This window comes from Sinohyriopsis cumingii, chromosome 6, assembly GCF_028554795.1.
Source record: "Sinohyriopsis cumingii isolate HCF-2022 chromosome 6, ASM2855479v2, whole genome shotgun sequence".
NCBI classification, from domain to species: domain Eukaryota; kingdom Metazoa; phylum Mollusca; class Bivalvia; order Unionida; family Unionidae; genus Sinohyriopsis; species Sinohyriopsis cumingii.
In genome coordinates, this window is record NC_142966.1 from 122,607,698 (window position 1) to 122,679,786 (window position 72,089).

General features: G+C 34.0%; 1 protein-coding gene across 3 annotated transcripts; it reads left to right on the forward strand.

Moving 5' to 3' along the window:
* Nucleotides 1-7,922: 7,922 nt before the first annotated feature.
* On the forward strand, nucleotides 7,923-41,518 carry LOC149797869 (protocadherin gamma-A11-like). 3 transcript variants are annotated; one of them, XM_089962885.1, is made up of 6 exons: nucleotides 7,923-8,168; nucleotides 22,189-25,098; nucleotides 30,064-30,204; nucleotides 32,153-32,243; nucleotides 36,446-37,795; nucleotides 39,853-41,518. In XM_089962885.1, the coding sequence occupies exons 2-5, from the start codon at nucleotides 22,390-22,392 to the stop codon at nucleotides 37,207-37,209; spliced, it is 3,705 nt and encodes a 1,234-aa protein (XP_089819011.1). In that variant the 5' UTR covers nucleotides 7,923-8,168; nucleotides 22,189-22,389; the 3' UTR covers nucleotides 37,210-37,795; nucleotides 39,853-41,518. The 3 variants fall into 3 exon arrangements, with proteins under 3 accessions (XP_089819011.1, XP_089819009.1, XP_089819010.1); XM_089962883.1 differs by having other exon boundaries at nucleotides 7,924-8,168; nucleotides 32,150-32,243; XM_089962884.1 differs by lacking the exon at nucleotides 7,923-8,168 and adding an exon at nucleotides 12,681-12,813 and having other exon boundaries at nucleotides 32,150-32,243.
* The last annotated feature ends 30,571 nt before the right edge of the window (nucleotides 41,519-72,089 follow it).

Genomic DNA, 72,089 nt, shown 5'->3' on the forward strand with positions numbered 1-72,089 from the left:
AGCCATTCTTCTTTCAAAAATAAAGCAAAACCTGTTTAATCAGAGCACCTATTAGACTAGAACTGGTTTTTGTTTTGCTGATTTGAAACCAAATTAGAGAGAATCATTATAATAGAACTGAAAATTTTTAGTATGAGTTATTTAACAAAACTTTAAAGTAAACAGGGTTAAAATTTAGTATTTAATTTGAAACATGTTTAGGGTTCCAGTTCATTGCTGATGGAAAAGGATTAGATTCTGAATGCTCATTTAAGACAAATAACATTTCTTGTGAAGTTTTACACACAAATACACATGCACTCATAATAGAGACATACAGTAAAAAAACAGATATCCAAAATGTATTTGTTTTGTACATTTTTTTTCAAATGGTCTCATTCATCTCAGGTCCAATTTATTATTTGAAAGACTTTTCTTTTTCTTTTAAAGAAAAGACAATAATTTCATTTTTTTCTCAAACTTTTTTAAAAAAAGAAACTGAAAAATTCTTCAAGAAATTACAAATGTAGTGAGTTTCATATGGTATCTACTTTTGCTTATTTCATCCTTCAGTTCTGGTGGCTAAATGGTTAAGCCACATGGATGTGGGGTTCACTTCCCACCAGCTGAATGTCACGTGATGTGTTCTCAGACAAGGCAATTTACTCTTCTCTTGTGTGTGTGTGACTTAGATTTTTAACGTAGCTTTAACAATTTTTTAGTCATATTGCTACGATGTCTGCACTATGGCAGTTTATAGCGATGTCTAGCAATTGGGCATCATGCGGCAGACATGTAGCATGATGTCCCACCCAGTCATATTATTCTGACACCAGGCCGACCAGTCATAACACTAACCTCTTAATGCTGAGCGCAAAGCGAGGCAGCTGTTAGTACCATTGTTGTAAGTATTTGGTATGACTTGGCCGGGGATTGAACCCATGATCTCCTGCATCCTAGGTGGATGCTGTCACCACTAGGCTACCAGAGTGGTTACTCTTCTTGCCTCAGCTTGATATAACCTGAAAAATGTTGACATGCCATAAAACTCCAAATGAAAACCATTCCTGTCTACATTAGTCAAATCATCTATGACCTTGAAAGTGTTGCTGTGCTGTGAAAACCAAAAATCAAACTTGCCAATGACTTAAATCAGTTGAAATAAAAGTGAGCATGTTTTTTTTCCAGTATTGATCACACATATTTTATTTTACAGAATTTTATCACAGACTGGCATTCAATTGGCAAATAAAGGATATTAACTGAACTCAAATTCTGTTTTAATTGTGTGTGTGTGTGTGTGTGTGTGTGTGTGTGTGTGCATCAATAACACTACAAGAATTGAATTAGAATGACTGTGACTCTCCAGTGCAAATTTAAAAAAATAAATATCATCTTTGATCACTAAAGAAATTCAAGGCAAGGAAACAAATTATTCTTAATTTCAAATGAAAGTTACAAATGTAAATAATTAAAATCCTGAAATCTATTCCACAAAAAAAATGCACTTAAAGATCAGATAAATAGAGGCAGACAGGGATAATATATCTGATATTTGAGCAAATAATATTGCCCATGCTGAAAATTAAACTTCTGATAGCATTGAAGAAAATGTTACTTTACTTTATCAACCTTGAAGAAAATGCTTCTTAATTTTGATCAACCTTGAAGAAAGTAGTGTTGTATTTACATCTATATCAAAAAAGAAAAAGAAAATGTTGACTACAAGGAAAAGTCAGTGGTACAGTCATATTTTAGTAATGTGTTACCACAGTAGAAAAGCCCATATTACACAGCAGTTGGTTGTAACCCATGGCCCCTTCTATTTTAGCAACCTCAGGCCAATACATGTACATGGCAGTTGTTGTTGTTGTAGGGTTTAATGCCATTTTTCAGCACACGATAGGCTATACATGGCAGCCAGTATTAATGGTGGAGGAAGAACCACCAACCCACGAGAAGCTACTGGCAGGCTTTCTCACATACCCACATTGGCCGAATCGGAGACTCGAACCCACGCAGACAGAGGTGAGATGGCAATGATGCATAACGGAGAGCGCTTTAGACCACTCAGTCACTTGGGCCCCCCATGGCGGGGGTATTTCTTCAGTTCACCTACAGAAAATATCAGGAATCTCTTACCCCATCTTGCCTTTTACATACTGTATATACTTGCTTATAAGTCAAGTACAACTGCAACTGCACAGAACCAAATCTGCCATCACATAATACTGACAGAGCTGGCTCTGTGCAATTTGTTAGTAGTCATCAGTAAAACAAACAACACAGAACCTGGTCTGTAGGTTCATTATGCTATGGCAGACCAGGATCTTTTTTGTTTGAAGTTTGACTTGGACTTATATGCTTATATGTATGATACTAGTGAGCTCCAAAGATTTTAATTTGCCCCTACATGCATGAGGACATGCTTCATGCTTCTTGGGATGCATCCTATATTGATGTACATACCCTGGGATACATCCTATGTTGATGTACATATCCTGGGATACATCCAGTGTTGATATTCATGGCCTGATACATCCTGTGTTGATGTTCATGCCCTGGGATACATCCTGTGTTGATGTTCATGCATACATCCTGTGTTGATGTTCATGCCCTGGGATACATCCTGTGTTGATGTACATATCCTGGGATACATCCAGTGTTGATATTCATGCGCTGATACATCCTGTGTTGATGTTCATGCTCTGGGATACATCCTGTGTTAATGTTCTTACCCCTGGGATACATCCTGTGTTGATGTACATATCCTGGGATACATCCAGTGTTGATATTCATGCCCTGGGATACATCCTGCATTGATGTTCATGCCCTGGCATGCATCCAGTGTTGGTGTTCATGCCCTAGGATACATCCAGTGTTGATATTCATGCCCTGGGATACACATCATGTGTTGATGTTCCAGTTGAGAAGATCTCAGACATTTTAAAAAAGTGATGTTTATATTTTTTTAATGTAATGGTGCATTTTATAGATTATTTTTGCCTTTGCCTTTGTTTTATTTGTCATTTTATTGGACACCTAAATGTCTCACTTCATAGCCTGTGTTGTGCTAATGTGCTGTTAAATTTTATACATTTATGCATATGTTAATGGAGCTTAATTTGTATATTTTCAAAGTTTCAGACTGTATAACTTTCTATTAAAGATTTAAAAAAATAATTTTAAAAAGAATTAAATGTGATAAAGATTGCAAGATCATGTCATCATTAAATGGGTCCCAACTGACATTGTTTAATTAATACACATCAGATTTAAATTAGCTTCATAAAAAGTGGCAGTATGCCTTCCACAAGAAGAATTAGTTCATCTTTTTGTAGCTGAAAGCATGGACAATATGTCTTGATTCTGTACAAAATGGGTAATTATAGATAAGGATGGTAGATATAAAGTGGCAAGATGTTATCATTACTTTCTTTTGACCTGGGAAGTTTGGCACTCTTTGCCAGTGCACTAGCTGTTCCCTACCTTATTAACATTTCACCATGATGTCTGCACATAATGTCTTACAGATTCTTATCACCTGTAATAGAATATCTTTATATTTCACATTATCACTTTGTTGCCAAAATGACCATGAAGGCATATGTGAACCAAATGTAAAGGAAATCAAAAACCTTTCAACTATATTTTGGGCAATTATTTAGCTACTAAATCATTGATCGGAATCCCTCTAATTAAAAAAAAGTTTTATAAGGGAAACAAAAAGTACTGTTTTTAGTTTTGTCAATTAGAATGCAAAGTACAAGAAGCTAAACTTGATATAATGACTAATGACTTCTGTGCTAATTGTATAAAAGTGTGGAACCTCTTTTATTTCTTTGTTAATAGATATGTGTCAAGTATTACTTACATCATCTTCACTAGACAAACGAAGCGGATGAATGATGCATTGGTAGTGAAGATGTACTTACATTTACTGATTGACCGATGTTGTTAAAAGATGTAATTAGCATTGTAAACTTAATAATGGTAAATTGGTTAATATGATAATAATTATTGCCAAACCCCAAAATATGCCTGATAATTTCTTATATTTAAATTAGAATGATGCAACCACAAAAAAGTTCTTATTGTCCAGGTAAATTTTTGGGCATCATATATATTGTGAGGAACTGCATTGAATGTATGTTTGTGTTTGTCTTATTCTTTTATCCATCCATTTCCATAAGGAAGTTCCTAAATTATTATGATTATAAAATTTTCCTTGATAAATACTTATCTTGTTTAATATGTTCATGATTCCGATTGAATTAAATGTCTAATACACTTTTCTTGACATTAAGGAAAGTTTGCTTTTTGTGCTTTATGGCACAGCGAAACAAATAGGTTATTTAGTTCTGGGGCAACTAGAGTAAGTGTGTTGCCAAAGGACATACCAAGGTAGCTGACCTAGTTAAGGAGAGTCACATGGCAAATTGATTAAAATAGATATATTGGTTGATATCAGCTTTGGTTTTGAAAATGCAAACCACATAACTGTAAACAGAATAAGAATAAAGTTATTAAGATTCAGAATGACCCATTTGGATTTGTCTTCATCCTATATATATATATATATATATATATATATATATATATATATATATATATATATATAATGAGATCGCAAATTAAAGTTCAAACAAATTACATAACACTAGGACCTTTTTCCCTTCCATGTTCTCTTTATATTTTTCATCTGTGGGAAATTTCCATGTCCAAGTTTTATGAATTTTGGTTTGGGAAGTCTGAATTTTAAATATTTGCAATCTTTATTCGGGCATCTCAGTGTTGTTTATTTCCATGGGTCTGAATATTCAAAAGTTTCACGAATATCACAAAAGTCAGACTAGTAAATTGAAGATAAACTCTCCCATATACAATATCTACTTCAATTACTTTACAGTTATGCATATCCTTAAATGTTACAAATTAATGGTACTGCTTTGGAGGTAGAGTACAATAAACTATATTCACAGAGGAGGTATTCCTTTGGAGGTAGAAGACAATACACTATACTCTGTAAGGTTTTCTTGTGGTTCTTTGCTGTAATATCATTTAGTTTTCTGAAAATTGGCAAGGCGAAAAACAAGAGAGGATCACCAATGAGATGTAGTGGAACTAATTATATGATACAGTGGTTACTGTTTGTTACAAAATTCACAGAGGCGCATCCTTTTGTTATATGCATGGGAAGTTTTATCTTCTGACACAGTGCAGTATATTCTTGCCTTAACTTCAAAATGTACTTGGGCCATCTAAACATGGGTATACTGTAATTGTGGTCAATGGACTTGTGGTCAGCATGACAAATTAATGAAATGGTCACTGTGGCACCTGGTATTTGATTGACATGTCCATAGATGAAATCTCCAATACAATTAGATAAGTAGATATTCATACTTATTTCAGGATAGCTCCAGGTCAATTCCATTATAGTAATGGACATCATGTTGGAAATTTACTTATTTCTTTACCTGTCATGCTTTGGAATCTTGATGTTCACATTACCATTTTTTAAATGTCATTAATGTCATGGAGAAAATTCTGGCTACTGAAAACATTTAAAATTTTGAAATAGATCTTTCCATTCTTTGAATTTCAAGTGCCATCATGGTAAGAAAATGTGTGCTTTATGTACTCACCAAGAAGATGAGTCCAACTGCAAACTGCACAGACCCAGATCTGTAGTTGCATTATGCACTGGCAGATCTGGGTCTTTAGTTTGTAAGGAGTAATCAGTAGAACAAACAACATAAACCCTGACCTGCAGACACATTATGCTACAGTAGATCAGGATCTTTGTTTCTTGCAGTTTGATTCAACTTATAAACAAATACATATGGTAGTTAAAATTTGTGTATTGTTTTTTACCTGCTTTATTTGTTGTCCATCCTGATATCTAAATTCATTAATTTTTTCAACACCCATTCAAATCTAATGTAGTTTGTACAAGTTAAACATAGGAGAATTTTTATTTATCACTGTGTAATTCTGAATTGAACTTTTACATCAATTATACCAATTACTGGTATACAGAATTTCCTAGAGTACCATAGTTTAGGTAGCTCCAATGGTAGAGTTATTGATTCACAATCCAAGGGTTGTGAGTTCAGTACCTGCCCAAGCCAGCCCAGGTAAGCTGCCTCACTGTGTCCTTGGAAAAGGCACTTAACTCCATTTTCTTGGTGTGATATAGCAAGTAATGTGCTAAAAGTCCCTTTAAATTGAACCTAGAAAGTTTCAAACCATGTTTTGTTCAAATAATAATAACAATAATAGTAAATTTTCACTTTCACATTATACATGTTTATCTTCACCCTTTTTAAATTTGAAATATACCGCTCCGGTGACCTAGTGGTTAGAGCATCTGCCTCGGAAGCGGGAGGACGTGGGTTTGAACCCCGGCAGAGTATCAACATCATGCTACAAGTCTGCAGCATGATGAACCAGTGCTAGACATCATTATAAACTGCCACACTGCAGACATTGTAGCGATATGACTGAAAAATTGTTACAGTACATTAAAAATCCTAATCATACACAAAAATTTGAAATAGATATCAACCATTTTACATTTTTTGTTGTCTTTCTTTATTAATTAAATAGTTTATTCATTTACTTAAATCTTACATACCATTGGTCAAGTTTGATTGCATATGTTCTCATATCCAATTTCAGCTGGTATGGCAAAACACAGTTTCAAGGGATTGCAAATAAGTAAATTTGAGCAATTTGATGTTTTTCAATAAAATCACATGAAAATCCAGTTTTTGGTACATAGCATCAATGCATCTTTCAGACTGCAAGAGTTAAAAAAAAGTCATAGTTAAGTCACATCTCAATTGTTTATGGTGGGGAATATGTTAGATTATTAATTTTGTGGAATCCACCTTGGTGCAAGCTCAGCATAATGATAAATTGGGCATCAACATGCATATCTGTCCATCCATTCACAACCTTAATTAAGGCCTAGTATTCAAGTTTGTATGCCCCACCATGATAGTGATAGGGGCTTTGTCCTTCCACGTGTCTGTCCATTCATCCAAGCCCTTTATTAAAGCTCAGTATTAACAGTATTAAATTTGTTATGCCCCACCATGAAGTTTTTCATTTTGGTATTTTCCAGCCCTATTTGTGGCTTCTTTGTTCTGTAAGCACATTTCTAATTTCTAATTTAGATTAAGTTCAGTGTTCAAGTTTTTTGCTTTCGTTTTAGTGTTTGCCTTTGGTAGTTTAAATAAAAATGGCTGCAGGATCAGCAAAAATAGGGTGCCATTGTAAAAATGGAGTTTTTGCAAAATTGGGGAGAAATCCTGTCTTTGATATATATATGCTGGATACACTTTACCCAATACAGCTAAACTAATTTCCATAGTGATCTATTGTAAAGTGTCTTTGAGTACTAATAAAAGAGTAACAATTGTTCCACTGACTCTTGCAATAATGTTATCTTGCTCAGACAATCAGGATGTAAAATATAAATACCTTTTTCTTACCCCTCGTGTGATACTTTTGATACAACCAGCACTAAGAATGGTCTAATCTGTTAAATATGCCCATTGCAGGAAATGTTACATTGTTAGATTTGGGTGTTGAAAACAGTTTCAAAGGAGAGATGACAATCTTTTTGATACTTATATGGGTAGACAATTTGTTTCAAAGAGGGCCTACCATATTCTCTCTGCTGTCTCCAAACCAAATCTGACAAAACATATTGGCTTCATAGAAGCTTCCATGCAAGATTAGAATTTTGCAACCAATTGAAGGTTCCATACTCAATAGCATAACTATCATAACCGAGATCAGGCCAGGCTATGTCTTGCTGCATACAGGTAAGATAGTCCCAGTAGAGCTTCCAGTGCTTTGTCAAAACAAAGGTAGGCAGGTATGAGAGAGAGCCAATCATTGCACTAGCACAGTCACTGAATGCCTTAAGGTGGTGTACTAGGAGCACTATGTGACAGAAGTTACTGGATCTTGGATGAGCAATGTAGCATAAAACTGTAACTATTCCCACTTTTGACTGGACATTGTACATTTGATCATTTGCAAAATACTATGTACCTGGATTACTATACTGCTTTCTGATTACACTTGTTATCCAAGAGGGACATATTTACTTTCAAGGAGCAAGTTTATTTTGCCAATCTGGATTTTGTGAACTTTGTGAACTTTCAAAAACAGTAAGTTGGAAATATACATACATACACAGAGTTTTATTATTTACTAAAGTTTTACTTCCATAAATGGGTAATAACTCTAGTTTCCTTCATCTTTTTAATGTTTTCATATATGATAATAGAATGCAATGCATTTTAAGAAATGGTACACTTTATGCATGATGAAAAAATGCAAAATGACATTATAAATTATTTTAATAAATATTGAAGAATAGAGGATTTGTTGTGTATGGTGTTGAAGATATTCTTTGGTCCTAATTGATCAGTGCCTATTGCACTATAAAATACATCTTGCATACTCCTGTATCCAAATCAAAGTAATTAATTAAATAAAAGTAATTATTGCCAAGTTTAGATTAAGTTTGCTGTGTTCTGATACATGGTGTTCATTCACATTTGGTTATTGTGTATTTTTTTAATCCTTGTTTTCTGCTTCATAACAACTTTCCATACTTCAATCAACTATTTTTTTTTAAGTGGGAAATTGTAGAAATAGTATAAGTGTTTATCTGTGCTTGTTATATTGATTATATACAAATTAGTGCTAATTTGCATGTTATATTGATTATATACAAATTAGTACTAATTTGCTTGTTATATTGATTATATACAAATTAGTACTAATTTGCATAATCGTTACCCACACATACTGTCATGTAAATCTGCAATTACTTTAATGTATACTGTTAATTACTTCAATGTATACTGTTAATTACTTCAAAATATACTGATAATTACTTTAGTGTAAGCTGTTAAGAAATAATAGCTTCATTCTCATTCTTTGGTTGGTCATTATTTATATTCACTTATCATTACAGATTTATCTGCTTGATGTTTACACCATCTTTGCCCACAACTGTCGTAAATAATTATCTTTTGATGACTTCAGTATAGCTAGTTGTTTTTTCCTTCATTACAAAGGCATTAATCTATGACAAAGATGACCCAAGTGATGATTCTACAACATAAAACTCATGATTCAAAATGGTTTGTTTGTTTGTTTGGTGTTTAACTGCATATCAAAAACATGAAAGGTATATTGTGCCAAGGCAAAACTGAGTAAAGTGTTGTGCCAAAGGACACACATACACACACCAGCTTGGTATAGAGAGGATTCAAACTTGCAACCTTCTAGACACAAATCGAACACATTAACCACTTAATTACCTTAGGTCTGGTTAAGAGAAAGAGATGTTTAGCTTTAAATCAAAAAGATGGACAAAATTTAAGTCTAGATGCAGCCATGAAAAAGTACACTTCTGTACAGTTTCATGTTAAAAAAGTAAATCTGTAAATGATCCTATTCTTCTTGTCTTAGTACTTGTACACTGAATAGCATTTGGATGAAATATTGGTGATGAAGATAATAATTTTGTAAGTAGGATTTGTTCAGTAATGTGATCTGTAGCAACCATTTTTTTAATAGTGGTTTTGAACTTGGTTGTTTCCCATATATGTTTAATTTGCATGCAAAGTTTTACAAAGGTGCTTTATAAGTTAGATTGTTTTTTTCTTGATATCTCTAAATATTTGCCTTACATTTGTTCTAAATTATAAAATGTATTCATTTTAAAACTTGATATACTTTGATGGGGATGTAAAATCTTGCATTCTAGAGTATTTAATATTGGTACATTTTTTTTTTAAAGTAACAATAGCAGGCATTTGTTTCAGTAGGCAATGGTCTCAAACTTAAATTTATGGAGTTTTTGTTTCAAACCATATTTATTTAAGAAACTGTATTATATGCAAGTTAAAGAAAGGATTTCAAGGATTTAGTAAAAGGCATGAGCTTTTAGAGCACTATCTCTCAACAGTAACTAAATATAACAATATAAATCTGCTACAGGTGGCAGCAATGAAAAACTTCAGACAAGAAATATATGAAATTTTGCACAGACAAAATTATCATTTTCTGCAGAGAATGCATGGTTGTCAAATAATTCGGTTATTCTGTAGAGAATGCATGGTTGCCAATTAATTAGGTTATTCTTTAGAGAATGCATGGGTGCCAAATAATTAGGTTATTCTGTAGAGAATGCATGGTTGTCAATTAATTAGGTTATTCTGTAGAGAATGCATGGTTGCCAATTAATTAGGTTATTCTGTAGAGAATGCATGGGTGCCAAATAATTAGGTTATTCTGTAGAGAATGCATGGTTGCCAATTAATTAGGTTATTCTGTAGAGAATGCATGGTTGTCAAATAATTAGGCTTCAACGTAAGATTAAAAGGTGATGTATTCTGAAAAATCCTACTATTTTGGACAGTCACAAAGAGTTTTGCCATCTCAATTGTCCCACAGGAACAATAATTTTTCTTAGATAATTGATTTAAATATAAATCATAATTTAAAGTACTACTCTTTAATCTTATTTTTGCAAGCATGACCTGTGACATTTGGATAACCTATGTAATAGCAGCAAGGAGTGATTTCATTTTCTCAAATCAGGTACACTTTAAAATTTGGTAATGAAGAATTATTTATTTCTTTTATGGATAATGAGTTCCAGGTTCAAATAAGTTTTGCATAAAAACAATTTGTCAAAACTAATGGGATATATTACATTATTGAAAATTAATACAGGCATACAGTACTTATTTTCTCCTCAAATAAGTGGAATAACAACTTTTCTTCTAACAAGGAGGATAAAATGGTATATAAATATTTATAAATCTAATTTTTAAGTTGATATACCATCCTGATAAACTGTTAAATTCCTACCCCATCAAACCCAATCATTTCATGCCTCAGTGGACATTCATGGCATGAATCTATTAAGATAACATTGGGTTTTAATTGTGACCTCCTCTTTGTTCAGGAATCAATGAAATCTATTATTGGTGATTGATAATTCCAGGAGGGGGCAAAGGTAAGAGAGTGATATATCACAAAGGTCTTCCAGAGATAAAGTGTCAAATTTAAATTGTCTCGTATGACACAATATTGCAACATCTTGAAGAGCTATTTTACAGTATGTTACATACATTTTGTTATTTCTATGCCCATAATATTGCCTTCTTTGTAAAAACATAAAAGAAACTGACACTATAATAATATTTGATGTTTGTACAGGAAATATTTGCATAATTTTCATTGATAGACAATGCTAACTCTCCAACCACCAGCCAAAATTTTAAAAAGTTTAAATTTAAAAATATTCATTATTTCTTGAGTGAAATATAAAATAAAAATTTTGATAAATATGATAAAATAAATATTTTGCAATGTATGATAAATGAATGTTTATTGCACATAAACAAATTTCATTGCAATATATGCATTTTACCAGAGGCGTAGCTAGGGGGGGACAGGGGGGTACATATGTCCCCGGGCACCAAGGTACAGGGGCGCCAAAATGAGGCTTACAACGTTACATTATAATAAGTAAACAAGGGTAATATTCAAAAATGTGATTAAACGGGGAGGGGGCTGGGGCACCAATTTTATAGTTCGTCCCCGGGCGCAAAATATCATAGCTACGCCTCTGCATTTTACAGACTAAAGCAAGTTTAAAGTCCTGAATTATTGCACTCAGGAATACGAAGAACATGTCCATTTAAAATATAGAACAGTGTCTTTCTAGGCAATATTATGAAAAATGTGAGATCCTTTATTAAACACTAACAACATCAACAACAATAATAATAATAATAATAATAATAATAGCAAGCAATATCATGCATGTACGCATCAGCCATGCATGAATTAAAATCCTTTTTATGGCCTTTTAAAGCAATCAAACTTCTTTATCAGACATTTTGATATTTTTGATGGGTACGGCTTTACAGGCTTAATATACGCAAGTGGCATGCTGACTGTTGGTTTGTTTCTATGGATACTTGAGAGGTGTCCCATATTAATTCTACAAAACAGACTGTAACACAGCTTTATTACCCTAATATAAACTTTGTTTCCAAATACAAGAAGCTGTGAATTATAATATTCTATTCAAAGCAAAGATTAGGTTCAAACTCTGAATGATTTTAAGTTTCCAATTATTTTCTTTATTCCCATTTATAATGCATCAGTGACATTTATTTGTTTATTCACCATGAATGAGTCATGAAACTTGTTTATTTATCATGAATTAATGATGACATGAATTGGCCATTATCCATGGTATCGGGTCATATTCTTGATTCCTGTGTCGTGTTTCGATTATTCCTGGCTGTTAAGACATTTGAAACCACATTAAAGTGATCCACAGTTTCAAATTTTTAACCAGGAGTTAATTTCACTTTGCAACGTTTTTACGCTGAAACTAAACACATTGCAAAGATGAGTATATTATTAAAGGTTAAAAACTATAGAGACAAGCTTTTTGAAATTTTAGGTCTTGGGTGTCTTAATGCATACATTTCTGGTGTTGGGTATCACTTGTTTTTACAATGTGCACTTTTGGGGTCAGGTTCATAATGAAAAACCTATACTTGATACTTGAATGGTTTTCTTTAGTATGATTTTTTGGTGAATCTGTGGAGCATAAGGTTTTGAATTGTTTTACATGTTGTATTTTGTTCCCTTTGAAAAGGAGTGACTTGGGAAGTAAGACACATTGTTGATTACACATTGAAGAAAGTCCATTAATGGAGAATAGAGAAGTACTGAGTATTTTAACAATGTTCCTCTAGGGGATAGACATTGGTAAGCGTTTTTAATGTATCAATTCTCTGAAAAGAATATATTTGTGATTTTATCAATTTTTCACATTTGGGATGCTTTCTGTACTTTCCTGACTATCACAGCACATATTAACGTTCCAGGAAGCTGTGATCTCTGCATCTGTGCTATTTCTGATTTCATTGTTTGAATAGTGTAGCTGAGATGCGCATCAGCAGTATTTTGAGTGAAGATAAACTTAGCCTTAATGTCTGGTAATGGTCAAAGGAGTGAAACTATTTGTCTTCAATCTGGAATTCCTTTTAGTCCTTGTGGAATTTGGAGCTGAAATACCTATACCTCAAGGAGGGGATATTTTTTTGTATAGAATTTATGGCAGGGGGTCTACTTTGTACTTTTCTTTCTAGAATTTTCACTGTTGCATATTGATAGACAATATAGATTTTTGTAACATTGTTCTTTTTACAGTTAGTGAGTTTAATAAATTTTGTTACTAATACAAATTTTGGCTTAGTCTTGTAAACTTGTTGAACTTTTATTATTTTTGCGGAAAAATATAGTTAGGTTTGAAAAAATAAATTTCAAGAATTACTGCTGACCCCAGCAAGATGGTTATCATTATTGATAAACTAAAGATGTTGTCATTAAAAGGATATTGATATTGCTCATTATGTGTTTTTTTTTGTACTTATTTACTGTGTATATAAAGTACCTTCTGTCATAAAATGTAGAAAAATGTGTGACAAGAAACCACAAATGGAAAACACCAAAAGTAGTCTCTGAAGATAGGCAGTCATTTAATACAAGTTATTTTAGCATCTAAAGTTGTCAGGTCTGTATCAGATTTAGGTCTCTTAAGACAGTTGTACTCTTTAAAGAAGTCATCTTTAGGAGATGTTTAACATGTTTACAGGTAGGGAAGTGTAACATTACCTGGATAGATAATTAGGTAGACAGTAAATAATGTATTCTTAAACATTACAACGTAATATAACTGAAATTAGGTGATTAAGGTCTTTATCATCCATTCATTATTATGACAGTTATGTCACTAATATCTTCACTCTTATAATTACCTGTAATTAAAACATACTAAATCATTCTCTATTGTCTGTCATAAGTTAATCACGCAGTAGACATCAAAGCATAAATATGTACATTTTTTCTTGCCATAACAGGAACATATGTCTGTTGCTAATGAGGGTCATGCCATTTCTTTAAAGTGATGGGCATTTCCATGTTTATAAGTAGGAAACTCAATTGCTAATTACAATTTTATTGTGAAAGTGGTTTACCTTTCACTACAGGTAAGCTTTGTACTACAGGTGAGTGTACTAAATGAATCGCAATTAAGAATTCATATTTTCAGATTTGTTAAGTAAATTTATGTTAACACAGATCATGAAAGCTGTGTTTCAGTGACAAGTTTGTTATTTATGGATTTCCTGATTAACACAGTAATGAGGTCACAGACATGATGATGAATTTCTTTTTACAAAGACATGTTCTGTTCCAAGATGCATCATTGTAGGATTCACATGCCAAAACTTAAAAAAGAATGCAAATTTTGTGTATCATGCATGACCTTCTGGGTCTGTGCATTGTGTTAGAAGTAATCAGTAGAACAAACAACATATACCCTACTATGCAGGCCCATTATGCTATCGCAGATCAGGATCTTTGTTTGACTCAACTGATAAGGGAGTATATATGGTATGTTTATTTACTTTTTTAAATCTCTCCTAAATTTATAAAAATTCCCCTATTTTGTCATGAGGTGAGGGGTGGGTGGGATTGGAGTTCCCCCATCTCTGATGTTAAAGTTTTATTATGGAATAGAGATTGGGTGATGAATATTAATTAAAAAAGTTTCAGATACAAACCTTCAACTGAGCTTAATTAACTTGTTAGTTCACGATACATAGCCTTTTCAGAATGAGTTTTACTTATCATTTCTTTTTTTGTCTCATGCATCAAAATTATTGAATGCTTCTTTCAGTTTTGAAATAACCTATATATGTTTCAAGTGCAGTGGAATGCATGAAATGACAGATCACATGACAATGGACCTTAGCAGTGGAAAACTTAGGCACACTTTTTTCTGTAGACAGTGAGACAAGGAAATTATTGTTTTACACAAATCATGCAAGGAACATGACATAGTTTAATGTAGGAGTGAAAAAACATAAAGGAAAAGCACTTTAATTTGGCATACTCTCTCAGGGAAGAATTTTGCTGCACCAGGGTTCAAATCCAGTATTTTCTTGAAACAAAATAAGCAATAGAAGTCTTCAATGACTTTTTCGTCCCCACAAAAAGTTAATGTTTGAACACAAAACCAGACAGACACACACAAATAAAATTAGATACTTTTATCTTTTAAATTGCCATAATAAATATTAATATGACTATTTGGAGATTATTTTAATATCCAGTATAAATGCTTTGAAATTTCTTTCTCTAAAAATTCATGTTTTACATAATCAATTAACGTTATTGTAGACTTTGTATTGCCCATGTTCTGATTTCTTATTTTACATAATAAGGGTCAATCAATTTCACTGCTCCGGCGGCCTAGTGGTTAGAGCGTCTGCCTTGGATGCAGAGGTCATGGTTTCGATCCCCAGCCGAGTCATACCAAAGACTTACAGAAGTGGTACTAACAGCTGCCTCGCTTGGCGCTCAGCATCAAGAGGTTAGTGTTAGGACTGGTCGGCCTGGTGTCAGGATAATGTGACTGGGTGGGACATCATGCTACATGTCTGCGGCATGATGCCCCAGTGCTAGACATCACTATAAACTGCCACATTGCAGACATTGTAGCAATATGACTGACAAATTGTTAAAGCTATGTTAAAAATCCAAATCCAAATCACATCACGTCAATCAATTAATGTTATTGTAGACTTTGTATTGCACATGTTCCAATTTCTTATTTTACATAATAAGAGTCAATCAATTAATGTTATTGTAGACTTTGTAATGCCCATGTTCCAATTTCTTTTCTTATTTTCTATATTAAAGTCATTGGTTTCAATTTATAAATGATTGTAAAGAGTAGAAATGTCAAATTTGTGATATAATCAATTTTACATCTGTATACCATTATTTTGCAATTATTGAATATTGAGGAAAAATAATACAATATGTACTCACTTATAAGTTGAGTTCAGCTACAAACTGCACAGATCCAGATCTTTTGACACATTATGGTCAGCAGATCTGGGTCCATGCAGTTTGTATGGAGTAATCAGTAGAATAAAGAACATAGACCCTGATCTGCTTGCATGTTATGTGATGGCAGACCTTGATCTACATTGTCTGCAGACTAGACATGCACGCCAGTATAGATGATTGCTACATGATAGATATGTATTTTTACTAGATTGATGTGTATTTTTATTGGATTGATGTGTATTTTTATTGGATTGATGTGTATTTTTATTGGATTGATGTGTATTTTTATTGGATTGATATAATATTTTCTTCTTGATTGATATGTATTTTTACTCAATTTATATGTATATTTACTTGATATGTATATTTACTTGATATGTATTTTTACATGATCAATATGTATTTTTACATGATTGAAATATACCTTTGCATATATATTTTCTGTGATTGATATGCACATTTACATATATACTTTTACATGATTGATATGTATGTTTACATGATATGTATTTTTGCATGATGGTTATATATTTTACATGATTAATATGCATTTTTACATGATACATTTTTACATGATTAATATGCATTTTTACATGATACATTTTTACATGATTAATATGTGTTTTTACATGATATAAATTTTTCATGATAAATATCTATTTTTACATGATGTATTTTATATGATTAATATTTATTTTTACATGATGTATTTTATATGATTAATATGTATTTTTACATAATACATTTTTACATGATTAATATGTATTTTACATGATATATTTTTTACATGATTAATATGTGTTTTTACATGATATATATTTTTTACATGATTAATATGTGTTTTTACATGATATATATATTTTACATGATTAATATGTATTTACATGATATATTTTTATATGATTGATATGTAATTTTTACATATATGTTTTATATGATACATAAATGCTATATCTGTATAGAAGTTTGCTAGGTGTGATGTTACAGTTGATCTGAATAGATCTGTCAGTATTATCCCTGTCTTATGGGGCAGATAAACATTATAAGTAAGCTGACTGAAGACAGTTAGTGTAACCATTAAGTCAGAAGTTTCTGTTGATATAGCAGCAGCGATAATTAGAGAGAGCTAATAACAAACAGCACAGAGATTCAGGCATGAGGCTTCCATGGATTTCAGCTCATTTCTCAACCATTGACAACTCGTGTATGGCCAGCTGTCATCCATCATACTTGTGTTTTAGTCAAAATTGTCAATAGCATGTCACTCGTGGAAAGTCTTAGGCAAGAGAGTCCTTAAGCCCAGATCATTTCTGTGTTGTTTGGCACTTGTTATGCAACAAGCTGCTTCGACAGGGTTCATGGCAAAAAAGACCAGAAAGTGGCTGCAATATTGACTCAACCTTGATATTTTAAGTGATCAAGAGAAGATGATACAAGGAAAATTTCTAGATATCCCATCTTTAGGACCAGCTGGATATTATAAAATCTTGTTTTTGATGCCTATGAACTGAGATAAGATATTTGAGATCACTTGAAAATCATTACCATTTGACTGTCTGTGTTAGGTAGGGGTTCTGACATACCATATATACTCACTTATAAGTCAATTCAAACTGCAAACGACAAGGATCCTGATCTGCTATCACTTAATGCACCTGCAGATCAGGGTCTATGTTGGTTGTTCTATTAATTACTCATAACAAACTGCACAGACCCAGATCTGGTGGTGCACATAATGCAGTTTGCAGTTGGATTTGTCTTATAAGTGAGTAGAGATGGTATAAGAAGATATGGCAGAAAACCTCAACTATGCAGGTGCCATTTTGAACATTTATGTTATAGAGACCATCAGAGTTTTCCTTGAATACACAATATATTCTGTACTGATTTATCAGCTATTCAGACAACCAATTATCCAATCAAAATCTGTGCATTGGATAATGTATGTTTTAGTGTTAACTGTTCATTTATCCAAGCAAATCTGTGTATTGGATAATGTATGTTTTAGTGTTAACTGTTCATTTTCTGACAGCATTGGCTGCTTTAGTAATGGTATTGACTGTATGATATTAGGTAGTCAAGTCTTTGAAAGTCATATACATCAGCTTGATTGACTCAGTGGTTAAGGTATTAGACTTCCAACATGAATGATGTGGGTTCAATTCTCTCCATTTATTCAGCTAAATGTTTTTTTTACAAGACTTTTTACTTTATTTTGCTGTGATATAAAATAACCTTAAAAGTCCAAAACGTTAAACCAAACCAACCAAACCCACACTGTTGTTATGCAATCAGCACAATTCATGCCATGTTTCTATATAAGATGCTGGTATTTATTATATAATAATACATTTGTTGATTACTGTATGATGATAAAGCCATGACAGAATTTTTCATTAGTGGAGAATGATATGCTTCCAAAAAAGAAAATGAACTTATTAATGCACGCTACATATGATTGTTTTAACAGGCAAATATTAACCTGTTAATTAATTTACTTTACTCCATATATGATGGATTAAGGACATAATTTACCTATTAATTAATGCACTCCATATATGATATATTAAGGGCAAAAATAGCATATGAATTAATGCACCGCATAGATGATGGATTAGGGACAAAAATAATCTATAAATTAATGCACTCAGTATATGATGGTTTAAGTACAAAAATTAGCATAGTAATTAATGCACTCCATATGTGATGAATTAATGGCAAATTCATTATTTTTCTGTAATATCAGTTTCATCTATGTCTCAATTTTAGGATTTGTCACAAAGATTAGTCATGTTGACAAATGCTAATTCCTCAGTTTGTCAAGTTCATTTAACTGGAAAGAAAAAGAAATGTAGCATAGTTTGAATGGTTAGCGTAGTGTTTGTGTATTTCTTTTACAAATAGAAGATCTTTCACAAGTATTTTCTTTTCAAATTGAATTTATGAGATGAATCAGTTAATTTCTATTTTCTGCAAGCCATGGATAGCAAAGGATAGAAATTACTGAGCCTGTTTAATAAAGTTCACTGGAAATGAAGACAGTCTAAGATTTTGTTTAACACATGATCAAAATACAGATTGAAATGGATGACACAGTGGATGTCTTTGTCTCACAGCATTTGTGATGCCATATGTCTTGTCATATGAGTTTCACATATATGCCTCCAACTGCAAACTGCACAGATCCACATCTGCCATTGCATAATCTGCCAACACAATATGCCAGCAGATCTGGGTCAGTGTTGTTTGTTCTACTAATTATGAATAACTGTATAGACCCAGATCTGCTGGCACATTAGGTGAAGGCAGAATAAGCATTTTGCCATTGGAGTCAACTTAAAACCATGTATATATGGTATTTGTCAGGTTCAGGTGGAGTTATTGAAGTTCTGTTGTTGTGGGTTTAGTTTGTCTTCACTATCAACATGGAATGAAACCTGCGTGTTTTTAGTGTTTTTTTGTGCAGTTTGTGGTAGTCAAAAGTTTTGTTTTTATCAGTGAGAATCTACATATGGAACATTTTGTTAAAGGATTTGAAGTATAAATTTAAAATATTACCAGAGAATTATATCGACACTTTTCACTTTAACCTATATACTTATCTGACTTAACACATGAGGATGAACATTGTTTGTTGGTGTAAAACCAACCCACCCATCTGCATAATTTTAAAAAAAAAGAACTTTGTTCACATTAATTGGTGACACATGTAATCTGTCAGATAATGCTAATAGAATAGTTACTAAGAAAGTGAAAAGTTTACATTTATGGTGTAATGTTCAACCATGGTTCATTTCATTCAAGAATCAATTTGAATTTGCTATCAAGGTATACTAACTATAATCCATTATAGGTCAAGTCAAAGAGCAAACAACAAAGATCCTGATCTCCTGAGAAATAATGTGCCTGTAGGTCAGAGTCTATATTGTTTATTCTATGATTACTCCTAACAAACTGCACAGACCCAGATCTGCTGGCACATTATGCTAAGGCAGATCTGGGTCTGTGCAGTTTGAAGTTTTACTGATCTTATAAGAAGTATATACGGTATATCATTAAATTTAGTTTGCCTTTTTAATGTAAAATATAATCATAACAAGCTAGTATTAGAGGTTTGAATAAAGACTGTTCAGTCATCATTTGACTAATAATAACATATTCTGCCCTCAAATATTGGCACTGTAAAGTCACTGTACTTTGATGAATTAATTTAATGCTAGATCTGACAGTTTCTCTCAGTCCAACATTCCACCCACAGTGCTATGTAAATGCATCTTGAACTGCCTTGTCAAGCAATGCTTGTCATGGTCACAGAGCTAAAACAGGTCTTAGACAAGGAAATCAAATGTAATTACCAAAGGTTCATAATGGCCCTATGGGACATTGTTAGTAGATAATGTCCACCTTTTAGCTTTGACAAAACTAACATGATGTCTTGACAGAAAGTTATGTTTTTATATCTGTTCACAATTATATGTTGATTTAGCTCAAACAGGCATTGGTTAACATTTGCCAATATCAGAATAATTGAAAACGCAAGAAATGTTCTAATTAAATCAGGTTAAAATTGGTATGTCTTCTGTCATTCCTAACCATTCCACTCTACCCTAATCATTTATGACTTGTTAATTATTTCTAATACATTAAGACCAGTGGGGTAGTTATGTTAATTTTTTTCAAAGTAATTGTGGGATTGTCATTACAAAAGAATAAAAGAAAAAACTTTATTAAAATTATTATTTGCCAGAATTTTGTAAAAAGTGACAAATGTTTTTCATCAAGAATGGGCTTATCATGGGCTTATTATGGTACCATGAAAAATGGATGATTTCAAGAAGTGAAACCAAATAGAAGCATCAGAAGGACATATTGTCCAACCTCTGTTTTAGTATGTAGAGATTAGGAGAGAATGGAAACTCATAAACTGCATTAGGGTTTTAGATGAAATATAAGCCACATCCTCTCAAAAGATAATTTAAAAAAGAAAACATTTAATAAAATTTGAAAGGCAACATATGAGCTTCCATATTGTTAAAACTAGGTTAATGATAACAATATGGAAGCTCATATATTTATGTTGCCTTTCACATTTCGTGAAATAAAATGATCAAAAATGAAACATACAAAGGAGAAAAAACAAATAAAATAAGATTGCATTAAAACTTAAATGTATTTTATTGATCCCTAGGTTTGTCTTTGATGTACATTGTATAGTGGGGGAACTACATTAGCTGAGTTAAAGCAAAAGACTCATAGTTCAAGGTTCAATACTGAGGTCAGTGCAGATTGGATGACTCGATGTGTCATTGCAAAAAGCACTCAGCATGGTTACAAGTGTCAGTGAAACAACCATCCAACCAACACTGAATTGTGAAGGCTATTTACCATACAGCCTGTCGCTGCAACTTCAGTTCTGCTGGAATGAAGCTGGTTCTTCTCTTCTTACCTGTCCATAGATAAAAAATGTCACAGATCAGTCCCACCATGTCAGTTTACATAAATCTTGTGTGCAAAACTGATTGAATTGATGGTGAAATACTGAGGAATCTATAGTTGTTTCTGTCTTTTTTGTAATCTTCCCCTGAATTGGTTTGCTTTAAGTGAATCACTTGGTTAGATAGTGGAGTGGTTGTTGGGGTACGTTTATCACTTGTCCTTTTACAATACAGAGTCTTTTTCCACTTCCAACTACCAAATGTGTATGTATATATGCCCCAGTGTTTTATATCAGGAGAAATAGGATTTTTCATTGATACATATTCAGGTAGATTTGGGTCAGCATTGCTTCCTATGGCATACTGTTTGCAATCAGAAGATAATTATGGGATGGTTATTACATAAAAAATCTTTTAAAATATGTAACATTTGTTTTGAACCATAAGATCTTCTCAATGAAGGTATACAATGGAAATAAGTGCCTCAAACCTTTCCCACCTGCTTATATTAAGTGATAGATTATTCAGAGGTGTGAAATTCTGTTTAAATTAACACTTTCCTTTCAAGGCAGATAGAGAGTGAAACAAGTCAAAGAGAAATCACTGAATAGGTTACGTCAAGTTTAGGATAACAAATGAATCAAAGCAAGATGATTGGGTCATTGCAAAGTATCACACCTTTATCAGTCATCATGTCAAAGTAAGAGTTATTGAATACAAAGCATGAGTATGTGTTAACAGAGTAAAAAGGTTGCAATAGTCTGATAACAAACTCTTTCAATTGCAGGTATGACTGGACTGGTTCCTACATCACCATGAAACTGATATGGATAAGAAAAATGTGAACATTTCAGTGCTGAAATTAATTTGAGTAGCAGACTACTTTGCTTAAATCGAAGACAGGTTGTTGGGAATATAAAAGCAGTCAAGAAGGTGGATAAATGGATAAATAAAGCATTTAGAAGAATTTCAGAAGATTCATTGAAATATGGGTGTAGAGCGTAAAACCTTGATGAAGCTCATCGTCATATTTGTCTGCTTCACATCATTGGCAACTGCAGATGCTTCAGATGGAACAATCAAGCTTTCTTTCAATCTAACAGAGGAGCTACCCAAAGATACCCTCATTGGCAACTTGGCAACCGAGAGTAATCCCCCACTGAATAGTAACAATGATTTGTATTTTTATATAATTCCAAAACAAAGTGTAAATATTTCCCTTTTTAAAATTGACAACTCCGGTAAGTTGAAAGTGGCTGCCATCATCGATCGAGAAAAGGAATGTCTTTATCTTTCAATATGCATACTTACTTTTGATGTTGCTGTTAAAAACAACAAAGATGCATCATTTTTTCAAATTATAACAGTCACACTGAACATTGTAGATATAAATGATAACACTCCAACCTTTGAAAGGAGTGAATTGCAGTTTGATGTTTCAGAAACCAAGCCATTACGATCCAATCCCATTATTTTCCCTGGTGCTACAGATTTAGATACAGGGGCAAATAATTCTGTCCAGTCATATGAATTAATTACAAAGGATAATAATTTCAATTTAAGTGTCTCTGATAATGGGGATGGCACATCAACGTTAAAATTGGATTTGGTTAAACTCCTTGATTATGAGACTGCACACTTTCATATCCTGTCTATTCTTGCAAGAGATGGTGGTGTGAACCCTCAGAGAACTGGAACATTAACAGTAACCATTAATGTGCTCGATGAAAATGACAATCAACCAAAATTTGTCGACTCCTTGCTAAATGTTACTGTCCCTGAAAATATTGGTTTCGGAAAAGTTATATTGATATTAATGGCAAAAGATGCCGACTCCGGTAAAAATGGGGAGGTAATTTATGAACTCCGAGATCGTCAACCAGATGAAATCTTTTATCTTTTCACAATTAATAATCAAACAGGAGAACTTAGTGTAAAAAATCAATTAGAGTTCATACCGGGCAAAGAGTACAAGACAATCTATATACTGGCACGAGATCATGGTACAGCCTCTCTTTCTTCGCAAGCTACAGTGTACCTCACTATACTTAGTGTGGGGAATAAGCCACCAAAAGTGACACTAAACCTATTTTCTGGTAATGCATCCAGAATTGCACAAGTGTCTGAGGGGTCAGAGGTCGGCAGCTTTGTTGCTCATGTAGATGTTGAAGATGCTGACAATGGTGTAAATGGCAATGTGACCTGCAGCATATTTAACACGTACTTTGGCCTAGAAAGATTGGGGGAAAAAGGGTACAAGGTCATCATCCAGCACCCTCTTGATTGGGAGACAATTCAGCAACATAATGTGACCATTACTTGCAGGGATTTTGGTACACCTTCATTGGAAGCGATGGTTAGTTTTGTGGTAAACGTCACTGATGAAAATGACAATGCTCCACGATTCTTAAACCCAACATATATCTACACAAAAGATGTTCTTGAGAATAACGCTTACCGAGAATCAATAATTCAGGTCACGGCAGTGGATCCTGATGAAGGCATTAATGGTATGGTCAGTTATGAAATTGCCCCAAAGTACGGCAGTGAATTTAGCATTGACAGTGTTGGTACTGTCCGAGCACTAATAATACTTGACAGAGAGGCTTATGCCCAAAAACAGTTTGAAGTATTGGCCATGGACCAGGGTAAAGAGCCAAAGACATCCACAGCAACTGTACTTCTGAATCTAATTGATGTAAATGACAATCCACCTGTCTTTACAAAACCTTTATTTGAATTTGAAGTTGAGGAGGGGAGGCCAGTAATGGAAATGGTTGGTAAAGTGGTGGCTGTGGATGAAGACCAAGGGGAGAACAGTAGAGTTAGTTATTTCATATGGCCAGTAAACTCCATCAATGGCAGCCTCGAGTTGCCTTTTTCTGTTTTAGAAAATGGTACTATTAGGACCAAAATTGTTTTAGATCGAGAATTTAAAAGCCAGTATGAATTCCTGGTTGGAGCAAGGGATCATGGGAAGATTTCTCTTAATGGTTCAGCTCATGTCATAGTGAAGGTCAAGGACATAAACGACAACACTCCACAATTTATCTTTCCTGTTAAAGGTAACAACACAATAACTGCTTTGAATGTTGTTTCAAGAGAAGTGGCCATTGCAGAAATTGAAGCAGTGGATGCTGATGAGAATGTAAATGCAGAACTATTGTACATCATATTTGAGGGAAATGATAAAGACATCTTCTATCTGGATCCTAATTTTGGTAAATTGTTCATTCAAAAATATATTGACATAATAGACAATACTCTGTTTGTATTGACCATTTCGGTTCAAGATAAAGGCCTTTATCCACTTGCAGCAAAGGAGATGCTGAATATTATTTTGAAATATTCTAATGCAACAATGCAGGCACATGCACAAGCTAGTGCTGAAGAAACTACCAATTACATCATTATTGTTGTTGTTGTTGTCTTTGTTACTTTGGTCATTTCAGTTGTAATCATAGTTATCATCTGTGTTGTTCGCCGACATGACCTTCATGCATGCGGATCAAAGAGACTGAAATTTCCAACCAGAAAAACGGAAATTCCCCAGTTAGACAGGACTACTCAAGAGCTTACAAATGACAAAGAATACCCTGAAGAGCCCCAACATAAAAGCAAAAAGGAGGTCAGCTTTTCTTTGGATGAAAGCAGTAGTAGCCAGGATTTCCAACAGACCCTAGATAGATATGGAAAGGTGAGTGCAACATTTATAATGTTAATCAGCAATGATAGATAGATATGGTCTGGTCTAGAACTGAACATTTAGAGGAAAATTACACCCTAACCCAGTTCAGAAAAGGGAAAATTTTCTGGATATTGGAATGATTTAATCAGGAAGATAGTGGGACTATAAGCTGATATTTTGGCACAACTATTTAGAAATTAGCATAAATCATAAAAGAGTTATATGGATATATAGATAAAAACAGGTAAGACTCCAACAGATACATGCATACATAAAAGACTACAAATGACTAAATTTTCTTTATCTTCATCTACTCTCTCTCTCTCTCTCTCTCTCTCTCTCTCTCTCTCTATATATATATATATATATATATATATATATATATATATATATATATATATATATATATATATATATATGAGTTCCACTGTTGTCCAGCTAACTATCCTTTAACAGTTTGATTTCTGAAATATACCTTTTCTGGGAATTATTTCATTTTAACCAGACTTGTATTGACACCAGACTTGTTTTGTCATCAGTTAGAGGAGTTATGGTCGCTGATTTGTCTAAACTTCTTCTTAGTTTTTGGTGTCTGGTGCATATCACAACTAATGATGTCTGAATTCAATCCAAATTTGTAGTCCCCACTCCACTCCACCTCATAGTCTGTTCTCCTTATTTTCATTTCCACATTATTATTGTAGTAAGTATTGTGGGATTCAAACTAAATTTGGTATGTTGAACTTTATGTTGCCCAGACCTTCAAATGAATTATTGTCCAGCATCCCACATAATCTTTTAGAAGAATTATCATCCCTGATTTAAGAAGAATTGTTGAAATTTAGCTAGATTTGACCAGCGTTATGTTGATATTGCACTGAATGAGTTGGAGTTCCATTATTCCTCATTCTCATTTAAAGTAGTTATTGCCCCTAAATTCTTCCTCTTCTAACTAATGTTTCCCAATACAAGTTCTTTTAGTTTAAAGGAGTTATAGCCCCTGAATAATAAATTGTTTCCCAGTACAAATTATTCTAATTAAAACAGTTATAGCCCCAGAATTGTAGGAAATGTGGTCTATGCTTAACAGGAATATATATACATAATTATATTTAAAGCAATTGAATACATTTAAAAATCCATATGTCTGTATTAAGATCAAATTGAGACAAATTTATTAATTGAAAATTTTGTTAATGCATGCCCCATAGATGGAACCATTGTTTGATTTAGGTAAGTTTATAACTTTTACATTTATAAGTGAAAAATGGAAAAATACTTTCATAAAATTGGTGATTGACAAAAATTACTTTGGGGTTATTATTATGATGTTCTGCTTAATATATATTTAAGATTCTGGATAGTAATTTTCTTAACACCATATGTATGTTATTCAAGGTTTTTGTGTTGGGAACTTAACGCCATAGATGGGAGGCGACTACCCCTAAAAATTATGTAAATTAATTAATTAACCTGCTTTTTTTTCTTCAGAATAATAATATTGTATGGGGTTTTATTTTCAAATAACAGTTTGAAAATGTAAAATCTGCAGCTTATAGGTACAAAAATTCAGGTCTAAAGCTTTCAGTAGCAGTGATGTAAAACTTTTCAAGGTGAAGGCAAATCCAGTTTTGAAATTATTGTTTTTGTTATGTCTATAAGTTTACATTATCTTCAAAACTTTACATGATATAGAGCAGAGGTGGGCAAACTTTCCAGTGCAAGTACCGCATACACAAATTTACACCTTGTCGTGGGCTGCATAGTTCATTAAGTAAATTAATTAATATTTGAAATAGCAAAAACAAAAGGTTCTTCTAAATAACATCATAATTAATTTTCAGTTGTTAATATGTTGTTAATATTTGAAAACTTAAACTTCAAAAGAAGCACATTCATTTGATAAACAGAGTAACATAAACAGAGTCAGTGCGAATGATGACTTGTTCCTAGGCTGCATGAAAACCCTTGGTGGGCCGCATGAAAGCCCTTGGCAGGCCACATGCAGCCTGCAGGCTGTAGTTTGCCCACCCCTGATATAAAGGCTATCAGAATTCTTCAGAAATGTGGACTAAATCAGTTAAACCATGCTGCAAATGCAGACTAAATCAGTTAAACCATGACGAATATGCAACTTAATGCTTGTTCTCCACAGACATCAATATGTAATAATATATTTATGTCATGATAAAAAGGTGAACTTTGCCAGATGAAACAGATATTCCAAGGATGAAAAAGGTTAAAAATGTTAAATAAATAGAAATGAAAAGGTATCAGAATATCAAATGTACAAAAATTTCATAGAATTCTAACAAATTAATGGTATTAATTTCATTGTTTTCTGAGAATCATTTCTCCTTTTTACGTATGATTAATCTAGATTTAACATTTATTTTACTTCCTGTAACTAATATCTTGTAACTTAAGCCAATGATAAGAATTCTGACACGTTTTTGCCTCAAAAACTCTGTTACTCTCTGTGCTTTTTGCAGATGCACACAGTGACTTTTTGTGCCAAGTAATGTGGAGTCATTGATTTAAATTTACGTGGCTGTTATGAAGTGTCACTCTTAGAAATTTGAAATGCTTGTATAGCAGGAAACAATAAATGTAGTAAATTCCTCCCCTTCTGCACCTTTCCCATAATCTGTAACTTGTATAACATTTTAATGAGGGCACAAAAATTTATTTAATTTTCATTGTGCAGCAGAAACAAAACTGGGAGACCTATTTTTCCCACTAAAATGTCTTAAGCTGTTGACAAAGAAGGATTCATGACTGAAGGGTTCAATGCCTATCTTAAACAACCGATCAACATTTGAGTCTAAATGGATTCAAGAAATGTGATATTTTGTCAAAGGCTCACGTGTTTAGCAACCAAAGCAAGGGTATACAGTCATTTAGTTCACAGTCAGGTTTGTCACAAGCCTTTGTTGAAGTTTTAATGTATGTGGTGAGATACAAACTAGAGGCTCAGAAGACGTTTATGTTGTTTACTGTTTAATTGTTTTTATGTAACTGAGCTTCATTTGTAATCACTGATTTCAGTACTATCACAGTGCCATCTAGCTCTGACTGTATTGGGTCTCGTAAAGGGGGGGGGGGCTTAAATTAATTCAAAGTGGTTTAAGGTACCAAGCTATCTTCAACAAGGTGTAGACATGACCTAAAAGATATAATCTGTATTGGTTCAAAACAGATAATAATAATAATAATAATAATAATAATAATAATAATTCAACAACAAAAACATCATATCTACCCTGGCATTGTACTTAATGAAATACTTTTTTTGTTAATTTGTTTTTTAAAAGTAAAGTTACATGTATATTGCTTTAAAGACAAGCTGCAGTCCTGTATAAGGGTAAAAACATTTTTAAAAATCTATTTTTTTGTAAAATAAAAATACAGATTTTGAAATTTTCAAAAAGCTCACCTCTGCAAAAGCTCAACATGGCATCCATGTGCTTTTCCGTCTGTCCACAGCCTAGATTAACCTCAAAGTTGAAAGCTTGATTAATCTTGATTTCTTTTTACATAGGTAAATAAATGACATTAAAAAAAAAATTCAATGATTTTAAAAGTAATTTTAGCTTTGTTTAGCTTCAGATTTATGCTTCATAGCAATGTGATGATTATTTTTGTCATATGGTATTTACACTCAAAATATCTGGTTTTGCTCCAACTGATGCACAGAAAATAATTAAGATTATTTCCTTTCTTTTTTATCCATTCCTTATTCATTCATGTAATATCATCTAATGCCACTTAATACTGCACTCCCTCATTATAATGCTGCCTATGGGAGGCAGGCTCAAACACATTATGGAGACACAGCCTTATAATTAATACATATTACCACTACATTATAAAATGGGAACCAAGACCATAAATACCTTATAATAAGAAATGTGTTATAATGAAGTGCCTTATAACAGGACCTGTGTTATAATGAAGGACCTTATAGTGAGGGAATGCTGTAATAATTATTATTGTAGATGAAGGAGTAACTCTTCAGCTTTCTAAAATAGAGGGTAAAAGCCATGAAATTCCCATTTGTGGAAAAACTTTACAAGAAATTCTTCAAAAGTTGAGATTCCTAAGATTTTATTTTTTAATTTGGGTCCTTGAAAAGAAATTAGAGTCAGGGATACATGTTTTCTGTTTAGAAAATAAAACATGTTCTCCACAAACTTTGGTTTGATGTTGTACATTATGTATGTAATAAACATTTGGAAAACTTTGTTTTCAGCCTGATGTACATGTGTAGTGGATTTGTCATGTATGATATTGATAAAATCTTGTCATTCACGCAGGCTTCAGGCATAAATATTATTTTCTCTGATGTGTTGATACTATGGATTAACTTAAGGCATGGTTTATAATGGTGACATATGCATGTACAGATTTGAAATTTGTCACCTTGGAAATCTGTTGATTCATTACCATTGTTAATAAATGTATATAATGAATTATATATATCATCATTACAGAACTAATGCCAAGTAATATTGTATGCATTGCTAAGTCTTGGTTTTGCAGACAGAATAGTGCACTAAATATGTACTTGTTACAAAAAAATACTAAATATTAATGTCATAGAAATTACACCCAAAAAGTAATTTTGAACTTTTTGGTCCAATGTTTACAATCAAATGGCAATATTTTATCAAAACATACATCAGTTAAAAGTATAAATTCTTTCTTCTGGGTACAAATACAAGTATTAAAAAAATATTTTGAGAGTTGGTTCCATTTGTATTTCTTTGGTACCTGATGAATAAATTACTTGTCAAAGAGTAATTGAAACAAAAATGCAACTCTGTCATGTGTATGATGCTGTAATTCAATTTAAAAAGTTTGTATTGAAGTCTCTCAATTTTCTTTGAGCTATGGTAACACAAGTAGAATTATCATATTCATATTCAGAATTTAACAAGTTTATCTAAGGTTATTTAATCTTTATATTTTCAGGCGAGTCCATGGGGAATCATGTTGCCTGTGGGTCAGGAGGAATTTCAGGCATCGAAACAGCCATCTAAAGGCGTGCAATATACAACTCCAAAATTAACACAAAACCACATTAAATGCCTGGATGGTCACAATACCACACAGGTGAGGCCTTATATAATTGTAGTTACTTGTATTTATTAAAAAAAATTACATTTATAAATCTGTTTTTGAGAATGGACTAAAAGTCTGAAAAAAGTGACTACAGTTACTTTTATCACTTTTAATATAAATTCTGTGAGTCATTAAATCTGATTTTCATTTAAATGCATGTATAGATATCATATTATCATACATGTATACAAGTAAATATATGTATAGATATCATATTATCATACATGTATACAAGTAAATATATGTATAGAAATCATATTATCATACATGTATACAAGTAAATATATGTATAGATATCATATTATCATACATGTATAAAAGTAAATATATGTATAGATATCATATTATCATACATGTATAAAAGTAAATATATGTATAGATATCATATTATCATACATGTATACAAGTAAATATATGTATAGATATCATATTATCATACATGTATACAAGTAAATATATGTATAGATATCATATTATCATACATGTAGACAAGTAAATATATGTATAGAAATCACATTATCATACATGTATGCAAGTATATATATGTATAGAAATCACATTATCATACATGTATACAAGTAAATATATGTATGGAAATCCTATCATACATGTATACAAGTAAATATATGTATGGAAATCCTATCGTACATGTATCCAAGTAAATATATGTATGGAAATCCTATCATACATGTAAACAAGTAAATATATGTATGGAAATCATCCTATTATACATGTATACAAGTAAATATATGTATGGAAATCCTATCATACATGTATACAAGTAAATATATGTATGGAAATCCTATTATACATGTATACAAGTAAATATATGTATGGAAATCCTATCATACATGTATACAAGTAAATCTATGTATGGAAATCATATCATAAAAGTATACACATAAATACTTAAATAGAAATCATATTTTACATGTATACACATAAATACATGTATAAAAATCATATTATCATATGACTAAGAAATTGATCTTTGGTCATTTGGTGATGACTCATTCATGCTGTACTCTTAACAAGTACATTTACAGCAGCCTAAACCAGCAGATGACTGTAACATGTTGGGGCTGCATGATCTTATTACTTTCATGTTATGTTATAAATAGAATATGTTTAAATGCAAGGGCAATTTTAAAAAAATTCCATAGACTAATCTACTGGCTAATTAAGTGTTCTATATTTGGAGCATGCTTTTTAATGAAGGATTATCTTTTCTATATTTATCACTGTTTATCAGCCAGGATGTTCATTTTAAAAAAAGAATTTGAAACAAAAAATTATATGGGAAAGAGAACGCAATTTAAAAAAAAAATATTTTGCATTTAATAATTGCTACTTTTCATAAACATAAAAGAAATAGAATAAACAGCAATGGAGACATAATTTATTATATTTATTAATTATTTTTAATAATTTATTATTATTATTATTATTATTAATGTATTATTATTATTATTTTTTATTTTTGTGTTGAACTATTGATGATTTTTACGGTAAGAATTTTACAAGTTCTGAAATTTCCTAAGTTCTTCCTAATGCAGTACCTTACCATTATCACATTCAAGGTTCTTAACTGAAATTACTGCAATCTCGAAAGTTTCACACAATGACTTTCTCATGCATATCCAGGACTTGTTTATAAATACTGTATATAATTGATTCAAAGTGCAGTCCCTCTACAAATTGCACAAACCCAGATCTGCCATCTCATCATGCACCAGCAGATCTGGGTCTATAAGGATTATAAGTAATCAGTAGAATAAATAACACAGACCCTGATCTACTGGCACAATATGTAGGTCAGGGGACATTTGCAAGTGAAAGAGTTACTGATGTCTTACATTTCCTTTTAATTCTTCATCATTAACTGAAGTTAGGTTCTTTTTATTGAAATGCAATAATCTACTCTTTTTTTTATTAGCAGAAGAATGCAAACCACCATCGCGAAGATAGTAACAGTGAAAAATCTGCAGAAAGTGCAGACAGTGGAAATGGTTCCAGTGAACAAGAGCAAGGTACGGTAAAAATAATGCAAACCCCATTACAACATGAAGCTGGTGCTGCAGATAACACACATTGAAAGTTTGTCATTGTTTAATTTTAAGTGTTTTCAACTTTTTGATAAATTACACAAAATATAACCTCACAGAAATCATAGAATGAATTAATTAGTACCCAGGGTTGAGGTAGTGGGAGCATGGAGGTCTTAGGAATACAGTATGCACAAAAGTAAAAAGTAAAATATGCAGTATAAAGCTCTAGTTCAAATTGTGGTTCATATTTGGTTTTGTACACAGTTTCATTCATCTGTTCTCATTTATAAAGACGACTGATTTTGAACTTTGTCAAAACAAATTTAATGATAGTTTATCAAAAATCCAACTGCGAATAAGAAAGATCCCGACCTGCTATCACGTAATACATTTAGGTCTGTCCGACCAGTATAGTTATACATTTAGATCTGTCCAACCCATATAGTTATACATTTAGATCTGTCCAACCCATATAGTTATACCTTTAGATCTGTCCAACTCGTATAGTTATACATTTAGATCTGTCCAACTCATATAGTTATACATTTAGATTTGTCCGACCCATATAGTTATACATTTAGATATGTCCAACTTGTATAGTTATACATTTAGATCTGTCTGACCCATATAGTTATACATTTAGATCTGTCCAACCCATATAGTTTTACATTTAGATCTGTCCAACCCATATAGTTATATACTTAGATCTGTTTGATCCATGTAGTTATACATTTAGATCTGTCTGACCTGTATAGTTGCACATTTAGATCTGTCCAACCCATGTAGTTATACATTTAGATCTGTCCAACCCATATAGCCATTCATTTAGATCTGTCCATCCCATATAGTTATACATTTAGATCTGTCCGACCCATATAGTTATACATTTAGATCTGTCTGACCCATATAGTTATACATTTAGATCTGTCCAACCCATATGGTTATACATTTAGATCTGTCCAACTCATATAGTTATACATTTAGATTTGTCCGACCCGTATAGTTATACATTTAGGTCTGTCCGACCAGTATAGTTATACATTTAGATCTGTCCAACCCATATAGTTATACATTTAGATCTGTCTGACCCATATAGTTATACATTTAGATCTGTCCAACCCATATGGTTATACATTTAGATCTGTCCAACTCATATAGTTATACATTTAGATTTGTCCGACCCATATAGTTATACATTTAGATCTGTCCAACTTGTATAGTTATACATTTAGATCTGTCTGACCCATATAGTTTTACATTTAGATCTGTCCAACCCATATAGTTATACATTTAGATCTGTTTGATCCATGTAGTTATACATTTAGATCTGTCTAACCTGTATAGTTGCACATTTAGATCTGTCCAACCCATATAGTTATACATTTAGATCTGTCCAACCCATATAGTTATACATTTAGATCTGTCCAACCCATATAGTTATACATTTAGATCTGTCCGACCCGTATAGTTATACATTTAGATCTGTCCGACCCATATAGTCATACATTTAGATCTGTCCAACCCATTTAGTTATGCATTTAGATCTTTCCGGCCCACAATTAGAAAGATCAACAATATTGAATTTGTACACTGAAGGTAGTTCATTTTTACTGATAATATTCTGTCCCCATGCCAGCGTACAGTAAAACTACCATATACATACTAATATAAGCACCAATATTGCATTTGCCAAAATTAATATTGTTTGAATGTATATTACTTTCTGGTAAATATAACTATTATTAATAAAGAAAATATACATGTATACAGCCTGCTAGGAATGAACTCAATTGTGTAAACAAGTGAAATAGTCTAGGTTTATGCAAATATTTGTAAGTGCAAATTTATGTTGTCATACAGAACTATAGAGAAACTTATGGGCAAAAATGAAATGAAAAATGGGCAAACTGGAAGGCAGATGGTTTGATAGAATTCATAAGTTGACAAAAGTCAGGTACAAAGATCAAATGATCAAAAGTGTTAACCATAAGAGTACTGTGTTATATTGGGTTCGATCAGATAAATTTCATTTTGAATAAGGCTTAGTCATTTGAATTCACTCAGAATAATTGAGATGAAAAATAAAGCAGATAGGGAAATATGCCACAGTTATGTTAAAATTGTGGAAAACAGTGCTGATAGCCCAGTAAAAGATTTCTGTTTCCTGTAAACTTATCAACCCTTCTAAATTCTGCTGGGTGGGGCCCCGAGTGGCCGAGTGGTCTAAAGCACTCACTATTATGGATTACTGCCATCTCACCAATGTCTGCATGGGTTTAAGTCTTGGGCTCGGCCAGTGTGGGTATGAGAGAGCTTGCCGGTAGCTTCTCATGGGTTGGTGGTTCTTTCCGGGGTTTTCTCTGATTCTTCCTCCACCATTTATACTGGCCACCATGTATAGCTTATCTTGTGCTGAAAAATGTTGTTAAACCCTATAACAACAACAACAATAAATCCTGCTGGTTCCATTTTTTTCTGGTGGACTATTTTTCAGCAAAAGTTATTTCCAGAAATATTCACATATGGTAATTAGAATTGATCATTCAGAAAACTTCATACTTCTTCAGTTTGATAAATATATATATATATATATATATATATATATATATATATATATATATATATATATATATATATATATATATAGAGAGAGAGAGAGAGAGAGAGAGAGAGAGAGAGAGAGAGACAGAGAGAGAGATAGATATAAAACACATTTTTATTGCCAAAAAAGAGTACCCACCAACTGAATCTTTTTCACCTGTTACATGAAATTTTGTACTTGACCTGATGTTGGAAAATTATAAGTGCTGTTTGATAACATTGATCACAATTCACTTGTTATACCACTACTCAACAATGACCCAAATTTGCCAGAATTATATATGTGAATTGATTTAGTAATTGTGAAACTGGGTCACTGTAAAACTGATTGTTTTACTTGATACTAACATTAACATTCGGAGGTATTGTTCAGCTTCCAATGTCCGGGAATATATGCTATAAATTTACTTGATCTAGCTGAAGATAGAACATACATAAGTAAGGAAAGTTAGTATTTAGTATGTGCAACATAAAGTTTCTGTCACTGAAGAATCTACAGTACTTTCTTCATCAAATAATCAATAATAATTAATAATATGCATACATTGCTCTATATTTTAACCATTGTTTATCAAAAACTTCCTTTGTGCAAAACTGAAAAAATTACTTGATATTATCTAGTATTTGTTATTGGTACCCTCAATTCAAAACATATTTTATTGCAAGATATTGTATATACTCATTTGTAAGTTAAGTCCAATTGCAAAGAACATAGACCCTGATCTGCTGTGACCTATTGCACTGGCAGATAAGGGTCTGTGTTGTTTTTTCTACTGATTACTTCTAACAATCTGCACAGACCCAGATCTGCTGGTACATTATGTGATGACAGAGCTGTGTTTGTGCAGTTTGCAACTGGACTTGACTTATAAGCAAGTATACCCTGTGATCCATTTTATGTTGGAAATGTTTTTTCAGTTTTTAAAAATTGTCATATCGAGATTTAGAAAAAAAGAAAATGAAGTTTAAAAGACATCAGATAGTGTAGTTTATTTAAATCTAAGTTTTAGTATAATTGAGAGTAGGTTTATTAATGATTTTACAAGGTACCATTGACAGATGATGTATGTCTTATATCTGTACTTTAAAAAGATATGCTCCCCTCCGTCTCTTTCACGTACCCTTGTGCAAATTGACACAAAAATTGAAATATCCTATTGAAAGTTAAGTTATAAAAGGTTAAAGCTAAAAACTAAATGTGCATGCATAACACTTCTTTTAGAAATAATTTTTGGGGGGGAGGGGTATATGTGTAGCTATCTTTCTCATGATAAACAAGGCATATTATTTAAGAGCCAGTGTTATTTAAGTTGTTTATGTCTCATAAATACAAAGATGTAAGAAATGTGATAATTTTTTTAACCATGAGCTGAATAATTAATGTTTTGGAATATATGTGCTCTCAGACAGAAAAATGTAAAGTATATGATGGAATCTCACCAAGTAAATGTATGCTGTTCAAGTGCAGAAAATTTACTTTAACCCATCTTTGATTTCATTCCCTTTTCTTAGGTAGATTTACCAACTAACGCTTTAAATATTTTTATTCAAGATTAAAATAGTTATTTCTTCATTTTTTTCAGATGCTCCAGTCAGTCCTGTGAGTTGTGTAAATCCATTGTATACAGCAGGTCCTTCATCACTCATAATCAGTGTCCTGAAACCACCAGTACAATCTGCAAGTCAGCAAATGCATAAATCAAGCGCTTCATTGACTCCCAGAGCAAGTAACATCATTAAGGGCAGTCCTTACGAAAACACTTCAGGGACTCCAAGACCAAATGACAGTGTCAGGGGCAGTCCTTATCAAAACACTTCAGGGACTCCTAGACCAAATGACTGTGTCAGGGGCAGTCCTCATCAATGTGCTTCATTGACTCTCAAACCAAGTGACAGTGTCAGAGGCAGTCCTTATCAAAATACTTCAGTGACTACCAGACCAAGTAACAATAGCAGGGACATTACTCATGAAGGCTGTAGTTCAGATTACTCAAATCTGCATTCAAATCAGACTCGTTCACAAAATGCAAACTTTCATGTTCAGCCGATATGGAATAGAAGCAATTCTACAGATTCATATTACCATAGTTACAGTTCAGCTCAGCTGACATCAGATCCTCTCATGAGTATGTACCATGACAAAAACCAAAGATTAAAACCAGAGCCAAGTGAGAATAATCCAAACGTGCATGAACTGAGTATTAAATCTGTGCCATATTTAAGTACTTCTCTGGGCTATGGCACCTATAGCAGCCGAGATGATGATGACAGTACAACCACATCGGGAAGTTATGTACTGGATGATGATCTTGAGATGAAATATGTTTCAAGTGATTGTATGGTATAGCAAAAATATGTGGTAGTGACAAACATTCATTTAAAATTGTGCCAAAGATTTAGGGAAGCATGTGCTCAGATGTTCCATTCAGTTCATCTCAGATGTCCCTATCAGTTCATTTTGTACAGATTTATAATGTAAATCCAAGTTCAGAACTTGTACTTGAATGTATATCTTTAATGAACTTGATATTTGAGAACATCACCATTATTAACACATTGAGTGTTTTACAATGACAGTCATGTATTAATCTTACAACCACTAATGAACTGTACAGTGTTTGGTGGAAGGAACTGAATATTTATGACAGAGATATGTTTCCAATACATATTGATAAATTATTAACCATGACTGAAAACTAGAACATAGAGACTCACTTTAAACTAATAGTTTAATCAGACATGATATACCTGTGTTGCACAGCAATGAGGAATCTGACTAATTACAAAAGATGTGATTCAAATTTGTTTAGAATTGGATCCATCATTTCTACTACAGAGGACAGTGTTGTGGACTCCAGAAGCCTGTACCAAGCAGAGATATCCAACAGTAACAACTAAGCCCATACTTCAGCGTCAGAGTAGTGACTTTTAAGGTAATATACATCACATTTTGGGGTTAGATGTATCTACCTGTTTACTATGTAGTCAGATATGTTATACATGGGTTAAGAAATTATGAATTATAGAGTTGTCAGAGAAACCCTTTCTGTAGTAAGGGGGAAAAAAACGTTAAAGTCTAAAACCAAATTTTGTATTGAATTACAAAAGCTGAAGGTTGCACTTGTTATATTTGGCACTTTTGGCAGTTAAAAAATAATGCCTGTTTCAACATGTTTGCAATGAAATGTCTTGAGCTTCAGCATGTACAGTATAGCATCAGATTGTGTCATCATTACATTATGATGTCATTGAGATGATGTCATTTACATTATGATGTCATTGCATTATGACATCATTGATACAATGTCATTTCATTTTTTGTCATCTGTATGATGTCATTACGTTATGATGTCATCAATACAGTAACATTACATTATGATGTTATTGATATTATGTCACTTTTTACCAAGGTGGATCACAGCATTATGAACTCTGGGAGAGACTGCATATAAATGACATGGTTGTGACTTCTGTCTCTAATTAAATAAGGAAAATGAAAAATTAGAAGACAAGTTAAAATCATGACAACAATAGTATAAAAGTAAATTATAAATTGGAAAAAATTGTAAATGGGCCTTTTAAAATTGTTGACAATATAAGACATTCCATAAATCAGACACACAGGTTCATTGTTGGACAAAAAACTGATGTGATTCAAATAATTAATTTTAAAAAAACTTTCTCAGCAACAAATTTTTTTCTTCGTTTATTGAATAAAAAGACTACGATATTCATCCTGTGCAACTTGATGAGCATCACAACAAATGAAACTATGACTTGTGTAGTGACTGGGATTGCTGGGATCTTCAGCAGATTGCAAATATAATTTTTTTCAAACAGTTATATACCATATGTACTCACTTACAAGTCAATTCAAACTACAAACTGCACAGATCCAGATCTGCAGTCACATAATGTGCTGGCAGATTTGGTCTACACAGTTTGTTAGGAGCAAATCAGTAGAACAAACAACACAGACCCTGATCTGCCTGTGCATTATTCAATGATAGATCAGGGTCTAAGTTGTTTGCAGTTTAACTATCTTTTAAGCAAGCATCTATGGTATACAGACACAAATGAAATGCATTATCTGCACCTAACTTTGAAGAATACAGACCCAGCTTAATAATCACATTCCTCTGGTCGATCTGGGTCTGTTGACGAGCATAGACCCATCTTAGTTGTTGCAATGCTCAGGTAGGTCTGGGTCTAAGATATTTGCTGGGAATCATCATTTGAACAATGTAAACTTTGACCTGCTGGTGTAGTATATGATGGCAGTTCTGAGTCTGGGATTTATGTAGTTGTGCATGCATTATATTGTACAGTGGTCCTTCAATATGAATCATGCCTGTATAATGCAATTCCTTTTATAAGGCAGACAAGGTAATGGCACCCATTACATCAGGCATGAAAAATTTCCTCCGGGGCATGGGTCAGTTAAGTGATATTTAAAAAAGCCACACACTATGATGTAAATTAGTAGACAAAACCAGGTCATGGGCCAGATCTGGTCTGTGGACTGTGTTTTGCCCACCCCTGCATTACATTATATAATAGTAATTATGCATTTAAAGTATCCCAGTACAATATACCTCATCACAGTATAATATACCTTACTCATATCACAGTATCATATACCTCACTCATATCACAATATCATATACCTCACTCATATCACATTATCATATAACTCACTCATATCATATCAAATCATATACCTCACTCATATCACAGTATCATATGCCTCACTCATATCACAGTATAATATAACTCACTCACATCACAGCATAATATACCTTGTTCATATCACAGTATGATATACCTCACTCATATCACAGTATACTTTAATAGTTCCCATAAAAGTGTTAATTGTGAGAGACCATTGTATTAACAAGAAAAAAGGTACATATTTTACATTGGGTTTCTTGCCTAATGCATGATTTGTCATCACTGTTTAGATAACATGAAGTGTTTTCATATCTTGCAGGTGAGAGGAAGACTTGTTAGAAGACAAATTAATAGGGAGCCAGGCATGATGACTTGACAAATACATATAAAAAAATGGAATAGGAAGCAAGGTGTGATGAAGAGACAAATGCATATCAAAATTGAAATATAAGCATGTCCTGATGGATAGATAAATACAGATCAAATACTGTCACCAATTAACTTGTAGTTTTCAACTGCTTTGTTAATAAATTTATAATTAGGCCCAATTGAAAAATTGCAATGGAGCTACATTGTACTTAAAGTTGTTACCTTGATAACAAATATACTGTCTTTGAATCTGGTATATAAAAAAACACAAATATATTGTCTTTGAATTTGGTATATCAAAAAACTACACAACTGTGGAAATCAAGAAGATATTGGATATACAGCATTTATTACATTTATGTGAGATATTGGATATAGAGCATGTATTACATTTATGTGACATATTGGAGCTTTACTAAGAACAGACAAAGAATCTACAACAAAACCTTTTTGGGGCCAGGGTGGCCATGTGGTTTAAGGCACTTGTTTTGCATGTCACTGACTTCTCACTTCTGACTGTGTGGGTTCAAGTCCCATTTCAGACAACATGGGCATGTGAGAAAGTTTGCAAGTAGCTTCTCATGGGTCACTGATTCTTCCGGGGGTTCTTCCTCCACCAGATATAGTGGCTCCATGAACATCATCTATCATGTGCTGAAAAATGGCATTAAATCCAACCAAACAAACAAATAAGTTTATTTTTTCTCACTACATTCTGCTTTTGGAATTATTTATTACAAAGATTTCAAAACGTATTGTCATCATTTGAAGCATTAAAAACAACAAAAAATCTTATTATTTTTCTTTTACAATCAAATCTAAGTACAAGTACATGGACCAAAAAGGTTTACTAAAATATTGGACTGGATTGGCTGATGAACTGAAATGATACACATCAGTTATTAGAAAAAGTAAAGTGTAATGTTTTACTAAATTTGAACAAGCACAACATAATAAGTAATCTGTGATACATTCAGTCATATCAAAACATAATATTTTATGCATTCAGTCATATAAAAAAGCAATGTGCAATGCATTCAGTCATATCAAAAAGTAATATGTGATGCATTCATTCATATAAAAAAGTAATGTGTGATATATTCAGTCATATCAAGAAATAATGTGTGATGTATTCAGTTAATAAGTACTAAGTACAAATATTTCTCAGGCTGTTTTTCTGAGGTGATTAGTCTTCAGATAGGAATTATTATATACAAGAGATGTAAATATACATGACAGGAATTATTATATACAAGAGATGTAAATATACATGACAGGAATTATTATATACAAGAGATGTAAATATACATGACAGGAATTATTATATACAAGAGATGTAAATATACATGACAGGAATTATTATGTACTTGAGATGTAAATATATACAAGAGCACCTGGCGTGCTTCATTGGTTGTGATAAAATGTACCAGTTATGAGTACTTCTGTTTGTGTTCATTGTTGTACAGATTTTTGGTGCTATACATAGAAATAATGTACAGTGAATAATGTTCAGTATCTGTTTCTGTAAAGTGTACAGATATATCTATACCAAAGAGGTATTGTTTACAATACTGTTATTTGTGAAAGATTAACAAAGAATAAAAACACTAACTCTCTGCAATGGATTTGTTGTAATATTTTCTACATCTGTGAGAGCATACACTAATTCAGTCTTATATTGTCACAGTCACTAATACAGTCTTATATTGTCACAGCCACTAATATTGTCTTATATTGTCACAGCCACTAATACAGTCTTATATTGTCACAGACAACTGATAATGTTATGTGCTATGGAACCAGCCATATGTTGTGGCATATTAAATTCTGTATTTCAAGTTGCTTATTGGCTGAAAATAATTATTGGAAAAAAAATTGTGAAAACATATTCATGGGTAAACTATATGCAGTAGTAGGCTTGAACCTTAATCAGTTTTAATTTGATTGCTGTCACCACAAGATACTGCTGCAGGTAACTTGGAAGATCTCACTAGGCCTGATTTTTATTGGATACCTCTATATACAACTTACTTTGTGTCAAAAATGAGGCAAGCAGCATCTAATTTTCATCCTTTTAAAAGTTTTCTTTGTGACAGATCATTCACAGGATGTAAGCATGTTTTGTCAATCTTACTAAACTCAATATACTAATTTGACCGAGCGATAACATTATGGTCTATCAAATTTGAATTAATTTTCTGTACCCATATATCTCCTTTCTAAAAAAACAAACTTGGAAGTCTTAGCCTAGTACTATATCATATCCATGGTTGTATTTAGCAAATGCACAACTTTTATGCTGCCATTTTCTCTGACATTGTTGCATGTAGAGTCATGACACTGTATGTTAATGCATTGCCTGGCACTGCTGCATTGCTAACCTTTCCCAAGATGCAAGTTCCCATGTTCAGGCTGAAGAAAAATTCCATCCCCCATGGAATGTTCTTGAACGCTCGAAAAGACTGAACACAGTCCAGTTCTGACTCCCACATTATTGGCTTGAATTTTATCACCTTCTTCCTCCCAGACTTGTACCCCAACCCTTTGGGCTTGGAGTAAGAAAAGATTCCAATACAGTTTGGATTGATTGTTACTCTTGCTATTCTCTATGGTAAGGGAACTTTCGCATAAGTTTTCCAGGGCACAGGAGCAAAAGGGGTCATCAGTACTCTTCTCTACGTTGTTATTGCTGGTTTCAGCTTTCAGCTTTCAGCGATGTGGTGGCGTGTCTCAAGTGAGGATAGCGGCGAGGATGTGGAATCGCCTCTCATTTAGGACCCTTGAGGTATTGGAGCTTAAGGACACATGGTACTAATGGTATGGAAAAATGGGAAACAGCCTGGAAATGAGTGAACATAAAATAGAATATATATGGGTCAGGCTGACCAGAATTGGTTAATAATATAAGTTATGTTGTAGGGAAAAGAATCTTTTGAGAGCTTATCCTAGTTGTAAGTGGAAAAAAATAGAGACATTGTTTTATTGATGGAATTTCAGTTCTTTAGCAGTCTTGAGTTTGGAACACTCATTACTAAAATTAGCACATGACTCTTTGGTGCGGAATTGAAAGCACATGCAGGTCCAGAAAATGCCGTGGCTCATATCCTTTCCTCTGCACAGAAGCTGACATCCAGGTTTCATCTATACTGATAAATATAGGTTTGATCATGAGCACTCAAAAATTTTAAGTTATTGAATTTTTAATATCATGTGTTTGCATAGGTTTACTATGGGAAGTAAATTAGTACCATGAGTCCTTAAGCCCATATGCTTGACACCATTGCCTCACACTCACATATATTTTCGGCTACTTCAAACAGTCTTTTAAAAGGGAAATCTATGTCTCCATCGGTGCTTCAGCGCGTGCTGGAGACAGTAGCAAAAAATGGCGAGGCATGCTCTTTCCACATAAAGGCGCTCTCTGTGAAGCTGCTGCACCTTCGTTTCTTTAGAGATATCGCAGGTTTTTCCCCTTAGAAGTGTCTTGGGGCTTGAGCGATAAGATAAGATAAGATTTATTAAAGATAAGCATGATTCAAAATAACAGTTCAACATAAGATCTAATGGCCTTTTTTACCGACATTACATAAAACAAACAAGTCATTAAAACAAGCATGATTTGCAAGACATAAAAACACATCATAATAGATAGATACAATTGGACAAATCATACAACGCTTAGCTAGTAATATGAACAAGCAAAGCATTTCAAAAGGCACCGATTAAACGTGACTTTAGTATCTGCATACGTTAAAACTACAATTTAACATAATTGCTGCCAAAGTATTGGTAAAGCTGAAATTGAATTAAATGCACAGGCATTAAATTTGAGAACAACAACACTGGTCTCTCGCAGACACGTCTGGCTGATCGAAGCAGGCCAAGATGCGTGCTCATTCTAACCGCCCCTTTCGACCTCCTACAAGTTTTTCGAGCAGGCGCAGTCCCACATACAACCACAAAACAAACTTCCCTCTAGACGTCGTTCCAGAGACCAGGCGGTCGGAAAGGTAAAGAGAGAAAGTAGTCGGACTCCACCTTCATTCCAAATGGGGGGATGCCCTAGGTACATGAGCTCTTTCTTGCCATGCCTCCTTCTTCCCGACGTCCATGTTGGTGTCCGGCTAGCCCTATTTTCTGGGGTCTGGTTGGGCAGCACGGACGATATGTGGGTCCTTTCTACGATAAAGGAAGTCTACCGGCTTCGTTTCTGGGATAATCTGCTATCAGTGACCCCCATCATCATTCACCAGTCAAACTTGGTGCATTTAAAGGATGAGGTACACATACATCTGCAAAATGGTACCGTTGAGAAGGTATAGAAAGGCCCGTATCCCGCTTTCTAATCCGGATTTTTCTGGTATCCAAAAGAGGCGGGAAATTTAGAATGATAGTCGACCGTTCCGCCTCAAACAGATTCCTTCGGGAAGAATTATTGAAGATAGAAACTACTGCTTCAGTCAGGAACGCCGTAAGTAAATGCGACTGGGCAGTCTCCATTGATCTGAAGGATGCATACATTCACACACCCATTTTTTCCTACACACAGGAACACCTATGGCTTTGCATCAACAACGAGGTATTTCAGTTTCTAACTCCGCCATTCGGCTTGGAACCTCCCCCCTTCTTTTCTTAACAAGGGTGATGAGGTTTCCGCAGCTCACGTTGAAATCAATAAGGATACCCTTCCACCAGTACTTCGACAACAGTTTGATGCACAATGTCAACATATATTCCTTTCTAAAAGATATGTCCCTCTGTTGGAACACAGTGACCCGTCTGGGAGTCGGGATTTCGTGTATATAGGGATGAATTTCATCACCTACACCAGCATCAAGTGAGTTCTTGTTGCTCTGGACAGCATCGTCATAAAAAGCGTAAGCCAAGACTTCGTGGATGTAAACTTATTGTATTCATGTCAGTTATTGGGTAACTGTTGTCTTACATTAAAGAAAATAGACTGGTACATGCATCTTGTGGAGAACTACACCACCATGCCAAAAGTAGGTCATTACAACCCACTTTCACACTAATGATCATATACACCTATTGACATAGGTTTTGTGACAACATTTTACAGTTATACAAATAGATATAGGCATGAATCTCAAGGAAAACTGAACTACCACGAAACGCAGTTCACTGTTACCAGTCTTTCACATTCCAGTGAGCATATATTCTTCTTTTGGGGGGTGGGTTACTTGTACACATGATGCTTGACATGTGCATGGACCCTGATGAGTACTACGCAGTGATTATTTTTTGTCCGTGTGAGTGTCGTTCCATGTATATGTCCATCCATTTGCACACTTTAGTATGAAAGTGTTGCATTTTCCATTTATTTCAATACCATTTATCCCTTTGGATTTGGAAATATAACTTCTGTATGCATTTATATTTATCTAACAAAATAAAAGACCTCCTTTTCATTTTCAAAGTGCATTGGTAGGCTCAACATTCAGGCTCTGGCCAGTATTTTGTTACACTTAAGTACTTATGCATGCACACGTTTGATGTTTTAGTTATTCGTATATTAGATATATTTTAGAAACAAACTGGTCAAAATAGATTTCACTTCCTACATCCATATTGCCAAAGGATCGATTCCCTACTCCATAACAGATATTTATATAAGCTCTTTTCGTCCAAAGAAACGTAGATATTCAAACAACTTGCCCCCAGAGCTGGTAACTGACCACACCTTTCATAGTACAAGGCTAGTCTGCAATCATCCAGTCTATAAACACCCAACTCATTATTATGTCATTTATCTCTTATATAATTCATCTTTCTACTCATGAACTCATCGATCATCATCCCCCACTATGACGGGCTTTATGACAAAACCTGGACATAGTTCTGGCATTGATATAGAACCCTGCCCATGCGTATGAAACCAAATTTTCTTCAACTGCACCATACTGACTAAGGTAGATGTCTTGTATGGGCATCTGTAGTAAATCTGTAACTGCCAAAGTATAGGTATTATTAAATTGCAAGTTTTACATGTCTTAGGGTGAAGTGCTGCAGAATAAAACCCGAGGTAATTGTGAACCCTGTATAATCTATATTAGAGATGTAAGTAAGCAAAAGAAGTAGGACTAGCTTGGATTGGAAGAATAAAATTCTTTACCTGTTGGGTGTGTTAAGCAAGAAGACTTTCGTCCAAAATTTCGTATTGAAATAGTATTGAATTTCTAACATTTTAAATTAAACACGAAGAATTTTAGACTAAACTAATTTGCTAGAAATCATAATTTTGCCTAGATGAGGCGCTTTAGATTTTTTTCGGTGCATTTTGTTGAAGATAATTAGATAGTGCTGATAGTGAGATGGAAGTATCACACATACGTTAAAAAGTATTGTATTTTAATGGACGAGTATAACCAAACCACTAACAGGTGACTTGACACGCTCACCAATAGTTTGACTAACCACTGTTTATAATTGTGTAAATCTCTTTATATATCCCAAATAAAGGGAATTTAAAATAGTTCTCTATGAACTATTTCACGTCAAAACTTACTTGCCTAATTTTCTTTGATGTGACATCGTTGGTAATTAGCAAAATCCTAGAATGCAGATTATTATCAGTAGACCGTTGTAAAATGCTGACTTATTGGTCAACATTGTAAAATGCTGACTTTGTGGTCAATATTGTAAAATGCTGACTTACTGGTCAACATTGTAAAATGCTGACTTTGTGGTCAATATTGTAAAATGCTGACTTACTGGTCAACATTGTAAAATGCTGACTTTGTCTTCGACATTGTAAGATGCTGACTTTTTAGTCCACATTCCTTTATATATCCTAAATAGAGAGACATCTGTTGACGCATCCTGAATAGTAAAACATCCCTTGTTGCCGTAAATTCTTGGTTGATTCTCATTTCCTAACATTTGAAACGTGTTTTAGACATCTGCTAATAAATAGCAAAGCATTTCAAACAGTCTATCTTCGATCTGAAGAAGAAGAAAATGAAGAAAATGAGGAAGAAATGTAGTTGAGTTGCTGTTCCGCAACCAATTAAGACTATTCTGAGACATAAATTTGTATCAAGTTTGATACCGTACAAGGAAACTCTTCGCACCGAAAATGTCTTACATCACCTTCAATACATTATCAAGTAATCTTTGATTGCGGACTAAATTCTTTTAAACTCGCAAAAGTTTTAGAGCAGGCATGTGTAACACCTAAGGCCCCGGTCAGGGTCTGATCCGCGACCTAGTTTTATCAGCTTATTTGCATACAGGGTATGGCTTTAAAAATCGCTTATCTGGCCAGCGCCCTGAAGTAAGTTGCACACGACTGTTTTAGAGATTCCAAGCAAGTGAACTGTGATGACCTACCGAAAAATGTCAATCAAAGCTGTAACCTTCAAAACAGAATAAAATCTCCCAGTCCAGTTTTCAGCAGTGATTTTTAATTTGATCGTTTTGACCTAATTAACCCACTTCGATCAAATTTCCATGTATCTTTCTGGATCTTAAACTCATTTGGTCACTTGTCCAATGTGCTTTGATCAAAGAGAAAAATTCTGTTCGATAATTAATTACAAATTTGTTTTCTATCTGAAGTGACACATATAGTTGTCCAGAATGTCGCTGTATTCAATGTTAAACCACTTCATTCTTTCCACAGAATTAGAACCGGACCGCTGACTGGTTCACTTACAAGTTCACATGTTTATTGAAACGGATACTGAAGATTTTGAAGTGTATTTTTTGCTATCACAATTTAGATTTTTTCGCTCACGCTGTTTCTTTTGTTGCATGGTTTCCACTCTTTGAGAAAGCAAGAAGATTTGTCGAATTCGTTTATTTTCTTTCATAATAAACTCTGGCAAATTTGGCAAATTCGAAAGGTGGCTAAATAGATTATGAAATAATGTACCAAATATTGAAAATTCTTTCGCTGTAGTCTTCCAAAATAAATTAAAAGCAGGTAAAATCTATGTTAAAAAATGACATAGAAAAGAAAGCTATTTTAGTCATTTTCTTGAAAACCTAATGTAATTATGGTCATGTTACACCGTTCAGAATGTGGGTTTTGCCATGTAATGGAGAGGAGACCAATCCGTCTGTCGCATCAGCCGAAATAACCACACCTATTCATTTGCATAGCACGTCATATAAAACCGATCAAGTGTATGCTGACGTTTGAACTATGTGATAATTATGAATAATTTAGTGTATAGTGAAACTTTTTATTGAGAAACAGTTTCTAAATGTTAAAAGTATGAATATTTAAATTTGTACTAAACTGGCAGTCGGCAGGGCGACGGACATTAGGCCTGAATATCCGTCAGTAGCGATATTTAGACAGAAGTCACTTGTCAGTAGATACTGACATGAGCGACCACTAACAAGCTTCCAGTACTCATGCGAACTGCGTTATGCCTCACACCTTTTCCAGCGATATTATTGGTTGGCCGTCCATAGGTATCGGCACGTGTTAGGGCTTGACTGACGTACGGCTGTTAAGTGGATTGTCTTATCTAATAAAATTCCAGTGACTCTACCTTGTGTAGTTCTGTTCGGTCTTGGTTGTATCAGGTCAGTAATTCAACCAGAAGTCAGTATGAAAAGATAACAGAGTGGATTTAGTTTGTACTTAACATCTCTCATATGATTGCCATTACCAGGTAAAATTGCCATTACAGTCCCGCCACCTTTCTATGGCTCCTGGTTGTTGTATCTCACCTGCCGATTATCAACTAAAATAAACATCGAGATTAGCCATTGATGTGCCTTCCATCGTTTATCGTCTTGACCAACATCGTTACTCACAGGGTAGATTGTCCGTACTTTTCTGTTATGTCTACCTATTTGTTTTATATTGAATAAATGACGATGTTTACAGGATGAATGTGCTGTCCGTTTCTCTTTGATGAAATGCTGATGAAAGTGTTTGACATAGTAAAAGTAAGAGACACCAGGGTTTACGAGAACACAGGAAATAATTTAAAACTTTGTACAAATATAGTTGTAAAAGAGCGCAGTATCATTGCAACATTGTGACAACACAAACCAAGGAAAACGTAGTCACACGTTGCGTAAATTATTAATAAAAAATATCAATGATGATGGTTGTGGTGGTAATTGTTATTATTATTATTATAAGGAAACTATTTTGTGATTATAATTTTCAGCGACATTTTTCTCCACACAAATCTGTGAAAATATCCAATTCATGGTGTTGTGTGTGACGAGAATCTCACACCAAACCCTCAAAAGGAGCTGCAGACTCCGTAGTAGCGCGCCGGAATTTTTACTCGTATGGTACCGGTTAGAGTCACGCCGAGTTGGACGCGCTTGTCTGTCTCAGGGCAAACCACTTTAATCCAGTTTGTAGGCTGACCCTACCACAAGCTATTAAGTTAATTGCTGCTTCGTAACTTCAATGGACCGTTAGTCAGTCTTGTCCCTGGAAATGTCAGATCCGTTGCATACTACACCTGTGGTGCTAAACTTGCCGAATTAAGAGCACGCGTCGTCACCCCAATGACTAATTTGCACAGAAAGTACAAGTCCGTACTGAACAACTTCATCATTTTTCATACGAGTGAAATTTTCACTATCATCTGATTATGTCTAATAAAGTTATACAATTTTCATTAGAAAAGCTTCGTGTTTACAGAAAATGTGCTAATGTGTAGGCGCGATTGTTTGTATTCTGATTATTGGTCATTTGTCTCGGCATTATATAACCTTTCATGTGACGATTTGCCGTAAAAATATACCCCACCCCTTATTAAATTTACGCACACACTCCTGGTGACCGCAATGGTGCCTCAGAAATCTTAACAAATGTCCCTTGGGTGATGGATATGATAAAATCTCAATATCTTCTCTGGACTTATTAGCAATGTGTGGTGATAATTCACCGATTTGAAACAAGCGAAGTTATCCATTTCCATGTTTCAACTTTAGTCGCTGCTATTAATTTGTGACTTGTCAATCTACAGACGACCACTGAGTGTGCAATAATCTGATTTGGAGACAATCTCTCCAGGCAAAAATAATATTTTGAACATCTAGCATAAAAATGCTATCTCAAAGCATAATTAGACATTAGTCCTACCTGTAAGACCCGACGCTGATATTTATGTTGTTGGCGTCAGGGTCTTACAGCCTAACTAAAGGCGCTGTGTAGTGTGTTTTGATGTCGACTAACATCGTTACGAAAGTAAAATTTTCAGGAATATTTCACACAACTGACAACTAAAGTAATGACGCTTTTCTACAAAGTAAAGTTATAATGTTTTAGTCAGACTGTACTTACTATGATGCCTTTTCTCTAACAAATTCAAATTCTCACAAAAGAAATGGACCCGTTTTCAAGTTTCTTTGGCCTACTTTTCAGTTGGCTGGAAAGCGATGAAAGCTGAGAATGCCGAAATCGGATAAAGTTGAAACATTATTTTTTAACGAAACGAATAAAAATATATTATGGCTATTGGAACTGTAAGCAACGGTTCGTTTCGTTCAAGAAACATATCCTAAACATCAACCTACTTGAACTTACTTCGGCATACTTCGACTACCGTCGCATTGCAACAAATTCAAATGTATGTCAACGGAACGTGAAAATGCATCAATTTGCTAGTGTCATATTTTCATTCCACCAGGATAAAGACAGCACAGTAAGTATATTAATTACACATAAATTAGTGGAAAAATGTCGATATAGGCTGCCAAATGTGGGAGATGTTCCTGAAACTTTGGTTACTCATGCCGATGTCAACGACATCGGAACACACTATACAAGGCCGTTATTTGGATAGTAAGACATATCACCTCAACAAAATCAAAATGTGCTATGTCTTACATGTAGGACTAAATTAGACATCTAAAACTCATAAGCAAAGAGATGAACAAAGGGGATAAGTACGCTATCAGACGCATATCTGTTTGTGAAGAGCAAAATGCAAAATTAAAATCCTTCGACAAAGTGTTAAAATGACATATCAACTGATACCGCTATTAAACGTACGTGCCCCAAGCGTCGTGGGCTTCTTTTACTGACCGGTGAAGATACCTGCCTAAGATATTAGATCCCAAGGCAAAATTAAATCGCTCCTGTCATCATATCAAATCTAGGTGTGCACCGGTACATTTTGCCTTTCAAAAATTACATCAAAGCGAATAATTCTCCTTGAAGGCAATGTCATAACAGTCTGTCAGAGCATTGTTGTGTAGGGCACATATCTCAAGCAAAACCTTCACCCTACAAAAGGATGTGATATATATGTCAAGCAAGAACGTAAAGCTTAAGCGGTCTGGCATATTTGAAATAAATAAAAAATCCCATTAAAAGCTCAAACTATTTATGATTTTAGCCTAAAACTATTGCCATCATCACGTGTTACCTTTTCACACATAGATTACATCTACTGTAAACAGAAAGGAATGAAAAGAATAGAAAGAAGAAGAAAAAATGTTTAACCAACATAAATTGTTTGCCTCAAGGCATTAGTTGAATAATTTTTGTTTTCATTTAAAAAATGTAGGAACAAAAATATTTTTTGAAAAAGGGGGAAGAGATTCAATAGTAAATATTGGAGTGGGGAAAGAATAAAGGCTGTATTTTCAAAATGTACAAGGCGTTGCTCAACAATCTTTTTGCAACTTCTACAGTACGCAGAGATATCAGAGCAAGATTTTACATTCGAAAATGAATACTTATTAATCTAATGGGGTTTCTTTTGTATCCACCCTTACATATATTCGTTCAGGGTATTAAAACTAATCGGTAATAACTACCTTTTTTTTCTAAAAAATTTAGTCAGGACACGAATATGTCGTGCACGAGAAGTGTTCAAGGATTCTAATGAATATTTTGTTTTACTGCTTATAATTTTTTATTGCAATTTGTCAATTGCGTGCGTGCATGCGCGTGTATGTTGGTGAATGTTTACAAGGTCTGAACACATTTGTCAACGAATTTCTCGAGAAACAATTGCTTCAGAAATGTTTTTGTTCTGTGCTAACTCCGATAACCAATCAGCTGGTATTTGCAATCAAACCGGTCATCTTTATTTTTGGTGGAGAAAAGCATCATCACATTCCACGACGTTATTTTTGTACTCGTGAATGTCTACAATATTTTGCTAAAGTTGCCGCTTTACAAAAGTCAGAAATAAACACCAAAACGTGTAATCATATAATCTTAACTATCTAGCATTAAATCAATCATGATTTTAGTTCAGGGGTTTAAGTCGCCGGAAACTTCAAAAAGATGGTCGTTAGTGATAGCATACATTTGAGGATTTTCCCGCCAAATTTTGATGGACGTTTTAAGGTGTTGAATTTCCTGTAATTATACCTTCCTCGTTGATCTTTTTCACACTCTAGATACTCTTTCGATAACACCCACCCACTTACGGTTGAAGATCAAAACTTGACCATATACAATAAACAATTTTCTTTGAATACATATTAGAAAACTATATTTTCCAGTTTAAGTAGAACCCAGTTATTTGATATAGAATGCTAAATTCACGAAAGATGAACTAAACAAGCATTGAAACGACTCTGTATATGGTTATACTCTTTAATTTTTCTATTCACACAGAGTACATATACTTTTGCTTTTTTTAAAAAAATTAATCTGCTTTTGTAGCCTTTGTTCGCACCAGGAATAATTAACTTTTAGGCAGGAAACTATTTAATCTCTCTAATTATTCCAAAAATAACGGTAAAAATAAATGCAATTTAGTTTATTCCATACGCATTCAAACTATTTCCATAAGGAATAGCCGTTAGAAATACAAAATAATTTGTCATTGTATCAATTCATATTTAGGCTTTCCGGTAAAACTTTGAATAGTGGTAAATTGATTGGAACTATTTCTCAGTTTCGTACCAAATGTATCCATCCCTGAATAATTGAAATATAAATAACTCGTTGTAAGAAACAATGAAAATACTGCTGGCAAAATTACAAAAACGACTCATGCAGCCAATTTTTTGACGGAAGATCATGCGTGCTGACGTGTACCACTTCCCGAGTGTTACAGTGTTTGAACAGAAAGAGCTGACAAGAGAACCATATGTCCATTTGACCGGACATAGTTATTATTAAACTTAAAATTTACACGAAGACAACCCCATTTTGATCTAATACACGAATACACCAGGTACATGCGTGTTACTGATTAATAATTAATTAACGGTTGTAAGAAAATTTTGAGTAACGACGTAATAGCGTTATAACATCAAATCATAGACTGATACTTTAATTTTTAAGTGTTTGACAGAAAAGAACATGGGTTTCTGAATGAAAATGAACGTGACAAAATATAGATAGATCCGAAATATGTGCCTCATAACATATTGGTGATGAATTTCATAACCTATTATTTTAGTCAACATTTTGATGCAATAATAAAACAATATGCAAGAAGTATCTCAAAAGTATTAATACATACAAATTTAGGTAGTTACTAAATTGCGCACGTAACTGATATTTGTATCAACATGTTCCCATATAAATTAATAATAATTACATCAATTATAATCGTTCTCCCTAAGTTATCATGTATATTCAAAATATTATCAGAATATATCACTATCCATCTTCGCCTTTTATACATTTCTCCCCCTATACATCACCGTTAATAATTTGTATTTATACTTAATATCTTTTGTTTATTCCGTACTTGTGTATTGTATAAGTTATCCCCCTTATTGACAAGAGATTGCCTCCCCGTGGAAGGTATTCTACTACAAAAGATATCGATGACGGGTCCAGGGTACTAAGTCAGCTTCCACACAGAAACACCATCATATTAAAAAATTTAAATATATTTAAATTTCTCCACACCCATGGTCAAAACTATGTCTCTCAGAATAGACCCATCCTTAATGCATTCATCTGTCTGGAGAAATTCTGAACTTTTTGTTTTTAGTCTACATATGTTTGAAACCCTTTACCACTACTGTACGTGAATAATCGGGTGTTAACTTCAGGTATTTAATGTTTCTAAGACAAATCTGTCAAAAGACAGAAATTGCATAAACAGAACAGTGTCTCTCGTTTTTTATTCTCTTCAGAAACAAATATGATAATCTATAATACAATACCCTTTCCTAAAATGTTACTTTTCATTATCAGTGAATTATGGTCTTCCAAACCCGTAAATATTCAGGTAATTTGCAACTTAGAGGTCAGTCTTACGGATCATACATCGAATGCCACGTTGCACCATCGCCGTTAAGTAAGCATCTTTGCTATCTTAAGATTTACTATACAATTTAGCATATTATCCCTATGCCCACCAGACCAACGTCGCGTATGAATGAAAGTGTCTGCAAAAGAGTTTTAAACAGTTGACCTCTTTGCTTCATTTGTTTTGATGACTTGCCAAGGTCAGTTTAATGTATCTCTTGATTGTAATTTGAAATGAGTACAATGTTTGGTAAAAATGTTAAAACATATGCCTCTGGAAAACATAAAATTAAACACGCTCATTTGGAGCATTTCCTTTGTAAAAATCATCACTTTTGAAGGTGCATAGTTGTTGCACGTTGTGATTATAATATTCAGCGACAGCTTTTTTTCTCCACACATTTCGGAGAAAAATAATGATTGCTTAGAGTTATAATGTCAGAATGGAAGTGATTGTTTTGAAACTCACCAGATCGGGCTTTTTGTCTAGCCAAGGTTCCGATATGTTAACCTATCTACACCTTATCTGATCGATTATATATCTTAAGGTGCTTTGTCCTAGTGACATCTATTGGATTTCGTGAGTGGCCTCCCTTAATATGTAAAGCCAATTAACCAACAGCGTGTAACAGCGATGCATTGTATATCGGCTGAAAATGGTGGAGGCAATTGACTTCAGAAGAATGCTTTGTAAGTTTAACAGCGAAGGTATGACTACATACCAGAGATAAGCCATTTCATGTGTATTTGAGTGAAAGCATTGGTACAAACACAGACCGGCAGTGAAAAAGTGCTTGTTAATGAGTCCATTCAGTTGGTGTGCTCCCTTTGCCTCGATCATGTAGGAACAGTGCTCAAATTGAACAATTTAATTTTGTTTGGATGCGGTGGCTTGCCGTCGCATCCAGTGAAATTCACAGACACTAAAGCACAAAAATATCTGCTCAATCCGCCAAGGTGCAGCTAGGGTTAATCGGAACCATGGCTAGCGAAGATCACGCAAATGTATGCCAATTGCCTCCATTCGGACCACCTCGGTAATTTAAAAAATAAGGATTGGCCGAAAAGTTGCAAATTTATTACGACCCTATGGTTTAATAATAAGCAATGGAAAATAATGAGAAGCAGCAAGTTTTGTAAAATTCATTAAATAATTTATTTCCCTACAATATAAAGTAAAAATGTAAAAAGAACTTACGGTATTACGAAATAAATCCCAAATAATCATAGAATTACTAACACAAGCCCTAATGAATAAGCAACGGTTAAGGTGTTGATGTGCCTGTAATGGCCGGTAGTCTCTAATGTACTGATGCACCAGTGAGCAGATTTGTAATGATGTGCCAACAGTCTTTTGTTGAATATAATCCAAGGTTCCGTTGTTTAAATTCACTAAATTTCCAGTTAATGTCTCTTTCCAAGAATATTATATAGCACTTTGCATTCCAGATTAGGATAATTTGAATTAAATAATTTCAGTCCAAATCAAACACTGATCAAAACAAATGATTCTGCCTGAAGATCTATACCACCAATGAATAATTTCTTGATAAACTATATATATATATATATATATATATATATATATATATATATATATATATATATATATATATATATATATATATATATATATATATATATATATATATCCACAGAGAAATATAAACTACCGGTATATATTAGTTGTTTATATAATGAAAATAAAACAAGTGATACTGGTCAGGTAGACAATGAACTTGATTTTGGACCATGTCAGCTGCAAAATACAATTTTACATAACCCATAGCATATAATGAATAAAAAAAATGAACTAACAAGGCAAATTGAATATACATAACCGAATGCATCAAATCCTTTTTCTTCTTCATTTACAACCCTCTGTCCAATTTTAAGGTTAATCTAATCGCTGCAATAACCAACGTGGTCCGACTAGAGTTCCATTTTTGCAAATAAATTTCCGGCGAAAAATATCTATGGTTTTTCGGTAAATTAATGCACCGACATACATCCAAAAGCATATTTTGTCCCCGTGGATCTTGCAAAAATGGTCCCGATGTACTTGGTTTGATGTCATTCTGCACCATCGTCACTAAGTACCTCCGCTATCTGACGATTTACTGTCTAATTTTGGATGTTATCCCTTCGCCTCCTAGCTCTACGGGCACGTATGTTAATAGTCTAAACAACAAGTACCTCACATTTAACCCCTTTACTTTGTTTGTTGGCTTGCCAAGGTAAGTGGAATATATGTTTCGATTGTTATTTGAATCAACTAAAATTACTGGTAAAAATGTGTTAACAACGTGTTTTTGCAAAACGAAATATTGCCTGCTATTGAAACACTATCGTAGCCATCTCTTCAGTTTTGAATTTGCGTAGTTCTGGCACATTAACAGCTCTTTAATTTCGAAGGTAATTAAATCTTGCATGTAGTACCACATTCACATAATGATAAAATGGAAGAGATCAGTTTCCAAAACACCAGATGGTATGAAATTTATTACACGCTCGCCAGTTTCTGGACTGGTTCCCATTTTCCCCATATCATTAGTACTGTAAGTTCCGAATGTGCACTCGAGTTTAAACTGATTGCAAAGAAATAGTTTTCAATGAATTCAGATTAAATTGTGTATTTTTATCAAATGCAGCATATTGGTGCTTTTAAATAAAGTTTATAATTTGCTATTATAACTATTATTAGCTAAAAATTAGTACAGAGTTCATGTTTTTACTGTACATCATCATTAACGAATACCTGCTCCTTTAACAACCTAAATTATGCTAAAAGATTAAATTGTTAAACCGGAGCTGGCAATAACGTTTTGTTCCGTTCTGTTCCTAGTCATTAACGCTGTGTGACAAACAGAATCTCAGGCTTGCATTCACCTGACATTAAATTGATGACTAATAGAACGTACTGTATAAGCTGCTTGTGGCATATACATATAATATTATTCAACGCGTTTTATCAATTATACATCAAATGACAAAGCCTACAAAAGCTTCTGTTTACAAAATTTGCCTTAAAAGCAGGTTTAAGTTTCTAGAGTTTACACAAACTGTTTAAAAGTGAATAGATTACTAAAGTGCTGTTTCGAATGCAATTTTTCCTTTTTAACCTTTTTGATTCTAGTCTTGTTTGTCACTTGTGCGCCCACCATGGCCAGCTTGTTAAAGTATTAGTTCTTCAAATAACGGGAAAACTGTCGCCAATGTTTGGTATCTGAGTTGTAGGATTTAAACAAAATATTCTTTGTTTAGCCTCCTTTCAGACAAAACCATTAAAAAATAATGTATACAAGGTGCGTTTAAAACAACCGATCAGGCATATGTCTGATGTACTCTTTGGTCTTATTTGATGTCCATTTTGCGTCAGAATTGTAGCTCGTTTAAGAATGAGTTCAGAAACAGAAATGGATTTTTGTCAGAAGGCAACACCATACATTTTGATTGTTTGAATGATATGATCACATCTTCTCTCTCTCTCTCAATCACACACACACACACACACACACACACACACACACACATATTCATCCTACTAATAGAGAAGAAAGAACAAATATCCAATGCTTCATACAATTACAACCTTCATAACAACTGCTATTAAAAAATCTATGTTAAACGGTTTAAGAAAAATTTAGAGGAAAAGTAATAAAATTTAAACATTTGGATATTTTTGGACGATTGGGGATTCAGTATACTCTTCACGCATACACTCGGAATAGAGACATTTTTGCGAATTTATAATTATCTAACAGTTTAAGTAGTATTTTGTACAGGTGACTCATGAGTTCATCCTCAAAATTTGATCGAAGTTGTTTCCTCTTCAAAACCTTTATTATACTACGCTTGCAGTTAGACTCCTTTTCATGAACCAATGTTTAATTATTTGATGCCATAATAGAATATCACGCTTGTAGCTTGAAGCAAACTATAATACAGCGTCTTGTTTCTAGTCCATAACAAGCTGACACGCCCTACGTAAAAATATGACATGGCATGTTTCTACACTTTTATATGTAACCACATAATTGGCAATGACTGACTTGTGGATGTAAGGTAAGAACATTGTATGAAAATCAGTTACTTTGATTCCATGATGAAGTCTTTTGGCGACACGTGCATTTCTCACATGGAACAATGTACCTTTTGCATTATTCGAATAAAGACACATTTCCGTTGATGTACCCACCTAGGGAAGTCGATATCATCGCTACATTCTGGCAACCTGGAGGTGACATTTAAGGTACCTGACACCTGCGAATTAAGCCTTGTAGGAGGGGATTTTCGGTGAAATCAAATGTTTCGTCCTTAACTGGCAAGAAACAAAATAACTGGTTTGAACGGGTTTCTGGTTCTAACCCTCCCGGTCGCGTGTCCGGCACATTAGCTAGTAAATGGATGCCACTATTTCTCATTTTTGTATGATACAGAACTTTATTTACATGCTTATGTTTATGCAAACAGGTTCAACTGGTGCATCATTGAGTACTTATTTTTCATTGTCTTACAGTGTCAGACGATTTCCTATTATCTAGATGCCACTTTCTTAATCACAATACACCAAAGAACTCTTTTCTTACTATATTATTATACTATTGTATGACTAATATGTCAACCACAATACCATTACAGCCATAGTTAGATTTAAATCTCCATTGAAAGAATGCAGTTATAAATTAGTCGCTATCAAAAATACATATCTAACACTTTGCATGTCGTTTTATTCTCGTTAATCATTTTGTTTCACAAGCTGATGCCGACCCTGTCCTTGTGATTATTGCTTATTTTATAAAAGCTACAAATGTTTGACATAAAAGTGATACTCAAAGGTGTAAGCTGTACCCAATTAACTTCTGCTAACACATTTTTATTTGCTCCGTCTTTACACCAGGAGTTGTTGTTTAAATAACAAATGTTTCATAATCACGAATCGTTTGCCCTTGCAATTGTAACATAATCTGAACGTACCCCGACTGCCGCCTTTGAACTTTATAGCATATTGATTGATAAATCGACGTTTATGACCTGCGCCAATACTACTTCCACACGTGTTGATTCAAGGTCATAAATTCTGACTGATCGCATCAGCGGATTTTTCGCTCCTTTGTGCATTTGCGATAGAAATGGGATTTTTACAAATATAACCACCCACCGGACAAACTGTGGCATCATTGACAAAAATATAAAAAGTCAACATCATTTTATCCTCTCTCTCCCATTGTTTTCAAAGTTTCCTATCATCCTGCACGGTGTCAATAAACAATTATTTTGCGCGCATGTTTCATCGCTGTAAAACTACCTTTCGTAAACAAGGCACACATCCACAGATCTTTCAGAAAAAAAGAAGAGAAAATAACCCACCTATCTGAAAATGACTCCGAAATTCCTCTGAAGTTCTATATGGGACGTTTTACGTTTGCTTGCTCTTGCAATTTTTATTTTCATCAAAACTTGTAGTTATAATGAAAAACAAAGTCAACACGTTTTGTACAAAGCTGACGAAAAATAATTTCCGCAAACTTTATGTAAATAAAAGCAGGCTCACATGACCTATTAAATGTCATCTCCATGTGATGATTTGGAATGAGTTAGCTATTTATCTACTTATGAAAAGAATTATGTGTCATTACATTATGTATATGCCAATTAAAATCAAAAGAAATGATCATATATGATACTAAAGTAATGAAGAAATAGCGGAACCTTTTTGTGATGACACGTAAAAACCCTATTGAAGCATTTACCTTGTACTGCTGAAGTACAGATTTTATCCTATATGACTGAAACATTTTTGATCTAAATCGATATTTTCAACGGTTACAATTCAGAGATCCAATAAACTTATCTTTCAATATCTAGACCAACAAAGTCGTCTTATTTCATCACAAGGGACCATTATAACGGTGTATGCATTTTGATCAGATTGTGCTTATAGGTTTATAAGTTGATCAATTCAAGTTTCAAATTAAACCCATGACTTGAAACTTACAAATGTCGGCCTGGAAAGAATGGATTTAGCTGCTGTTAGAATATACCCTTTCGTCCGACCATCTGTCTGTTAGACAAAGTGTATGTAACAGTGTCTGTCTTCATTTTCGTTCTGAATAAAAGATTTAGGATTCTAGTCCTTTAGGTACGAGGATAAAGTGGGACGACATTGTCTATCTAACGGACCGTTTTTAACATCAGATTAGGAACTAGTCATTGGTGAAAGTTAGACCCCCAGCCCCCAGATGTGGGACAGTATATGTCAAATTTATGTTAGTCTCTCAGGTTCAAGCTGGGACAGTATGTAACACATGTATATTAGTTCCAGCATTACTATGTGACAGTATTAACACATTTATGTTAGTGCCAGATTCACGGTGGAACTGTATGTAACATATGTATGCTAGTCTCGGGTACCACCCTTAGGTCATAACATATACTTGCTAATGTGTTGTCAATATTTTGGATGCAAGTGGGAGCGGGGGTAAAGCAGGAATATTTTTTTCTGCACATTCAAATACTATGTTTTGGCAAAAGTAAAGGTGGGGTCCAATGGCAGGTAACATAACAGATAATTATTTTCTGTGTAACATATTTGGGAGGGGATCGAATAGCTATATAATTTTTAATTACAACCTGCTTCCCAATCAAAGGGCACAACGATAAGTCACTTACCCGAAAGATGTTGGACACTCACCAATGTCGAAATTAAAAGGTAATACTTACTGAACAGAAGTCCTTGCATCAAGTTTTACATATGCTTTATCATGTCGCCCACGACGACATCCGAATATAATCTATTCATTGAAATGGTGATGGTTCCATTGGCGTTAGCCTCGGTTCAATTCTCAAGTCAATTTTACAAGTGAAATTTTGTAACCCTGGTTATAATGTATTGACGATTTATACAAACAACCCAGCCGATAAATCAGCCCCTCACACGTGATGATATTGATTTTCTGTTTAGGGCCTGATATCACATATTCACTAAAAGCTGCAAAAATCTGCAGTTAATTTTGGTTGCACATATCGGTGTACATTTTATACACTTATGGGTATTTCTCGCGGCTGTGGAACTACCGTCCGCTGAAGGGTTCCTTTGTTGACATGTACATTATATTTCCGGAGCAAATCATGTGCTTGGTGACTTATATATCCACGTGGAATAGCACAAAAATCTGGCTTGTGGCCATTTTGAATTTCGCGCTAGATATGGCTGTTACCAATTACCGGGATGTGTCTAAAGTATACGCAGCTTGGTTCCGGAATGATCTGAATGCAGCAGAGTTGCACATTTTAATGAACAGGTGACATACGACCAACATACCGTCCATCAGTATCAACAAAGATTTGGGGGAGGGGGATTTATCGGTGTATGTGAAAACTGTACATCTATTGATGTCATTTGGAATACCACTGGGATTCAATTTGAACTTCATAGATTTGGACTTCTGATCAAATTTTAAGGACTTCTTGAAACTGAATTCACAATACGGAACGATCTTTATAGATTTTCACTTGTATTCTAGGAAATTCAATCAATGTTGAATTTTACAAAACTTGATGGTTTTCGTTCTTTTTTGTTACTTAGTTTAAAACTATATAATCGTAACAGGACACATATGTGCCGTTTCTCCCTCTCCACCACAAACCTTTCAGTTATGACCCATATCCTGGTGGGTGGAAATTAAATTAAAATAATTTAAGACAATAAGTATATGTTGGTAATCTTCATTACACCATACTGCATTCGAAACCTTAAATGTCTTTCTGTGCAGCCTAAGTCTTTCCCTTTTAGTTCTTTATAAGATTATATCCAGGACCAACTCATAAAATAATTAAGTAATTACCAACACATATCATAACAGGTGTGCGAAACATGATTTAATTGCAGACTTTTAAATTGTATATTAATACTGTCATAAGGAACCAGGGACGGAGAGTAGGTGCCTTTCAGTTATCGACGAAACTTCAGAGACGATTAGAGTGACACAAAATAAATCGACTACATCAGCAGGCAAATAATCGCTGATCTGGAGCATAATATGCGCTGCCAGAAGAAGTCTTAGAAAAATACATTCTAAGCTAAATTTTCTCTGAAAATTTGTTATACCTTAGTAAAACCTGTACACCCCGAGACATGGTTCATATCTTTTGTTTATTTGACTGGCACATCTCATCAAGTACCACTGGCAGACTTTCAAATTGCATCTTAGTGTCTTGAGAGAATTAGACTGAATGCATGATGATAAATATAAATCATCACCCCGTCTCCTTGCAGTGTAAATGGTTTAGTTTCTTTGTCCTTGAATGTTTCCCACAATTTTATCATTTTATTATGTTACACTGTAGATTAAGCCAGGCTTCACTACTTTATATTTAAATGGTCAAACTTCGCCCAGTATTTATAGGTTTGCCCAGTATTTACAGGTTTGCCCAGTATTTATAGGTTTGCATTCTAAAATGTAATCAGCATATATGTAAGGAACCGAACATTAAATTTGTGGGTGGGTGAAATGGGCTTTTCTTTTCGAACTAGGTTTTATTTCCCTTCTTTAGCCTCAAGATAATTTGCTTTCAGAAAGTAACATAAAGGATACTGTTTCTTTTCATGAATCAGGACAATACTATTTGTTTTAAGCTATTTGTGACCGGAACAAAAAACTAATAAAAAATGTAGCCCCCCTCCATATTGAACTGAAGCATCCATATTATGATCTTGTGGAAAAGAACGTGCTTCTTTTATTTGTTCTCTAGCGAAAACACTAATGTATCTTAGTTTATTTTAGCATCCACATTTTTATCACTATAAATTAAATATTAATGAACGCAGACATGAGGCAAAGCAAGAAAATACGACGATCTGGTTCGAAAAATGCTCTCCTTATTAGCAGTACAGAAAGTGACAGATGACAAATCAGTAGCCAGTCGGACTTGACCCCGACCTAGTAATAAGCGGACTCCAGGAAAACACAAGAAGTGACGTTTCGCTTTAGTGAAACAGCCAAGGGCTGTGAGGAATAATTACTTGGTCCGCGAAGCCCAGCCTTCGCAAAATTATACCTCTGAAAGTGACCTTTGGCGCTGTCATTGTATATCGGTTAGATTGGACAGGTTCTCTTTGATTTACGCCATTTTGTACTTTGTCCGTTAGAGCGCTTGATTTCTATAATGATCAAAAGGCATACAATTAGCGAAACTTTAAAATAGATGTCAAACATGCTGATTAAGCGAGAAGAAAGATAAAAGCCAACATTGGTACTATCTGATTTCATTTTTCCGGACTATTAAGCAAGCATAGAAGAATGTGAATTTTCGATCATTAGATGTGAGCGAGCATATCCACATTTCGATAGTTACGATCACTACCGTTGATGAAGAACAGAAGTGAAAACCGAACAAACAAACTGCAAAAGACTTAATTTAGGCAAAATTGCTTTCTGTACGTTTATTAAGGATTGTGTTGCTAAGGGATAGTCTTGCAATTTAAAAACCTCAAGAGGCTATATTTGTGACCTAAGAGAGAGAGAGAGAGAGAGAGAGAGAGAGAGAGAGAGAGAGATTTTGGTGAATGTTGGTATTTCCCTCCCATGCAATATGCGCGTTGTACTTCTGGTGTCTCGTGTTCGATCGCGGAAGCTGACGCGTGCAGTATCCCCATATCATCTATCATAATTAGACTGTTTTTCTACAATTATAAGACACCCCATGCCACCCTAAACACCGTACCAAATACCTCACAAAAGTTGTTAAATCTTGTGCCATAGATACAATCTATAAATCCTGTTTGCCATTCTGGTCACATTTTGTATACATTTGAAAAGAGCTTATGTATAGGTCACATATATATCATAAACGAAAGTACACTTACATTTAAATATATATGTTACTTTCATAAAAGGTCTAAAAGACACTGGCGTCTCTTAAAGTTAGTAAAATAAATATGAAAGTCTTGCAAATGACCCTTGTAAAATCAGTTATAAATCCGTATCACCGTACAACTATATACAAGTCAGTACCACTGTACAAGCGTTTACAAATCTGTGCCACTGTAAAATTATTTACAAATGCGTACCACTGTACAGTTATTTACAAATGTGTACCACTGTACAATTATTTACAAAGCTGTACCATTGTACAGGTATTACAAAATCTGTACCACTGTACAATTATTCACAAACCTGTACCACTGTAAAATTATTCACAAATCTAAACCACTGTACAGTTATTTACAAATATGTACCATTATGTAGATATTTACAACTCTGTACAAATATACAGTTACGTCCAAATCTGCACCACTGTACAGTTATTTACAAATCCATACCATTGTACAGTTATTTGCAAATCTGTACCACTATAATGTTACTTCCAAAACTGTACCACTGTACAATTATTTCCAAGTTTGTACCACTATACAGTTATTTACAAATCTGTACCAATGTACACTATACAGTTATTTACAAATCTGTACCAATGTACAATTGTTCAGAAATATGTGCGAATTCTTAATCTAAACATCATTGGCATTCTGTTTCATCATAGGCGCAGGGAGAATACGACGTTCCATCCTTCTGTTGTTTGCTTAATGATTATAAGCCATATTTTAAAACGTAACATAGCTTGTCTCAATGTAAGGTTCTGCCGTAGCTTTGCAATTCAATAATGTACACCTCGATAAAATATCGCTGTTCTATTGACACTGAAACTATGGATGAATAATAACTTCTGTTTTCATTGTTAATCCATGTTTGTTGAATCTGTAAACATTCATTTTGTCTGTACAGATAATCAGCAATATCCAAGATACGTGACTGGCTTATTAAAAATCACCGACGAATCCAACGTCGGAATTTTGAGCGTGAACATATATTGATAACCCAGGGGCCAGGTTTGACGTCAACCTGTTGAAAAACGCTCAGATGTACGTAAGGAAATGCGATGAAACGCATGCACGTCAAATTCACAAGGTCATTCCAATTATAACGTTGACTCCAATTCTTTTTGGGTTGCCACTCATAGTGATCAACAGTCGCTAACGATTTTAGGATTTCAAGCAGAAAACCCATTTATTAAACATTTTAAGCATTGGAATCGTCATACTTTACAATGTATACGGAGACCACGTTAAACCTAAGTGCGACCCACGGTTTTGGAAAACTTGCTGACATTTGTTTTTCACTCTGATCTATTGATCTATTTTATTTTCGTCGGATGTTTTTCACTCTGATCTATTGATCTATTTTATTTTCGTCGGATTAACCTAGTACGGTTCTCGCTATCAGCTCACACCTCAGAATTGGTTATGTCTTGCATAGTCTGTCAGATCTGGTTTTGTTTTGCATAGTCTGTCAGATTTGGTTATGCCAAGTATAGGATCTTGGAGTTTGGCTATTCCAGGTTGGCTGATTTAGTAAGCTAGTTTGGTTATGCCAAGTATAGTCTGTCAAATGGTTTGGTTATGCATGTTATAGGCTGTCAGCTAGTTTGGTTATGCCTGTTATATGTTTCAACTTTCACTTTGACTGTCACGGAAACCCATAGATTCCATTAATGTTTTCAACCTCAAACAGTCAGTTAACCAACCCACCAATAAACATGGTCACCTTTTAGACTGGATTCTTCATTGACCTGATGCTACCATTCTCCGGTCCTGCATGGTATCCAATGACCTTTTATCAGATCACCTCTGCATTATATGCCACCTTGACGTATCAGCCCTTAAGCCTCCTCCTTTATCTGCTACTAAGAGAATCCTCCGTATGATAAATAGAACCAAACTAATGCACAACATCCAAGCCAACCTAACAACTTGTTTACCTCCTACAGGAGAACAACTCGATAACTGCCTGCGTTTCATTGCTCGACAAACATGCCCCAGCTACCAAATGCAGAGTATCAATTTAAAAGTGTTCTCCATGGTATAGCAGTGCTAGGGACCATCTTCGCATTGCTAAAAGAGACCGCCGTAAAGCTGAGAGGCTTTGGCTTTCCACCAGACTCACTATTCATAAGCGAATCTATGAAGCCGCTAAGAAGAATGTCACAAATATAGTCGATGCAGCGAAATCAGCCCACTACATTACTAAGATCATGGAAAGTTCCAGCTGCAAAGAGCTCTTCGAGATTACTAACAAGCTAATGTCAAGGAACAAATCTACAACAATTTCAGCAACCTTCTCCCCAGTCGACCTTCCAGACATGTTTGCAAATTTCTTCCGTGACAAAGTACAAACCATTAGAGATAATCTTTACACCACAATTTCAATTGACTCGTCGTCACCATACAGTTGGGATACAGAATTTGAGCGCAGCCCTTAGCAGCATTTGAACCTGTCTCTATGGATTTCGTACGTACAATCCTGATGAAGAGTGCACGAAAGTCATGTGAACTTGATCCAATTCCAACATCATTGCTGTTTGAGTGCTTAGATCCAGTATTATTAATACCTCTCTCTCATCCGGGGAATTTCCATCATTTTTCAAAACTGTCATTGTAAAGCCTCTGCTGAAGAAACCAACACCATAACGATTTAAAGAACTACCGCCCAGTTTCTAATCTCCCATTCATATAAAAAATCTTAGAAAAGGCTGTTCTACCCCAGCTTGTATCTCATCTGAATTCAAACAATGTTTTTAGCAATGTACAATCTGCATATCGCCCTTGCCACGGTACTGAAACTACTCTTCTAAAATTAGTTAATGACATTCTCTCTCCGTTGGATAGCGGAAAGATTACAGTCCTCACCCTTCTTGATTTGTCTGCAGCATTTGACACAATAGACCATGATATATTACTTCACCGTCTCCAGCATGTATTTGGCATTCATGATACAGCCTTACTGTGGTTCAAGTCCTACTTGGTCAACAGGACACAAATTGTATCTGCAAATGGAATACACTCCAGCCCAGTTGATCTATGTTGTGGTGTTCCACAGGGGTCTGTTCTTGGACCTGTTCTCTTCATTCTATACACTCAGTCGCTCTCAAGTGTCATAGATCATCATCCAGTGTCTCACCAATTGTTTGCTGATGACACCCAAATATACAAATCTAGCTACCCAGCTGAAGTTGATGCTACCATCCAAGGTGTAGAGAGGTGATTTCTGATGTGAAATCATGGATAACATGTAACAAGCTGCAGATGAATGATGATAAAACTGAGGCCGTTCTGATCACAACAAAAAAACTTTCTCATTCACACCCTTTACCTCAAACAATAAATATCAGCAACACCAACATTAAATTCACACAATTAGTACGAAACCTAGGTGTTACTCTGGACAGTACTCTCACATTGCACCAACATGTCATGAACATATGTAAGGCTGCATATCTTGAGCTGAGACGCATCAGCTCCATTCGCAAATATCTTTCAGCTGATGCCACTAAAACACTTGTGTGTTCATTAGTACTTTCAAGACTGGACTATTGTAACTCAATTCTGTCTGGTTCATCTCAATATCTGCTCCAGAAACTTCAAAAAGTTCAAAACATAGCTGCTCGGATCATACTTAGAGTAGGCCGATAAATCAGCCCTTCACCCGTTACGATCTTGATGTTGGGGTTAGGGGCTGATTTCATGTATTCATTGAACTCTGCAATTATCAGCAGACACTTTTGGCTGCACAAATATGTGTATATTTCACACACTTACCGGTATTTTTCGCGGCTGTTGAGCTCCCGTCGGCTGAAGAGTTCATTTTGCGATATGTACAGCATATTTCCGAATCAAATCCTACGTTTGACAACTTGTAAATCCAAGCAGAATAACACAACCCTAAAATACCGTTGACATTTAAGTTTCGTGATCACCATACTACACAGAGCAACCAATCCGATGCGACTTCCGCTCGTTCGCTCATTCGAAACACTCGGTACGTTTGGTCATGTGACTCGGCTGTAGCAACGTGAATGTGACTATCACGTGATTCAAGCAGACTCCGAACAAGACAGGTAAGAAACATCCTTTGTAGTACCATTCTCGTACAGTTAAGTTAACGCGTGATTAGAACGAAATGAATGCAAAAAATTAGACAATGGCGGAAAATACATGCTCGCTTTGTGGTGTTCACCTGGGCGCAAATCGATCCAACAAAGTTCATTTACATGGAAAACTGAAGAGACAGACAGAAACAGCTCAAGATGTGCTACATGATCATTTGGGGCTAACATTTACTCCAGACAGAAGTGCATATATATGTTATGCTTGTTCTACTGTGATTAGCAAGGTGAAATGACAAACTTCCAAGTTATAAGGGTCCCAATAATGGTGCATTTAAATCCAATTTTAGAGATTCAAAACAAGAATATAAAAAAATTACAGCACTTGTTTACAAAAAGTGTTGCCACTTTTTCTTTATTTATTCTATAGTAGTGAAATTAATAATTAAATAATTAAATATTCACTTAATAATCAGTATGACACCCAACATTAGGAAAATCTCATTAAACAATGTTGACCCTAAATCATAATGCCTATGCAGATTCCATATCATAAACATCTCTCTCTCTCTCTCTCTCTCTCTCTCAATGTTATTTGTAACCTTTGACAGTAAATTTCAGATACATATATTTTTTTAGAAAAATAAACAGTAGTGAAAGGTATCAATTGATGCTTGAAAAGAAAGAAAGATAAAATGTTGATTAAAGTTTTGTATGGTTTTAAGAACTGCCCAATTCCTATAAAAACTATCAACACATTTGTGATATTTTAATAATTATTATTTAGATCAATAAATAAAGATAACAGACTTGAACTATAATATCTTGAATTAACTATTTGTAAATAATAAAAATATGTCATACAGTTTATTTAATTAATACTATAATTCAAATGAGATATTTTCATTTAGTTCTTTAACAGATAATTGTTATCTGTGATGGATGCCAATAAATTTTGATGCGTTTGGACAGGTAGTCTCTCATTAACATAAATAACAATATGCAATATATTGCTAACAAATGTATTGATGTATCTGTGACTGACTGTAAACCAAATATATATTTGTTATTTACAAGTACATGTAATATATAGTTTACATTAGGTTATTTAGCATAGAATGTGCTGATGTGTTATTGAATTTAATACAGTCCAAATCCACTGTAATATATGGGATTTTACAGCCATGATATGTTGACGTGTCATTTAAATAATGTCTGGGAAGTCTGGAATGGAAAGTGGAGCACATGGCTAGGCATTTTTTAAACATGTACTTCTAATCAGCTTTTTCTTAAATGTCAGCTTGTTTCCAACAGAATGATGTGTCAATGAATTATGTGCAGTCCACTTGTTAGTCACCAGTTCATGTAGTAAGCCTTGAATGTGATGATATGCCAATCAAATTTCTATGCATTTTTCATCTTCTGGTAGTTTCAGTGTTGTATAGCCCAGTATGTGCTGAAACATCAATGAGTTACATCAAAATCCACTTAAAATGGTAATATAATATATACATGTTACTGTACATGAGTACCGGTACATGCAATTTTTGTATGACTCATTGTTAGTATTTGTTTCCTGCATTACTATATATATATATATATATATATATATATATATATATATATATATATATATATATATATATATCAGCAGATAACTTTAAACCAATCTTATGTAGTAATTTGTTCTAAATTAGGTTAGAGAGCCTTGAATACTGTAATGTTTCACTGAATTACACATAGTGCACATTCCAATCTGTTAATATGTATTTCAACCAGAACTCTACAACCGATCAATGACATTCACAGGTTTTCCCGCACATCCACATCTGTACATGCAGTTAACACAACACATACAGGCTTTACATTCACACCAATCACAATCCTCTTGAGTACACATTCTGGACGATGGTAAAGATGATTGGTCCATGTTGGAGAGAAGGAATTGTTCCAGCACACAACGTCTCAGACAGTCAGATGTGTTACAAAGCTTCTTCATATATTCATCTGAACAGCGGCTAAGAGACCTAGGAAATATGTAACATAATCCAAGTCCTTTACGCCCATCCCTAGAACATCTTCCAACTTCTTGCCAATAGGAGAGAACTGAATTTTCAACCCCCCAATGTACTACAACATCTATATCCTCAACCTGAATTCCTATACCAAAGGCAACGGTAGATATAAGAACTCGGATGGAACCCTGCAGCTTCACAAAATCTTGCAGAATTCTAGTCACTGATTCGTTATCTGTCCTGCTGTGGAACATCTCAACTAGACGATTATTGGAAGCTGACTGTTTATCCTTGTATGCATTCTCTGCCAAGTCTTCCATGAGCCACATAAAAATGTTCTGGCAATCCCTCATGCTTTGGCAATAGACAACTATCTTCTGGGACTTCTCCTTCCTGGACATGACATGATGTGGCAACCATGCAAGCACTTCCTCATACTTCTCTGAGCACTTCTCCATATGTATGTAGATATTAGGTCTGAAAGAGAAACACTTTTTTAATACTAGTGTTATGTTGCACAAGAAACAAATACAAGTCAGGACATTTTGTTTCACCTTACGTTTTATTCAATAATTTTTTGTGTCTGTTTAAATGCTCATATTTATCTGACAGAAAGCCCATGATCACTATTTATAATTTGTTGGAATTCATCACACGAAAACTGAACACTGCATTGCAAAAAGTGCAGTCACTTTAAGCAGACAGCAAATGGTTGATAAGAGAGGTGGCAAGTTTAGATAGGTAAAATATGTATGTAGAATGAAGAGAATGAAATTTGTACCTTGCTTGAATATAAGAGGTTTTCATCAGTGGAGAAGGGTGTGTGTATCACCACTATGGGAGTATGTGTTGAATATTATAGAAGTTATGCTATAACAACTTACATTTCCCCTATTTGTTTCAAACAAAACAAAACTAAATAATGTGTTAACCCTATTTCTACTCAAGTATCCCTTGATTCTTGCACTTACCACTGCTAGTAGTTGTTTGTATTTGTATGTCAGTTCTTTATCGGATAAAAGTTTAATAGCATGTGAATAGGTCGGTAAGATGTGCGTAATGTTATGAATATCCACAACCAATGTATAGTTTTACTGTGGTGTTGGGGTTTATTTCAGGCAAATACAGCTAGAGACAGGTTTGTACAATAATTTACATATTTCTTGAAATAGTAATAAACAGACAAACAAAATACTTAAAATATAAGTGAAAGTGAATGGTCATAAAAATCATAGAACAGATGTTAAATAAAAGAATGAGGTACCGGTCTGGAAGTCTGGCAATGGTATGTGTGTCCCCAGTAGGAAGTGCAAGTAGAGTCCTCAAATCCTTCTCCACTTTTTCTGTTGCTGTGGCAGTAAGGAGAAGAGATGGAATGTGTTGGAAATGAGTCACCAGCTCAGCCACTTTTCTATACTCCGGTCTAAAGTCAAGTCCCCTGTTATGGAATAATTAAACTTGCTATAAGAATGATTGTACTGAACTTGAAGTAAATGACCCAAGGCACTAAGAGCTACATGAGTACATGCAATTTTTGTATGATTCAGATTCAGAGGTAGTATTTGTTTACTGCATTATTATTTTCATAATGTCTCATTTGAATTTAGAGAGCTATTTTATCTGATTTGAAATACACACATCAAAGTCTTTAAATAACAGAATTTTACTGCATGGAAACAGGGACAATATTGTATTTAACTCCTATAAACGAAAGACAGACTCTGTGCCAGATGTTACACAGTATTCTATTATGTTGTACAATAAATTTTAGTATAAAGAATATAATAATCACCATTGTGAAATGCAGTGAGCCTCATCAAAAGCAAGGAGACATAGCTGTGACCACAAAGGTTCTTGATGTACAATCTGTAACCATTCCTTCTTCATGATAGCCTCTGGACTGGCCAGAATAACATCTACATTTCCATCTTTGATATCTGTAGAAATGTGAAATTTGATTACTATCCTTTTCCTACATTAACAGTTTTTACTTTATTATTGTGTAATAGATTTGTTCTACAACTTGTCTTTGTAAAAGAATAACAAAAATATAAAACA

Coding starts and splice junctions, on each gene's coding strand:
- LOC149797869 (XM_089962883.1), top strand. CDS start 22,390: ATGGGTGTAGAGCGTAAAACCTTGATGAAGCTCATCGTCATATTTGTC. Junction 25,099..30,063: donor CCCTAGATAGATATGGAAAG/GTGAGTGCAACA, acceptor TTATATTTTCAG/GCGAGTCCATGGGGAATCAT. Junction 32,244..36,445: donor TTCCAGTGAACAAGAGCAAG/GTACGGTAAAAA, acceptor CATTTTTTTCAG/ATGCTCCAGTCAGTCCTGTG.